Source organism: Notolepis coatsorum (assembly GCF_963971535.1).
Source record: "Notolepis coatsorum genome assembly, chromosome: 9".
Taxonomy (NCBI): Eukaryota; Metazoa; Chordata; class Actinopteri; order Aulopiformes; family Paralepididae; genus Notolepis; species Notolepis coatsorum.
In genome coordinates, this window is record NC_140173.1 from 50,212,374 (window position 1) to 50,284,462 (window position 72,089).

Below are 72,089 nucleotides of genomic sequence, written 5' to 3' on the forward strand. Positions count from 1 at the left end.
GTGGTTCTGTTTCTTTGTTTTTCTTTGTTTCTCTTTTTTGCCTATTGTCAGCGACTTTGGGTCTTTTAAAAGCGCTTTACAAAATAAATGAATTATTATTATTATTATTATTAACGTAATATAGAACATTTTATTTGTTTTTCACTCACCATTGAAGATACTTCTATACGTGGGAGGAAAGTGTTACTCCTTAAGTTGCAGCTGGAACACACCCAAGTCTGACAGAGAAAGTAAGTTAAAGGGATAAGTTAAAGGAAAACAAGCGACCCTTTTCCCCGGTGCACGGTTGTGCTGAGAAGCCCAAAACTGCCACGTGAGAAGGTTTAAGCCATTCCGTCGTATCTTCGTTTGAGTCCAATCTTTGCTGTATCACTCCTCCCAAGAACTACTAGCTAACGGCGGCTAGCTGCGCTGTGTGTGTGTGTGTGTGGCTAGCTCCTGGCTAACGGCGGCTAGTTGTGTGTGGCTAGCTCCTGGCTAACGGCGGCTAGCTCCTGGCTAACGGGGGCTAGCTGTGTGGCTAGCTCCTGGCTAACGGCGGCTAGCTCATGGCTAACGGCGGCTAGCTGCGCTGTGTGTGTGTGTGGCTAGCTCCTGGCTAACGGCAGCTAGCTGCGCTGGTGGATGTCCAGTAGAATCTCTCCCCGACTGAACGTTCTAACACGCAACACTTTCTTCAGTCCATCTTCAGTCCATCTGCCGAACGTCCTCTTGGTATTGATAAGCTTACGGCATGCAGCGTTATTTCTTCTGCTCCGGTGCAATATTGGTATTTCACATTTTCAAAAGTAGGATGCTCTTTTCTTGGCCAAGACGTCCACTCGCTGAAGAGACCCCGTACCTGTGCAGTGGCTCCTCATGGTGGGTGATTACAGTTCCTCTTCACATATCCGACTACCAGACCGACGCCAACCAGCTTAGTCCTCCCACAATGCTTTGCCGGGCACAAAAGTAAACGGTCCATTGAAAACAATAGCATATATCTGCAGAGCCCGGAACAAGTCAGACACATTCACATGTCTACACTATTCTACAAACATGTCTAATGTGAAATATATAAGCATGTAAGCAAAACTAGATTTTTGGGTCTGTGATGGAAAGTGATTGCCCTTCCAGGTCCTGGGATATTTCAATGTTTTGGCTAATTTTGATTTAAATTGTATAATTCCCATTTTAAAATGTTTTACCATGGTATGTTTGGTATCTTTTTTTTCAGCACAGCCTCACATATATGACCTGACAGTTAGTTTTCATATTGTATAATACTGTATATACTGTATACTGCATAATGTACAACACAAAACACAAAATCAGATTGAGAAAATGTGTTATTTTTAGTATGAACCAATGCAAACATATCAAATCAAGGATATAAAACAGTGGAAATGCACCCTCAGGTAGCATATTTACATAAACAAAAGAGAACTCAGAATTCAATTTACAAAGCATTATTTTCTCCATACACAGGTAATAAACACAGACGAAATTTTTATTCTCAACTGGAAATGATCACCAGCATGCTTTTGACAGGTGTTACCTGTGTATACGTGGCATGGGGGTCTAGCTGCGGTCCTGGAGGTCTGCACGGCATGAACCGGAGGGGCTGAGGGGCTGGATAAGGATCACTGTCGGTCTTCCAGGGCATCTGATCTCCTGCCTGATCTCCTGCCTGGGCTGGACGTCTTGGCCTGGCCTGGGTTGTCCTGCGTCGGACTGGAGCAGGCTGCTCATCATGTCTGCACATAAATGGCACACACATTGTACATATAAAACACTGCTCATACAACACACACACACTGTATATACACTCAATATTCCATTCTGTATATATTGCGTACAAAGTCTGCAAACCTAGTAATAATAAAAAAGCAATAAACATCCATAATAAGTCTCTCACCTGTCTGGGTCATTTCTTGACCTGGATCTGGCTTGGGCATGCCCTGCCCCCCTAGATGTCCCAGGCAAATCATTGCTGTAGACAATGACATGTAAAAATACATTATTTTCAACTTTTATGAACAGAGTAATAACTAAAACAAAAGCAATAATAATAATAATAATAATAATAATAATAATAATAATAATAATAATAATAATAATAATAATAATAATAATAATAATAATAATAATAATAATAATAATAATAATAATAATAATAATAATAATAATAATAATAATAATAATAATAATAATAATAATAATAATAATAATAAGTCTCACCTGTCTTGGTTAGCCCTCCTTCCATGTCTCACTGAACTGGTTGAAGGCAGGGCTTCTGCTCCTTCTGCTCCTTGCTCCTCCTCACTGTAGACCAGTGGCGTCGTTAGCCCTGGGCTTCCGGGGCTTTAGCCCCGGATGTTTTTCTCCGAGCCCCGGATCTAAAAAAAAAAATAAAAAAAAAATTGTTTAAATTTTTTTTTTTACTTTTTTTTTTTACTTTTTTTTTTTTTTTTTTATGTCAGCATCCCCATTGTCTGTGCTGAATGTTTGTTAGTGTTTGGTATTTTTTGTTGGTTTTTAGTACTTTTAAACATTTTTAGTAAGTAGTTTTCATTTGATCCTATAATTCTTTCATTCACCGATTTGTGGACTTTTTTTTTAGTGTCCTGAAAGGCGCCTTATAAATCAAATGCATTATTATTATTATTATTATTATTATTATTATTATTATTATTATTATTATTATTATTATTATTATTATTATTATTATTATTATTATTATTATTATTATTATTATTATTATTATTATTATTATTATTATTATTATTATTATTATCATCCAGGAGGGAAAAGACACTTTGGATAGTAGGGACTGCATCTCTGCCTGTCCTGACCAGGAAACACTTTGCAACTGTGATCTCCTCTTGGATATTGTAATGTGTGGCGAGGGGTTGCAGCAATTCCACTGAGAGAAACTGGTCTGAGGCTGGATAACATGCCTGTATGCCTCTCATAAGTTGTTATCCAACTCATGAGAACCTGCTCTCAAGCTCTTGCAGTATTCTGTCGACGACTGGATAGAACAGTCTCTGTCTCAGCTGATCTCCTGAGCTGAGGTCTGAGCTTGTGCCACAAGATGACTCAACTACATACTCGCCCATCCTTTTCTGCTTCCTCCTTTGGCTGGTAGTATGTTCCTCAATCCAAAGGCCATTACATATGGCCTTTGTCCTGTCATACATGTCCACTGCCATCTCTGAGGTGCGATAACCTTTGAGTGTGTCCTGCACTGTGCTTTTAAATAGTACAGATATTGAAGATGTGCACTTTAACGCAGCAGCACCTGGAGCCATCCATACCCATGTCCAGTGTCCTATAATAAGCTTTAATCGAACCTCGGATAGTCCGGTTGGTTTGGGGTGGTGTGAAAGCTCATTCACTCTTGCAAGTGAACCCTGCTGCGGTTCATTTGAGATGTGAATGCAAAGCGGACCAAAGGCAGGAAAAGACCCAAAAATCGAATCTTTTTTTTATGAGAAGACTGAAACATATGTATATAATGAAACACACAATCGTTTTTTTCGATTGCCTAAGCATGATTTTGAAAACGGGGCCCGGTGTTTCAAAACACACAATTAGCACAACCACACACACAATTATCAGAACACCTCAGATCCTTTGCTAAATTAAACACTTGTCAAAACCATACACTAATTTTGTTACCATATGAAACACACATTTCATAATGACTTAATTCTGTTTGAACCAGTTACACACACTGCTGTGCTTAACCTAAAACACATTTAGCAATTCTACTTCTCAGTGATTAGAGTACTGTAAGTGAAGTACGCAGAGAATGTGCAAATATACAATAAATTCACCAAACACTACACAAGACCAATGCTGTAGACTGATGAAAATATAATTTATTTATCTACATATACCCAAATCAATGATGCAGACTGATGAAAAAAATTACATTTTCTCTCCATATACCCAAATCAATGATGCAGACTGATGAAAATATAAATGTTCTCTCCATATAACCAAATCAGTCAACATTTCAACATGGAGAATCACAACAATACATGTCCCAGTTTTCATGCTACTATGTGCATAACACTGTAAGCTCAGCAAATATCAGACAAACATAAAATACTGTATCCAGTACAGGTTAAAATTAAAGTAATACAATTTCTTTTTGAAAAAATCTAAACAGAAAATACTAGACATTATCTCTTTGCCTAGCTGGATCTGGCAAGATAATTTTTTGTTGTGATTCTCCATGTTGACATGTTGACTGATTTGGGAAAATGGGAGAAAATTTATATTTTCATCAGTCTGCATCATTGGTTGTCTTGTGTAGTGTTTGGTGAATGTATTGTATATTTTCACGTTCTCTGTGTACAGTACTTCACTCTCCTTCCATGTTGGTTGAAGACAGGTGAACTCACCTGCTGCATTTTTATAGTGCTTAAACCTGATTGTGTATCTACAATTAAGCAATGGTGTGTTTGTGCATCTGATGGCTGTGTTAACCAATTGGCTCATATGTGTGGTAATTTGACATTCTGTGTCTAATGTAATGCAAGTGTGTTTAGTGTTTTGCAAATCACTGTGTGTATTGTTTTGCAAAAAGTGAGGCTGACATTGTAGGGGTGCAAATCTGGGCCTATATTTTGCTCCTTGAGTGTAAGGTTTTGATAATTGTGTAATACTTTTGATTTGAGTGTTTATGCAATTGAAGAAAACTGTAAAGACTAGAGATGAACTGTTTATTTATTTTGTACATAGGCTGTGCATATGTTTGTTTGTTTGTTTATTTGCTTATGTGTATGATTCTTAACTGTGTTTTTATTTTGTTATTGGTGTATATGTGTATGTATGTACAGTATATATATATATATATATATATATATATATGTGTGTATATATGTATATTTGTATATGTATATATGTATATTTGTAATCATGTAGGGGCTTCTTGGACCAGATCAATGTTTAATCTGGCTAAATAAATAAATAAGAAACTGATGATTTGGTCCTGTTAACTTTGAATTTTCTATGGGGACTGCCCAGATCCCTCTCATGGACCTGGACCTCACTTTGAGAACCTCTAATGATTCTAGTTATTCAGTATTCATCTCTAATTACTCTAAAATTGCGTATTTCTGTGCTTAAAAAAAAAAGGGGGGGGGGGGGGTTACCCCCTGGGCTGAAGCCCCCAATGTTTTCTAACCCTAAAAACGCCCCTGCTGTAGACATTCAACATTCAACAAGGACTCTCTTGATGCACACTTATCATGTACACTTATCCTGTACATGTGCATTCATCATGTGCACTTATCATGTGAAAGCCTTTCTTTGCCTTTCCCAACAAGTCTGACTAAAACAAAAGCAATCAAAGTCCAAAATAAGTGTCTTTACCTTTCATTGTTGTCATCAGTGGACCTTTCGTTGTAGTCATCATCACCAACCAAAGATGGATCGTCAACGTTAGCATAGGATAGCTCAAACTACTACTACTACTAAAACGTCTACTAATACTACTACTACTGCTACTACAACTACTACTACTAACTGACAGAAATATGTAAGTTAAAATGTGAGGCCGAACTTGGGATGAGCAATAGCCCTACAGGTTGTGAATTATTAAATAGTGACATTACGTTAGACGAGGTACAGAGTGTAGTGGACAGAGCGAAACTGAAGAAAGCTATGGGTATTGAGGAGTTGTCGAACGAGGTCCTTAAAACTCCCTATCTGCTGAATGTATTACACTGTTTATATCAAACTTGTTTTAACACAGGCACCATCCCCTCGATATGGAACAAGTCCATTATTAAGCCCATCCCCAAATCTGCAAAAGCTGACCCTAGAGTCCCACTAAATTACAGAGGTATTAGTTTGATCAGTACAGTTTATAAATTATACTCAAGTGTTCTTAATAATAGATTAAATAAATACTTAGAATATAATGAAATGTTGGTGGATGAGCAGAATGGGTTTAGGGCTAAGAGAGCTTGTATTGATCATGTTTTTGTTTTATCATCGGTGGTGAGAGCCAGATTGGACGAGGGCAAGAATACATTTGTTTGTTTTGTTGACTTTAAAAAAGCCTTTGACTGGATTAATAGAGAGCTTTTGGACTATAAATTAATCTGTTCTGGTATTGATGGACTATTTTATAAGGCTATCAAAAGCCTGTATAAGGCCCCATCTGCCTGTCTGCAGCTGAATGATGTTAGGACCGGCTGGTTCCCCACACCATTCGGTGTAAAACAGGGAGATGTGCTTTCTCCTACTTTATTCGCCCTTTATGTTAATGACCTGGCGCAAGAAATCAAGCAAGCCAATCTTGGTATTCCAATAGATAATATAATCCTAAGTATTTTATTGTACGCTGATGATATTGTTTTGTTTGCAGAAAATGAAGCAAATTTACAAAACATGTTGAATATTATGAGTTCTTGGTGCATGAAATGGAGACTTGCGATTAACAGTGAAAAAACACAGATTATGCACTTTAGGAAAAAACACGAACAGCAGAGTAGTCATAAGTTTCAATTTGGACCAACGCCTCTGATTTACACACATTCTTATAAATATCTTGGTTTTACCTTTAATGAGTACATGTGCTTCATAGAAGGAAGGAAAATAATGTCTGAGTCAGCAGGAAGGGCGCTAGGGGGCGTGTTGAGTAAAATGAAAGTGTGCACTGACCTTGGGTTTTCAACATATACACAATTATTTGATTCAATGGTGGGTTCTGTTTTGTTTTATGCTGCTGGAGTATGGGGTTTTGATGATGCTCCTGAATGTAATGCGATCCAGAACCGGGCCATAAGATACTTTTTAGGAGTCCATAAATACACACCAAAAGGGGCTATAGAAGGGGACATGGGGTGGGATTCTTGCTTGGTCAAGCAAAAGGGTGAAATGGTGAGGTTATGGAACCGCCTGGTCCAGCTGCCAAATGGCAGGGTGACTAAAAAGATTTTTAATTGGGACAGAGCACACGGTCATCCCTGGTCAAGAGAGATGTCTATGATTTTTTCTTCTACTGACTTGAGTATGATTTTTATGAACAATTTGCAGTGTAAGGTTCACATAATTAAAACAAAATTATCAACAATCCATCAGGATAAGTGGAAGGTGGAGATTTTGAAAAAACCTAAACTTAGAAAATATATTGCAATTAAAAATGAGTATTTTACTGAACCTTATGTAATGTTAAACTTAAAGAGAAGACGGAGGTCTCTGTGTGCCCAGTTGAGGTCTGGCACCCTGCCATTGGCTGTGGAAGTGGGTAGATTCCAGGGTAAACCTGAGGAGGAGCGGCTGTGTGTTCTGTGTGATCTGGGAGTGGTGGAGGATGAATATCATTTTGTTTTTTTATTGCCCTTTGTACACCACTTTGAGGAGGGCTTTATTTGAAAAAATTCAAATTGCAAACCCAGATTTGTTTTGGCAGTCTGAGAGCTGTATGTTGAGTTGTTTTTTTGTGGAGGACATCTTCGGTTTTGCAGGATTTTTGGAGAAGGCATGGCACCTGAGACAAAACACACTGTATCCTATATAATTGTATTTGAATTCACCTTGTTTTTCTGTTTTTCTGTTTATTTACATTGAGTACAGCTTGTGTTATATTACGTTTTATTGTATTTTCTTGTATTTTTCTTTTTCTATGGCCATCTTGGTCTATGTAATTTGTTAAGTAATTGGTAAAGTATATTATTATATACTTATTGTTATGTGTCTTGTAAGCCCATATGGGCTGGGCATACATCTGTATGTAAGACACGAAAATAAAAAATATCAAATCAAATCAAAAACTACTACTGCTACTACTACTACTACCACTACTATTACTGCTACTACTACTGCTACTACTACTGTTATAAAAGTCGAACTACTAACTACTAACTGTCCGACGAATTTCTCACTCATGTGCAGGCTTGTTCTACTCTTTTTTTCTGGCAGTAACTTCCGCCTCCTTCGTCACTTCCTCCCAATCTGTTCCGTTTCATTCTAGCACAAAAAATTGCCAAGAAATAGATAAAAATGTAAAGCATGTAAAATTAAATCTGGCACATTTTACGCGTGCGTAAAAGTTTATTTAGCATCGAATTGAAATGATCCTGGTTGAGTCATTTATTGGTTTATCAACACAAAATAAAAAGTAGCGTGTAGTTTCAAGGCCACGTCATAATGCCACGCCGAAGAAAACCCGGAAATGGACTAAGTTTTCGATACAGAGCGGCACAAACTGATGACGTCACTTTATCACAGCGCCGGGAACCGTTCATTCTATTTATTTTTATTAAAAAAAAAAAATTAAAAAAAAAATTGCGAGGCCCCCCTTCTCGCGAGGCCCAGTGCGACCGCACTGCTCGCACACCCCTAGCGGAGGCCCTGATCACAGCAAGGCAAAACCTTCTGTATATAAAAGCCTTGAATTTGCTGTTGGTCACCCTTGCCATCTGGAGGTGTTGGTTGAAAAGGACCTGCTGCTGAGATTGTAATGAAAGGGGTTGGATTAGTACTAACATCTATATCATTGCAATATTTACATTTTACATTTTGTCATTTAGCTGACACTTTTATCCAAAGCGACTTACACGTTTTGTACGACAAGTCAGTAGGAAGGGTACAACTCTATCAGCTGAGTAACAATGTTCATCAAAGTGTTAAGACTTGAGTGCTATTGTGTCGAGTGTATGTATTAGTATTTTTTTTTGTTTTTAGATATTGATTGAAGAAGTGTGTCTTCAGTCGACGGTGAAAGATTAGTCGGGTTTCGGCTGTCTTAATTGTGGTGGGAAGTTAGATTAGATTGTACTTTATTGTCATTATATTTGCATACGAGATTTGGGACTCAACTTAAGGTGCAGTAATAAAAGCACACAAGTAATAAAAGAGAAACATAAAATACTATACAGAAACATTAAATACTATACAATAAGACAATGTTACAGTCTTGTACAATATACAAAATAACAACAATATACAGAATAACAATACACAAATAACAATCACAGTGTCAGACGGTAGTGGGTGGGTATTGCACTGTGGATGTTTCGTTTACATTTACATTTAGCTGACGCTTTTATCCAAAGCGATTTACAAGTTCTGTACGACAAGTCATCAGGAAGGGCACAACTCTATCAGCTGAGTAACAATGTTCATCAAAGTGTTGAGTAGTGTGCTACAGTGTAGGTTAGTATATTAGGACAAGTGCATGACAGTAAGGTTACTTACGTCCATCTCTAAAGTCATGGAAAAAATAGTATACGAACAGATCGAAAAGTACCTCGCAGAAAAAAATCTAATCTACGAATTCCAATCTGGCTTCAGAACATCCCACTCCACTGACACATGCCTTCTCTATTTGAACGACCACATCAAACAAGAGGTGGACGCGGGCAAATACTGCGGCATGGTTATGCTGGACCTACAAAAGGCCTTCGACACTGTCAATCACACCATTCTGATTGACAAGCTAAAAGCAATTGGTTTTGATAGTCTATCAGTGAGCTGGATACAATCCTACCTGGAGGGGAGAGAACAGATGGTGGAGGTAAACGGTACCCTATCCCCCCCTCTCACAGTGAACTGTGGTGTTCCACAAGGAAGCATACTAGGGCCGCTACTATTCCTAATTTATGCAAATGACATGTCGTCAGCTTGTGACTGCAACTTGTTCCTGTTTGCGGACGACTCAGCCCTGCTGGTCTCTGACAAGAACAAGTTACAGGTTGAAAAAGCCCTCAGCTCAGAACTAGGCAAAATCTGCATATGGCTCGCCGACAACAAATTATCATTACACATGGGCAAAACAGAGTCCATTCTCTTCGGTTCAAATAACAAACTCAGCAAGACCGACGGCTTCTCGGTTACAGTGGGTGACAATATTGTCACAAGGAAAGATGAAATTACCTACCTGGGTTCCATCCTAGAGGCTAATCTTTCCTGTGACAAAATGGCATCCAATGTAATAAAAAAAATCAACCAACGAACTCGATTCTTGTACCGGATCTCCTCTCTGGTAAACAAGAATACCCTGAAGACTCTGGCAGGAGCACTCATTCAAGGGAACTACGACTATGCGTGCACCTCATGGTACCAAAGCACCTCAAAGGCGCTAAAAACAAAATTATAAACATCTCAAAACAAACTGGTCAGACTACTGCTTGACCTTACTCCTAGAACCCACCTCACCCCTGCCCACTTTGACAACCTAGGATGGCTTAGAGTAGACGACAGAGTACAGCAACTTGCAATGGGCCTGGTCTACAAGATACACTACGCGACCAAGGTACCCATGTACATGTCAAAATACTTCCCAAAGGTCAGTGAATACCACGATCACAACACCAGAGGGAGCTCCACAAATCATGTTAAACCCAGATTCGGCTCAAACAAGGGACTAAACACGTTTCGCAATTATGCCACATCAATGTGGAACGCCCTACCCAAAGCTGTAAAGGAATGTGATTCACTACCCACTTTCAAAAACACTCTCAAAGAACACCTACGGGAGACTGCAATTCGAAACTGGCCCCTACAAATGTCCTAACCCAGTTGTACAGTAAATGACCAAGTATGGCTTTGTCAGTATTCCAATGTACAGTGTACAGTGTGTGTCCCCCCCTACCCAACCCCCCCCCACCTCCAATGTACAGCCCCCACCCACCCACCCAACCCCACCCCACCCACCCAACCTCTCCCAATGTACAGTTTCTACGTCAAATGTATATACACTCTTTTTCTGGACACTTTTTGTATCACAAACAGTACTGTATTTGCAAATCTGATATTTCATAAATGTATAGATGTAGCAGTACTGTCTATCTGTATGTCATGTATGTCATATATGTTATGATGAATTGAAAATGGGGGACCCTGATGTAAACAAGACGAAAGTCTTTCTCTGGTCTGCATCCCCTTATGTATTGAGCTGTACTGTACTGTACTGTACCCATTCTGCAATCTGTTAATAAACTTTTCAATCAATCAATCAATCAGTTAGGGTTTGATTATTTATTTTAGTATTTTTTTTCATTTCAGATAATGGTTGAAGAAGTGCGTCTTTAGTCGACGGTGAAAGATTGGACGGGTTTCGGCTGTCGTAACTGTGGTGGGCAGTTCGTTCCACCATTGTGGGGCAAGGACTGAGAAAAGGCGGGTTCTCCTTGATGACCCTCCTGGAGCTCAGATAGGAGTGGGTCTGAGACGGCCAGAAGATGCAGAGCGTAGAGGTCTTGAGGGTGTGTAGTTAGAGACCATTGACCAGAGGTATGCGGGAGCGGTTCCCTTTGCCGCACGGTATGTCAGGTCGAGGGCCTTGAAGCGTATTCGTGCGGCAATGGGGAGCCAGTGCAGGTCCCTAAGAAGTGGGGCGACATGGGCTGTCTTCGGTAGGTCAGCGGGCCGCTGCGTTCTGAATGAGTTGAAGAGGCTTGATGGCAGTGGCCAGCAAGCAAGCCAGCTGCAAACACTGCCACCGTCACGTATTCCTATACTTTAAAGCGTTGGCCTTTCAACCACACAGTAAACAGTGCCCTCTGGCGCTGAATGAGGCACAGTCAGTTTAAATTTTTTTCAAAATGTTCCGTTCACGTTAGAATCTGGTGTTTTTATGTAAATTCGAAATTAAATTCGAAATTTTTATATAATGTGACAGCCCACACATGCACATGAATAAATATTCAAGAGAGCACACACACAAACCTCCAGGCAGTTGTGTAGCGTCTGGAAACGGAGAGGATGTTTAGACGCTGTCTCAGGCCCTGGACGCTAAACCCTTCGGGGACTGTTGGCCGCCCCTGAGCCCCACTGACCTACAACCTCACATAGGGGGGCTCTGAAAACACAGCCACTCAAGAGATTTCATGCATTTAGACCAGAAGGAGGTGAGGGAAAAGAAGAGAACTAGACACTTACTCATGCAGTTAAAAGTAATTAAATGTACATTTTGGGATTTTTATTTATCATTTCAATAAGGGAAAACACACTAGGATCTAAAATAACCAGTAATGTGAGCTAATAAAATAAAAAAATAAAACACTTAAGGGGGAGTGAGGTTGGGAAAGAAACAAACATGGGGAGACAGCTAAGAACGGGGAAGGGAAAGATGAAGCAAAAACGTGTGCAAACAGTGTGCATTCATGAAAAAGCCTCCGTGTAGCAAAAGTGACGTTCCGTTGAGTCAAGACCTAATGAAGAGGACACTTCTAGCTTGCTGTTTCCAGCTCAACATCCAACCACACATGACGAGGTAAAGAAAACGGCACTTAACTGGGGGTCAATGATGTGTTGAGGAGCCCCAGATGAGTAAGAGGAAGGAAGAGATGGATAGATGAAGGACGAAGTTGGAGGATGCAACTGAAGCCAACTATGCAGAAGGGTGTATGCACACGCGCGTTTGCCAAGGGTTTGATATGTTGACTGTGGCTCCCATTATAAAGCCCAGGGCCCTATTCCCCATACCTGGTTCAAAGTCGATCAAAACTCCCAGATTCAATTAACCCGATGTTTGAATCCAGGCTTTCCCTGTTCCTCGAACGCTGATTCAGTCTCGTTAATTCAAACCGACTTGATACTCAGGATAATTGCGAGCAGCCGCCTCACCTGAAAAGACAGCAGGTCTTTCGACGTAGGCGTATGAGCGTTTAAAAGATTTTAACGTTAAAGTCAGTACTGACTCAGACGGAAAAAATCAAACGTTTGTCTGTAAACTTTGTCCACCCGGTTTGAAGAAGCAAGTCCGTACATCGACGACGTCGACAGAAAACCTTAAACGGCACATTGAGAATAAGCAAAAGTCCTGTTTTTGTTTTCATAATAAAGACAATTCAAGCAAAGTTTTTCCTCATGTTTTTGAAAATATACTGTAGAGATGAAAGCTGCAGCTGCTACTAGTGTGGACTGAATGGGCGGCAGCAAAGTGTTATGGAAATGCCAGTATTCCGATTGCTGTCTGTGGTTCAATAATTTTTACAAATAATAGCTCGCAGCAACGTATTGAAAAAAGAACTATAAACTATAAATTAGTTCATTTTTGAAACCATGAACTTTAGTTAAAAAAAATTAATTATGAACTATCCAATCCAATCCAATCCAATTTATTTATAAAGCACATTTAAAACAACAAAGTTGACCAAAGTGCTGTACATAACATAAGATAACATAAAACATAAAACAATTGAATAAAAGCACACAATAAAAGCAGTACAATGTGTCACATAAAAAAGGCCAGTCTCTCAAAGACGGTTTAAAAAACAAAAGCCAGAGCAAATAAATGTGTTTTGAGGCGTGATTTAAACACCTGCAGAGTCGGGGGCCTGCCTAACATGCAGTGGCAGCTCATTCCAGAGCTTTGGGGCTGCCACTGCAAAAGCATGAACTGAACTAGTTCATTTAAAAAATTGTGAACTGTGAACTGAACTAGTATATGTAGAAAGTGAACTTTCCCAACACTGCCTCCGATACATGTGGAGGCAGCCAGTCACTTCTTTTCACCTGCCAGCGCGGACTCTCATTGGCGAGGAGTAACGTGTAAGAGGCTCACACTGCCCCCGCCCTTTTCCTGTCTTTGCTGTGCAGGCGCCCTGACCGACCTGTAGGAGTCGCTGTTTACAATGACCAGACTACCACCCTTCGACTCCCCTCCCGATAACTCTGCCAATTGAGTTAGTATGACGGCCGGCCCAAGTTGGAGGCAACGCTGACAGCCGGATTCGAGACCGGTGTCTCTTGCGTTGGTGACGAGCGCAATGTCCGCTGCGCCACCCAGCCACCCTTGATTGATTGATTGATTGATTGATTGAAAACTTTATTAACAGATTGCAGAATGGGTACAATACAGTACGGCTCAATAGCCTCGCCGACAAGTTAAATGCATACCCAGATAGCAAAAAATTTGTGAATCAACGTTGAAATAGGGTTAGGCAGAAATATTGAATCTATGTTGAAGCCTGACATCGAAATTATACAAATCGTTGTCTATGACTTACATGTTGAATCAACGTTAGGTGTCAACCATAACTGATACTATATCAATGTTGATTCAACCATCATCTAAATGGTAATCTACATGCACATTTTAGTTGATTTTATATTGAATCAATGTTAGGCATCAATGTTTATTCAACCATAATCAAAATGGTAATCTACTTGTACATTTGTAACTTGTACATCTACTTGTAACTTGTAAAGTTAAGGAATCAATACTGATTAATGTACATTTTACATTAAAATATTGCTGCTGATATGTATACATCATAACATTACATGTTTGTTTCCTGCTGTTAAACACACTATTGTTGTTCAAAATTCTTATATGACCATATTTCCAAAAATGTGTTAACAAAAATGACAACATAGCTTTAATATTAAAATTTTTTTTTTTCTTTCAAGAGGGTCTCATCATACTTCCACAGTGACCAGTTAACCTTTTACACAAACATTAAATAACAGACCTTATAACAGACCTTTCATTAACAATACTATATATAGCCACTGCCAGAATATTGACATACGTATCGTGTGTGGTGAGCACACGCATTCATGCGCAACGAAGACAAGATTGCGTTGTCTCAATCATTTTAACTATAAATTTATGAGCTCAAAGTATGAGCTCACTGACTGAAATGTCCAACAAAAAGCATCAATTGTCAAATAATATTGATCACATTAACTAGACTAGATGTTTTTGAGGAAATTAGAAAGGGAACAACAACTTAACCCTTGTGTCTGATCAGATTCTTATTTGTTTGATAACTTTGCAGTGATTATGTTTGTAGCCAATATAATATGTGGCATAATCTTTTAATTATCTTTTTTTTCTTTTTTTACTCTCTTTCATAAATTGTTTATTCAACTTCAGCCCGATCATAACCACCACATATTGTTTTTTTTGGTCATATTTAACAACTCTTTTCAGAAAATTGGGAGTATTTCATTACAAAAAAATATATAAAAAATTGTTATGATCAGGGCTGAAGTTGAAATATTTATGGAAAAGAAAGTGGGAAATTATTTCAACATAATCTTTTTATGGAGTTTTTCAATTTAGTCCCCTAATAAGAGTATAATACTTTAGTTTTCAGACACAAGGGTTAAATAACAATGGCAGAGGATTTGAATTTAAACACAGTGGAGCTCAGATGATCTACAGTTGTCCACGACTTATCCTCCAAGGCATCTGCTATATAATAATCTTCAGATTTACTTAAGTGTTATTAGTAGGTTACAGCAGTAAGCATTAGTTTGCTCAGTCAATTATGGCCAATTCGTTTTATATTGTTTAATACAGTTAAATAAATAGATAAATGAAAAGCTATTTTTTTTGTACCCCCCCCCCCCAACCCCCCCCCCCACCCCGCCCCCCCTAACGAACCGTGGATTTTGTGTACCGTTACCAGTGATGCCACAGATTACTTGTAAAAGTAATCTGATTACTGATTACTGATTACTCCTTTAAAAAGTAATCTAAGTTACTTTACTGATTACTTGATTATCAGAGTAACTTAGTTACTTTGAAAGTAACTAGGTTACGAAGTCGTCGTCGTTCCCCCAACAGTTTTTTTTAAACGCTTTATTGAAAGTGCATAAATTGTTTTTAACTTGTTTCTCTGCACATAACGTAAATTGTTAAACTAGTGCTTCAGCTTCTGTACCATCAAGTATGGTAAAGCAACAGTCTATGATGCTCACAGCATTAGAGCAGCCAGCCAGTGGTTTTACAAAACCAGTGTATCACATCTAACAAATGCAGGCTGAACTATTCAATTATATCAACTGTAACTATTAAATTGTTTTTATAAATGTCTCTCTATAAACATACAATCAGTCTCTCTTTAACATGTAAATTAACTGTAAATCTGGCAAATAAGAGCTTTTGCTCTGCCACCATCAACCCTCCTGTACCTAGTCGAAGCGTCGGCTAGTGTTGTGATTCCAGATGCTTTCAATGCAATTGGATGTGCTGTTTTTAGCGGTAGACAGTATTTTGTTTCCTCCGCCGTGAAGTAGTGACTGAGGCTACGTTTAGACGAGCGTTTTGGGGTGGAATTCTGAACAGAAACCGCAAAAGTCATCTTGCGGTTTCACTTTTAATTTTGCCAAGCGTTTTGGGGTGGAATTCTCCGACGACGGAGCCCTGCTGTCACACGATTGGCGCATATGTCACATGACGTGCTGTGAAGACCCGCCCTACTCTGCCTCTGATTCGCAGACTGTGGATGGGGAATGTGATTGGACCAAAGCAGAGTCACTCACAGACAGAGGGACCAGTCACGCCGCGGGACACATTCTTGTATTTAACCCTTTCACTGCCACACCACGTCACTCCCAAAAGAAAAACAGCTCAAAATGTATTTTTGACTGTCGAAAACGAAATAAAATACTGCATTCCGCCTGCATTATGAATTTATGATGAGATAGTAACGAAATAGTAATGCACAGCCACTTGGACAAGTAACTGCAATCAGATTACTGGCTTTTAAAGATTAACGCGTTAGATTACTATTTTCGGGGAAAAGTAATCAGATTACAATAACGCGTTACTTAGTAACGCGTTACTGGCATCACTGACCGTTACACCCCTAATGTTTCTATAACTCTCTCCCATATAACTCTCTCCCATACCCTTAACACCAACCACTGAAGTGCCCTTGAGCAAGGCACTAAACCCCCAACTGCTCCAGTGGAGTTGCTCAGTGGCCAACAGTGTCAGACTGTGGTTGTACTGGGCAGCTCCCAGGTGTGAATGGAACTCTGTGAATGTGAAGCAGGGCGTAGCTGAAAAAGAGCATCCGTGCTCAGCGAACCTACCCTGGGTAAATAAAGGTTAAAATAAAATAAAAACACTGCAAGAACAGGCTGAAGCAGCAAGTCATTCAAGTAGATGCCGTCCATGGAAAATCCATCGGTTGGTTGTCATTTTATAGCGTCGTGAATATAAGGTTTATTGCGCTTTTCGTCTCTTCTTTTTTTCAGGAAGCTAGAAAATAGGCTAAACGTTGGCGCCGTTATATCAAACGCCGTTTCTGCTGTATATATACGAATGAAATAAAAACAAACTGCGTAGCATCCGGACTATTACAGAGCATCTATGGATTAAATGGGGGCGGCGGGGAACGTCGATTAGTATTATTGATTAGCAATAGAGTGTGCGTTCAGGTAGCCAATGTCAGTGATCTATCACGTTAGGTTTTAAAACAATGTCCAATCCAGCTGTAATTTGGGGGAATAGTATCCTACCGTCAGGCCAGGTGATCGCCGGCAGCATTTCTTCATTAGTCATCGGATTCTGGTAGATCAATATGTCCATTGGCTAATCATAAATCCCATTATTCCAGGCTGAAAAATGCGTTCGGTAACGTGATCAAAGATGGAGGGTCTTCGTTTGGAATCGAGGCTCATATGATCCGCCCACAGACTGTAAAAGATTTTTTTTTAAATCCCCTCAATGATACTGCTGTGGAGCGATGGCGCCCCTAAGCGGATCTGGCCGGTATTGCATGTTTCGAAAATCAAATATGTGGGTAGGTCATGGATCTCGATCGCGGACGTTAATAGCGTTAGAAATATGGAATAAAACAATAACAACTTGCCACGAGTATATACGTGGCTCTGGTCCACAACGCATGGCACCGAAACACGTATATACTCGTGGACGGACGGCATAGTGTTAAAAGGCATCCAGACCCATTACTTAGAAGTGAATTCACCTCTTGGTATAGTGGTCTGCGATGTCGCCCGCGGTGCGGGAGACTGGGGTTCGACTCCCACTCAGGGCATGTCAAATGAGACCGGTTTCACTAGGTTATACATTACCTTCTCAGAGGGGGAGTGAGCGAAAGTAATGAGAAATGTAACTAATTACTTTGATATAAAGTAATCAATAAAGTAATTTTGATAACTTTTAAAGTAAGTAATAAGTAATAAGGAACTAATTACACTTTCTGAGTAACTTTCCCAACACTGGTCACAGGTTGAGAAATCGTTTCCTCATATTGACTCTAATGAATTATTTATCATTTTAATAAGCACTTTTTTCTCCTAACCAACAACAATGTGGAATATGCCTCATTTGGATTACCAGTGCCACGGAGTAACGTAACATACGCTGTGGATTATTGTATAACTGAAACAACTATGAACTACTTGAACTGTGTGTTGCAGATGTGTCTTCCACAGCTGCGCCTAGAACATTTCTAACATTACTGACTAATTGATACGTGATTGGGCGCAGCTGTGGACAAGCGACTATAGGGAGGTGTAGTCTGACGTCACTGGTTGTTCCACCCGTATAGGGATTCATCATTGGGAAAATGGATTATCGGCTATTCCCTTCTACCACTAACATTATCAGGGGCGGACCTAGCACATTTGGCGCCCTAGGCGAGATTCATCACTAAGTAGAGATTCATCACTACGTTTTTGCTCTCCGCAGTTTTGGCGCACCCCTCTATATCTGCAAGCATTATTTTTACATAAAAAAAATTCTAACATAAGGGAAAATGAGCCAAAAATCTGTACAAAAAAAAGTTGTACAAAATTGCATACCTTTCACCTTGGCACGTTTCTCGTCTTCTTCTTTACTTCTCTTTTTAAACTGGATGGCCGGATGGCTTTTGCCTCTTCATAGTTCTCTAACGTTAGTCTTTCTTTCCTCAACGCTCAATTCTATAAACACTTGACCGATACCCATCAATGCACAGCGCTCTAGCATGTTCTGACTGTGAACACCTAAAGCTGAGGCTCAGACCGACCGACCGATTTAGATTTTTGGCTCATTTTCCCTTATGGTAGATTTTTTTTTATGTAAAAAAAAATATAAAAAATTTGACCGCCTATATCGCCTGTAGGAAGGTCCGCCCCTGAACATTATTGTTTAAGCATTTTTGGTTGAAATAAAGGTAGTTATAAGGTTTTTTATTTGTCATAAAAAAAGAACTACACTTACCAGTAGGCAGCCTGTTGTTCACTAGGCAGCCTGTTCAGTGCTGTCGCCTGATCCACGTCACGGCCATCTGATACCACGCTAGCTAGTATAGTAAAAAGGAATAAGGGTTTTATCTTATAAAACCATCTAACTACCTTACTCTGCGTTGTGTTTCTAACTTCACCTTAAAACCTATTTACTTATAAAAACCATCACGGTCTTGTAGGACGGCAGCGAAGCAGGAGGAAGCATCAATGAGGAGAAGAAGTTGTCTCAGATCTGTTTTAATTCAAAGTAAAAAAGTGAAATAACAATGATTCTGGTTTCAATGGAAAATGAAATGTGCAATGATTTTCAATGGTCGCAAACTATATGCCGTTTGTCATTGAAAATCAGTCTAAGAGAGTAGATTAAAGAATGGTCTTGTGGTCCTGAGTTGTTGATTCCCTTTGTTCTCGTTCACTGCTTCCAATGGTCTCCTCTGGTTGCTGTTTCGCCGTCCTCTGGGTGGGGGGTGGTGTGTTCTGTTCCCGGTCTCATTCTGTTGTGCTTCCCACCCCCCTTTTTATCAACGAGGCGAAACTCCTCAAAGTGAGGTCATCCATGACCTCACCCAAATGGTCTCATCCAATCACCAGCATTCACAGTTCAAATCTCAAAAGAGGTGGGCCTTAGAAGGGCTATTTGCTAGTTTAAAAATAGACTTAATAACTGTGGTATTAAGTCTCAGAACAGTCCTTTTAACTTAAGTTGAATAGCTACAAACAGTTTATATTTAGTTATCATTGAAAATATGTTCCCACTTGATTCACCAAGGCTCAGTTGCTCCTATTTGTACCACATTGTTTCATCTAATTTCTAAACACAGACATATTAAAACATCACTGCCTGGTATGGAAACAGCACGGCACAGGACAAGAAGGCCCTACAGAGAGTGGTGCGCTCAGCCGAGCGTACCACGGGTATTGCACTACCCCCCCTGCAGGTTCTATACAACAAGAGGTGCAAATCCAGAGCCTGCAGGATAATGAAAGACCCTCACCACCCCAATAACAGCCTGTTTCAGCTGCTGAGGTCAGGCAGACGCCTGCGAACCCCAGCTACTAGGACAGAGCGGCTTAGGCTCAGCTTCTTCCCCCAGGCCATCAGAGCCATGAACAATGAACATTGAGTGCTCAGAACATTGAACTGTCCACACACAAGCACACATGAACACACACACGACACGCACACTGTGCACGCTCACACACAAGCAGCCACTTAACACTTTAACATGAGCGGGCACACACTCATGTCGCACACACGCACACTTATGGCCAAAGGAAAGGACACTTTAAATTAGAATAACAGGAACAGTGTATTGCACTACCAAAGCTAACTAGCATGTCCCACATGCTCTGTAAATAACTATGTACAGATACCGAGAAAATGTTTGTCACTCCATGTTACCTGCTACCTGTTACTGCACAATGTTGTTTTCTTCTTTTGATTCTATTATATGTACCACTGTATTGCACATCGTTGCGGGCAAGACCACCCGCATTTCATTGTATACCTGTATGCCGTGACAATTAAAACTCTTGACTTGACTTGACTTGATTACTTTTAACTAGTAGAATCTTTATATGAGATGAGAATCACCGTCTGTTACCATCAAGCCCAGTTTCATAGTTTTATAATTATTCTTTTAGCTTAGTTCTATATCTATTTCAAACAGCTATTACTCAGCACGTTGGGTATTCTTCCAGTTTGGTTTATATAAAAGGCTTGATTGTAACCTCGATGACTCTCTGTCATAAACACAGCATATTTCATATTTTTCTGTTCAGCATCATCAGTCCAACATAACAGTAATATTTGCAAGTATTTCACATTACTTGTAAGCATCCTAAATCAGTAAAAACACATTTAAGATATTGAAGATAGTTTCCTCCTAAAACCTCATCTGACCAGTTTGTCAGTATCCTGTGTCACAAGTCTCAGCTAGATAACAGCCAGGTGGCCCATTGTACTAAGCTTCCTCGGCCTGGCAGCTACTACTGAGGTTTCCTGTTGTATAAATAGAATTATCTACCTACTCACTCTAAATGTAAATATCAACTCCTACCCTCCAGGGCAACTAAAATCCCACTATTGTTCTAGTCTGCTTGATCAGCCAACCCCCTATAGAAATTCTAACCGTAGCCAGCTAGTGGGCTTTGTCCCAGCCTATCTTTTTAGCAAAGTGAATCAGTCAGTATGACTTCAAGATATACCTACCCTTTTGACTATTTAAGACTGCAAGTCTAATGCATTCATATTTCACACCTTATAGAGTTTTGTGAGCTATATTTATCAAATGATACGACACTAGCTAGCTAGCTAGCTAACATTAACGTTACCTCGCTAAACGTACTAGATGTTAGCAATGTCTACTGTCGTTAACCATTTCAAATCGGGGCATGTAGAGGCGTTTCGGGACAGAGTAAAATGTACAGGTCCTCTTCTCAGACCTGTGCACTGCATGCATCATGCCAGCTACTGTAGCAAGCTAGCTAGCTACACGTCACGTCCGGCTGATACCACGATAGCTAACTAACGTTACAAACTCAAAAACCTTATAACTACTACTGTCGTGTCCATAAGTTCCCTGGCAGAATACTTTGTCTGTGAGGACAAAAGTAAATAAGAACGATATAACGCTGTATAGCATATTCTCTAAAAAGTATACAAAGAGGAGATAACCATTTTAAATCGGGGCATGTAGAGCCCGCCGTAAAAACAATAATGTTATAAACTATACACAATATGTACAACAAAACAATGATTTACATTAGTATTTACAGTGATTTAATATGCAGTGAATACAAATAATGCTTTTAGAAATGGTGTTTGGCTTCATCTGATAAATGGATATGAATACCAGAGAGATACTAGCCACAGATTCAGGGTCAGTTATTTTCCCATTGTACGAATTGTTAAGCTTATCGAATGTAAGGGAAATCTGATCCTAGGTCTGCGACTAAAGCCAGGCGTCTACGCTGTGGTGACGTCAGTCAGCAGCGCCAAATAGCAGTGTAGTTTCCCAGCTAACGAAAACATAAATGTTGTTATTTTGCTACCTTTACAATTAATTGCGAATATTTTCATGTTGAGCTTGAGAGAAAATGGTGGTTTTTTCAATGTATGTGATGTATAGATTGGGGAGAGATGACCACAGCTAAAATGGTAGATCGAAATGTGCATGGAAGCAGGAGACGGTGATAGAACGGTGGTGGAACCAGTGGTTTCACAGGCACAGGCCGCGTCAGCGAGGGTTTTGTTATGAATTCCTTAGAAGAACATCTGAGATTAGAGTGTACTGTCTCCCAGGACAGGAGGGAGAGAGGTTCATCTTAATGAAACGTGAGTTTATTAGTGTTAAAGGTTATGCAGTTGTCATGACAACACGTCGCATGACAACCAGAAGGCGGGGCCGTCGTTGCGACGACGAACCTCTATAAGTCGAACGGTGTTTCCGGGTGTAAGGCAGACGATAATCTGACCGAGAGCGAGTAGGACTGAGATCACACAGAGGACTCTCTCTCTCCTCTTATCACGAGAGAGGGGGGGGGGGGGGGGAGGAGGAAGAATGCCACGACATCATTAGCTTCGGCTAACACGAGGAGGGTTCAGGCTAACGACTAGGCCTGACCACTATTGGACTGAATAACAAAAGGACAATTCTGAACACACCGAGAGATCATTAGAATAGACTCTTCAAGGACGATAACATCTGATAACATCTGATTATGAGGTTCTGTTTATAGCAATAAAACAACGCTTCTCCTCATAAGGTATCTCACAGTGTCGAAGTGTCGAATTCTTACGGAAGTGGAGAAGTATTATGGTTTATGGATTGCACTAACGGGGGAAGATAAGGATCTTATCTACCAGTATCGGAGACGTCAGGACCATTAAAAGTACACAACGCAGAGGAATTGGATGGAGAGCCAAACAGACGAAGACGTGATACTGGCCAGTTTGATCAGAATCTTACAGATGGTGCCGTGACCCGGATTTGCAAGAGATTAAAACAACGGGAACAGTTGGTTGTTGATGACAGCCAGAAAGCAAGAGATAAGAACAACGGATAAAGACTTTTTCAATAATGGGGCGACAGTGGACAACAGTCATCAATGTGTGGGAGAATCATGATCGAAGCAAGGCCGGTCAGCCCTGGGAGAGAGCGGCGAGTCGAGCGGTCAGGAGGCGAACCAGCGCTGTAGGGGAAACAGCGCTCCGATCAAAAATGTGAGTTCACTGTGCACACGGTTGTTTTGATTTTAAGCCAAATAAAAACGAACAGATAGTGAATCCGTAAACGTAAACATTTCTAGTTCGACAGAGAGAATGCCAGCTGTAATAATATGAGCAGAGAACCATGGTGAAAATCGAGGGTGTTATCTACAGAGAATGAAAAGCAAACGAGGCAGGCTGCACAGTTTTGGTTTAAGGAGGGTAAATGCGAGATGAGGAAAGGGGGGGGGGGGGCGCTTGAATCAGATCGAAAAATTGTTATGGCGGGACTGTTTTCATAACAGAAGGAAAGTCGAAAGGAGATTGTACCAGTGTGTATTATGTCCGATCAGGCAAGAGTATTAGTCTGAGAAAGCGTGCCCTGATAATGGAGAGGAAAGACAGCTGTGTTTTCAGGCCTTGGACGGAAGGGCAGCGGCCGTTTGTTGAGAGAGTAGCCATTTGCACCGAGTCAAAATGGCCGCAGAGCCACGAGGGGTTTAGAATCAGGAAGTGACACGTCACCTACAATCCTCTAGACTGAGTTTTGGCCGCCATCTAGGGGGGCAGTGGGATAATACAGGCAAATGGAGGAGTAGGTCGCCACTTAGTGGCGGAGGGGGGGGGGGTAGTGCTGGGGAGTTTCCATTACCCATAGGGGAATATTTAGAGTTTAATTCAATTAAGGAGTTTAATTGCGGAGGGGGGGGGGGTAGTGCTGGGGAGTTTCCATTACCCATAGGCGAATATTTAGAGTTTAAGTTAATTAAGGAGTTTAATTTTTTCAAGATTACCAACTGCTTGTGTGTATACACGGTGGTGTATGTAGAACTTTGTAAAGGAACTCAAAGTGTGGTATAGAGCGACGGGACAGCTCCAGGGCGACGGTAGACAGCCCCGTAGGGTATATAGAGCGACGGGACAGCTCCAGGGCGACGGTAGACAGCCCCGTAGGGTATAGAGCGACGGTGACAGCTCCAGGGCGATGGTAGACAGCCCCGTAGGGTATAGAGCGACGGTGACAGCTCCAGGGCGATGGTAGACAGCCCCGTAGGGTATAGAGCGACGGTGACAGCTCCAGGGCGACGGTAGACAGCCCCGTAGGGTATAGAGCAACGGTGACAGCTCCAGGGCGACGGTAGACAGCCCCGTAGGGTATAGGGCGACGGACAGCTCTGTTGTATGTTAGATGATAGTACGAGTACGTATGCGAGTTAGGAGCAGGGAACCAACCTGCTCTGTTGTATGTTAGAGCGATGCTCGGTTGTATGTTATTATCATAATAATAAGATCGATATACAGGTTAATTAAATAAGTTTAATTATGAAATAAGAGGGAGTTCGATCTCCAGTGGGGCCTTCTCACACCTAATAAATAGGCAGAGTCTTGAGGGGACACGTCACCAGAAAGAACTGGCGCGCGCTGGGGGTCACCCGTGGGACAAACGTAGAGCGCCGAGTGGGTATCGTTTAGCTGCTGGTGTCACGCCGGAAGACAACAAAACAGGGAACAGCCCTGTAGGATTAGATATGGGTGTTGAGAAGGTGGGGGACTAATAGAGAACAAATAGCGCCATGGGCTGTAGGACACTCACACCGTCCAACAGTCTGAAAGGGCGTGGCCATGGCAGGGGCTTGCAGAGGGAAAAAATATATAGAGAACGAGCTGCAGGCCCAAAGCCACGGTAGAGTAATAGAAAACACAGGGTCGAGTGTACAGAAAGACTGCCGGTGTTGTGTTTCTGCTTTCAAGGGGGGAATGACACCGACAGCGATGGAGATGGCCAGGAGACAGACTGGAGGAGGAGGAAGCCGCAGGGGCCAGGCACCGCAGCCTGGTACACAGATGATCCACGACGAGAGGGAGGAGACGGCGGCGGTGGAGATGAGCCTCAACCAAGATGACCGACAGGGCGGAGATGACCGACGGGGCGGAGACGGCCGACGAGGCGGAGTCCAGCGGTCGCAGGCGGTGTTGCCCAGGGGAGAACGAGGCGGACATCGGAGGGGCCTTCCCGGCGGAGACGCTGTTTAGAGAGCGTTTTGAAACAACAGAGCACGGGCGGTGAATCATGGACAAGCAGGGACTTCCTTTCAGAGTCAATCAGGAGATCGAGAGACGAGACAACAGCGAGAAGTCCTGTGTTCATTGATTAGGAGTATGAGATATAAATGGAGGATTCATATATAAGATATATGTATAGAAGGATATATATATATATAGAAGGTAGATAAGAGGGAGAACAGTAGAACAACAGGATATAATTATTGGGAGCAGACGGGGGGGCTCCAATGGTTATGAGTCGTTGGATGTTGTTGGTTTTGGTGGTCGGTTTCGGTTCCCTTTGTGCACGAAGGGGGGCGCAAACAGACATCAGGCAGCAGGATCACTGGGTTGACCGTGGGCCGTCTTCGTTTCTTGTGCACGAGAGACGAGGTTGGTTTGCTTCAACCACAGGCTATTTTTGGCATAATTAATTAAAAAACCAAATAATGATTTATGATTCTGAAGGGGTGATAAGAATCAAGGGGGGATTGAGAGAAAATGGTGGTTTTTTCAATGTATGTGATGTATAGATTGGGGAGAGATGACCACAGCTAAAATGGTAGATCGAAATGTGCATGGAAGCAGGAGACGGTGATAGAACGGTGGTGGAACCAGTGGTTTCACAGGCACAGGCCGCGTCAGCGAGGGTTTTGTTATGAATTCCTTAGAAGAACATCTGAGATTAGAGTGTACTGTCTCCCAGGACAGGAGGGAGAGAGGTTCATCTTAATGAAACGTGAGTTTATTAGTGTTAAAGGTTATGCAGTTGTCATGACAACACGTCGCATGACAACCAGAAGGCGGGGCCGTCGTTGCGACGACGAACCTCTATAAGTCGAACGGTGTTTCCGGGTGTAAGGCAGACGATAATCTGACCGAGAGCGAGTAGGACTGAGATCACACAGAGGACTCTCTCTCTCCTCTTATCACGAGAGAGGGGGGGGGGGGGGGGAGGAGGAAGAATGCCACGACATCATTAGCTTCGGCTAACACGAGGAGGGTTCAGGCTAACGACTAGGCCTGACCACTATTGGACTGAATAACAAAAGGACAATTCTGAACACACCGAGAGATCATTAGAATAGACTCTTCAAGGACGTCCTTGGGCAAGACACTTAACCTACTTGCCTCGTATGAATGTGTATGCATGTGAATGAATGTTGGTGGTGGTCGGAGGGGCCGTAGGCGTTGATTATTCGCCACGCTTCCGTGAGTCTGCCTCAGGGCAGCTCTGGCTGCAATTGTAGCTTACCACCACCGGTATGACTGTGTATGAACGAATAATCGACTCTGTGAAGCGCTCTGGGTCTCATGAAGAGCGCTATATAAATCCAAGTCATTATTATTATTATTATTATTATCTGATAACATCTGATTATGAGGTTCTGTTTATAGCAATAAAACAACGCTTCTCCTCATAAGGTATCTCACAGTGTCGAAGTGTCGAATTCTTATGGAAGTGGAGAAGTATTATGGTTTATGGATTGCACTAACGGGGGAAGATAAGGATCTTATCTACCAGTATCGGAGACGTCAGGACCATTAAAAGTACACAACGCAGAGGAATTGGATGGAGAGCCAAACAGACGAAGACGTGATACTGGCCAGTTTGATCAGAATCTTACAAGCTATAGATTTTGGATGAATACGCACAGAAAGGTACACTGTAACGCGACTATTAACGTGACAAGTAAAAAGCCGCTGAGAGGGCTTGGGCAGGGAGATCTGTCCGACACGTGAGTCCAATGAATGAGCATGAGTCCGTAGCTGCAGTGCAAGGTTTTTTATTTTCTACCTTTGGTTACATGCTCTTGCAGATGGTATATTGATGTTGATGGTAAACTGAGTAACGTAGTGCGGTCAACAGAAATATAGGCACCCTGCCTCACCCTCTCTCTGTAACAAACAAACACTGAGTGGTTCCCAGGCACAGGTGATATTAATTACCCTTCTTCCCACACCTCCAGACAGACACACCCACCACCACTTGTGACAAAATGACATACACCTCCATGCTCCCCCAAGTCGGCCCCTAATTATTACTACATAATAATTACAGCAGAAAAACCCAATGTGTAACACGTGCAAACAAACCACAACCAAGATGAACGGTCCAATGTCTTATTGTTATTTTTTTTTGAACACATTTTTTTTATTTTTTTTATTTATTTTTTGACATGCCATACAAACCTTTACAGTAGAAATCCACTATAAAACACATACATGCTCTTACTCGTTCTTCCCCCCCCACCGGACCCCCTTGAATACATCCATTATTCCGTTTGATACCAAGGATTAATAGTTCATATAATGTTTTATCCTCTCCACCACCCCTAACCAGATTTCTATGCTGGCTTCATTAATACCTAGAATTCGTGCGGTAGATATCTCCAGGTAAATCACATCAAGATATGTAAGAATTAGAGCTGGGCCGTTAACGGCGTTAACGTGCTGCGTTAACGCTATACTAGTATCGCGCGATAATATAATTAACGCATTAATCTAATTTTTTTTTATTTATTTATTTTTTTTTTACATTTTTTTTTTTACCTTTATTTACCCAGGGTAGGTTCACTGAGTACAGATGCTCTTTTTCAGGAACGCCCTGCTTCACATTCACACAGTTCCATTCACACCTGGGAGCTGCCCAGTACAACCACAGTTGACACCATTGGCCACTGGGCAACTCCACTGGAGCAGTTGATTCAAGCCATGTCACATAGTTCAAGTTTGAAATTATTCTTTCTGTTTTGCTAGATACTGTACTGTACTGGTAATATTATTTATTTGTGTTAACTTCTGAATAAAACAACTTATTAAACACAAGTACATCTTATTGAACATTATTTTGATATTTCATTACCAATTATCATAGCAAAACAGCTTTTTCAAACAGTCTGTAATGCATTTTGGAAATGGGAGATGGGCTCATGGTGTAATGGGCCACCTGGCCTGAGAAACATAAGGAGGAAAGAAAAAGTAAGGACTTACTTCTGGTCATTATTTGGGTAGAACACACATATTTTGAATGCCTTCGGCAGGTTTTTTTCTTTTTCTTTGAGCCATTTTAATCTAGATTACTATAGATTAAATCCAGGATTGCAGATAGATTAATCTAGATTAAAAACATTAATCTATGCCCACCTCTAGTAAGAATCCATACCCTCCGGCACATTTGATCAGGTTGAATCCAGCGTGATGCTATTAGCTTTTTGGCAGCCGTAGTACCGGACAAGATTAGCCTCTTTATGTGTACAGAGTGTGATACCTGAGAGACATCATTCAGCAGCAATACAGAAGGCATTACAGGTATTGTCAAATACAAAAATCCTGATAATACTGTGGTTATTTCTTCCCAAAATATCTTAACAGGCGGACATTCCCAATACATATGCATAAATGTACCATCATCACCGTTTGTACATAAGGAACATCGAGAGTCTTGTTTAAGCCCCATATGGTTCAATCGAATAGGAGTTAGGTAAGTCCTATGAATAAAATTAAGATTAATCTGTTCATGATCCGGGTTACGTGACGATAGCCGAACGTTTGCCCAGACCTCAGCCCAATCAAAATCTACTTCCAGGTCTGGTATATCCATCCTCCAAACTGAGTCTAGGGGAAGGGCTTCATACGAAGATGTAAGTAAGTGACGGTAAAAGTCCGTGACAAATCCTCTCGATGTCTCCCTTTCATAAAAGAACTTGTGATATCTGTGGTACTCAAGTGGTGTCTTTAATGGGACTCCATGAGCCTTCAAGCATGCTAATAATTGTCTGTAGAAATAATATGTGGAACTGGTGAGGTTAAATTTGTTAAATATATCTTGATAGCTACAGAAACCCCATTCGTTGAAGATAGCTCCCAATGTATGTATGCCATTCTTTTCCCATTTGGGAAATCTGATAGGTTGTTGTGCAATAAGGAGTGTATTGTTATTAAATATGGGAGAGTGTTTATGCCATTTATGTTGGTTAGTACATTTTTTTTGTGTTTCACGCCATATCCGGATCACATGTGTAATAAGAGGGCCAAATTTCAAGTTGCATTGCTTAATTGATAGGTTGGTGTATACTACATCCTGCAGTCTATGTGGTGCCACAATGTTTTCTTCTAATGTTCTCCAGGATACAGATGCTTGAGAATCAAACCAGGTGATCAGTGGTCTTAAAGAGTACGCTTTAAAATAGTGGTAGAAGTCTGGAAATGCTAAACCTCCGTCAGGTTTGTTTCTCTGTGCGGTGGATCTTTTAATTCGTGGAGGTTTGTTGTTCCAAATAAATTTATATGCGGCGGAGTGTAATTTTTTCCAGTAGCCAGCGGGGGGGGGGGGGGGGGGGGGGGTAACGGTAGCATTGAGCTGAAGAAGTTGATTCTGGGTAAAACATCCATTTTAACTATTGATACTCGGGCCTGTACTGAGTTTTTATGTTTTGACCACCTGTCAAAGTCATTTGTGATCCTTTCTTGGATTCCTGTATAATTATACTTCACTGTTTGGCATATAGTGGGGAATATTTCAACTCCAAGACATCTAAAGTGTTCTACCATTTGTATATTTCCTGGAAGGATGGTAGCCTTCGCAGTGACATTCAGTGGAAGGAAGGCCGATTTTGGCCAGTTTATCCTAAATCCCGATAGATTGCCAAAATTGTTTATTAGCTTGAGAAGATGAGGTAGTGAGGTGGTAGGGTTTTGCATGAACAATATTACGTCGTCCGCATATAAACTAATATGATGCTGTGTGCCCCTAATTGAGATCGGCTCTATGGATTGGGATTGTCTTATATACTGTGCTAAAGGTTCTAAGGATAGAGCAAATAGTCCATGTCTTATTGTTCTTGAAGACAAGAAAAAAGTTCAATGTCAACGCCGTTGAATATGTCAAGTGTCCCTAGGCCAGAGATCCTAGAACTTTCGAAGCCTAGACAGTGTGATCTATAGTACTACCACACTGAACGTCATGTCCAAGCCCCAAGTCAAGTCACGTCAGGTCAGGTCTGGTCAGCCTCCTGAAGGAGACAAATCTTTGTGACAGGCCTGTCCAGACAGCTTGTCCTGGTCTTGATATTCACTTGTCGAACGAGTCCTTTTTTATCTTGAACAGCCTCAACAACTCTCCCCATGATCCAAGAGTTGCGGGGTGCAGAGTCATCCATGATGAGTATGATGTCTCCAGACATGAAGTTGCGCTTGACTCTGTTCCACTTCTGGCGTTCCTGAAGCTGTGGTAGGTACTCCCTTGTCCATCTTTTCCAAAACAAATCAGCCATATACTGCACTTGCTTTCATCTGCGAACAGCATACAAGTCCTCCTTTTGGAATTGACCAGGTGGAAAAGATGGCTGACCTTTGAGGAGAAGAAGATGGTTTGGCGTCAACGCCTCTAGGTCATTAGGATCTGTGGATGTCTTTGTTATTGGTCTGCCATTAAGAATAGCTTCAATCATCATCCAGAGTTTGTACTCTTAAAGTAGAGTTAAGAACTTTCCTGATGGAGTGAATTAGTCTCTCCCATGCTCCTCCATGGTGGGATCCAGTTGGAGGATTAAACTTCCATTTAATACCTCTCTGTAGAAGTTCCTCGTGGATCTGAGACTGATTCCATTGTTCTATAGATCTTTTCAACTCTCGGTCAGCGCCGACAAAGTTTGTACCGTTGTCTGAGCAGAGTTCTTTGACTTGCCCTCGTCTTGCTATAAAACGACGTAATGCGTTGATGAAGGAAGCCGTGTCCATTGATGCTGCTACTTCGATATGCACAGCTCTTAACGCTAAGCAGGTGAATATCACTCCATATCTTTTCACTTGAGATCTTCCACGTTTGACATCAAATGGACCAAAGCAGTCTACTCCCACTGAGGTGAACGTGGTTCATCTGGAGATATCCTGTTGCGTGGCAAATCTGCCATCAGCTGGCTGCCCGACCCTCCCTGTACCCGTCGGCACACAACACATCTTGCCAAGATCTTTCTTATAGCCACACCGGCCCCAGTAATCCAGTATTTCTGGTGTAGCCTCACCAACATGTACGTTCTGCCACTGTGGCCGACTTCTTTATGAACATGCCTTAGAATGATGTCCGAGACGTGTAGATGTTTGGCCAGTATGATTGGATGCTTTGACTCTTCAGGCATCGCTGCCCTACCGAGCCTGCCACCGACTCTCAAGACACCATCATCAGATAGCACTGGATTCAGTCTGTATATGTGGCTTGTTCGTTTCACATTCTGACTCTTTTGTAGGCTGGAAATCTCCTCTGGGAATCGTTTCCTTTGGCAAGATCGAATTATTTCAATCTCAGCCTCCTGTATTTCTTCCACCGTAAGCGACACAGAGAATGAATCTTTAACACTCTGCAGCTCTTTCTTCAGAATACGTTCTTGCTCATTTGACTTTGACTTTGAGTGAGACAGCAACGTATTGACCTCTTTTCTCTTCTTCCAGAGACGTAATAGTCTCTCCTTGAATCTTAGGATCCAACCCATTGTTCTGCTCAGACGATTCCAGCATGAAGTACGATTGATCAACTGCGACACTGAGTCAACCTCTTCTTCGGCACAAACAGCATTAGCCAAGATGCTTGGTTTGACCTCTGGATCATCTTGTTCTGATAGCTCTCTCACACCATCCGGATTTGTAGGCCAGTGCTCCTCTGGTAGCATCAGAAACTGCGGGCCAGATATCCACTTTTCCTCCTTGAGAAATTACTCTACTCCAAGTCCCCTGGAAGCAAGATCTGCCGGGTTGCATAAAGTGCTCACATATCTCCATTGAGTTGCTTGAGATGTTTTAAGGATTTCCGAGATCCTGTTAGCCACAAACGTTCGGAATCTGGAAGTCTCATTCTTTACGTACTTCAACACTGAAGTGCTGTCAGTCCAAAACACAGTCAAGCAGTGGCATCTGTAACTCCTTTCTCCACAATCTGTCCATGCGTGCTGCAACCACTGCTGCGGTTAACTCCAGTCTGGGAATGGTAACTGGTTTTAAAGGAGTCACCCTTGCCTTTCCCATGACAAGAACGCTGCTTGACTTGGTATTGGTGTTGCGCAACAGCAAGTAGGTAACTGTTCCATAACCCACCTCGCTTGCGTCTGCAAAATGATGTAATTGGGCAGACGCCACAGGTCCAAAGTCCACAGGCTTGAAACATCTGCTGACCTTGAAATCCTCCAGTAGGTGGAGCTCCTGTACCCATTTTGTCCACTCCAGGGCAATGGGTGCAGGTATGATGTCATCCCACCCAAGGCCTTTCCTACACAGATCTTGCTAGATTAGTTTGGCCTTTAGCACCACTGGCACCAGCACTCCGAGTGGGTCGTAGATCGAACTGACCATAGACAGGATCCCTCTATGGGTCAAAGGCCGATCTTGAATTGAGATCCTGAACTTGAATGCATCGGATTGCACACACCATTGCACACCCAGTACTCTTTCGACAGGGAGCGTGTCATAGTCCAGGTCCAAATATTTTATGTCCGTTGCCCTCTCCTCTTCAGGAATCTCAGCCAACACATTTCGACTGTTGCTTATCCACTTCTTTAGCTGAAATCCCCCTCTGGTACAAATGGCTCGGAGGTCGTGATAAAGAGCTATAGCCTGAGACTCAGAGGGCACTGAAGCAAGACAGTCATCCACGTAAAAACTGTGCATAATGGTGTCCACCACCTGATGACCGAAGGAGTCTCTATTATCCTCTGCACACCTTCGAAGAGCAAAATTTGCACAACTTGGCAATGAAGTTGCTCCAAAGAGATGGACGAGCATCCTGTACTCCTCCATGGGTTGAGAGAAATTTCCACCGGGCCACCAGAGAAACCTTAGCAGATTACAATCTTCAACTGGCACACGCACCTGATGATACATGGCCTCAATGTCTGCTATCAAAACAACAGGTTCTTTCCTGAATCTGGTTATGACTCCGATCAATGAGCTAGTAAGGTCGGGTCCTTGCAGTAATTGTTTGTTCAATGATGCACCTTGAAACGACGCAGCACAGTCAAACACCACTCTGATTTTCTTCTTCTGTGGATGGTATACACCGTGATGGGGAATATACCATGCCTTGCCATGGCTACGTGCCAGCTCTTCAACAGGCACCTTTTCAGCATAACCACAGGAAATCATGTTGTGCATAAAGGTGACATAGTCTGCATGAAATGAGGCATCTTTCTGGAACCTTCTTTTCAGACTCAAGGCACGTTGCTCTGCTACCCTGCAGTTATCAGGCATGCACACATCCCCGTTCTTTAGAGGTAAACCAATGGTGTAGTGACCACAAGTTCAACACTGTTTTCAACCATTTCCATGAACTGGCGATCTTCTCTTGATGGACCCAGCTGTTCGTCATGGATGCACTCAGGGAAGTCAATTTGAAACTGCTGCTTCCACAGTTCATCCAACTTCACCACTGAGATATGGTTAGCAGTGACGCTAGATTGTTCACAGTCTTCTCTTCCAGACAGTGGCCCATTAACAGTCCATCCCAACATGGTCTGAACAGCATACGGCCCTCCATCCTCACTTGGAATGACCTTTACTGGCTCCAGAGCTCTAGGTATGTTCAAGCCAATCAAAAGCTCAACTTCTCCATCAATTTTAGGTAGATGTACCCCATGCAAATATGGCCATCTGTACAAATCCTGCTGCTGTGGTATATTGCTCCTGCTGACAGGCATTTTCTTCTGTGTAAAGACGTCTGGCAAGTCACAGTAGAGGCCACTGTCCAGGCCCGCTACCTCCAAGTCTGACACAATGCAACATCCCACAACCTTTTCCTGGCCCATAGTACGTAAGAGAATTTCAGTTGCTCTTCCTGAGATATTTAGTCTATCCATCAGGTTTGTTGTGCAGAATGATCCTGAGCTCCCTTGGTCCAAAAAGGCATATGTCTCCACAATGGTATGGCCCCTTTTAGACTTGACCTTGACTGGCACTATGGATAGTTTGCAGTCCTGCTCACCGGCCCCAGTGAGACCACTAGTTTGCACCGCTACCAGAGTACTGCCCACTGCCATGTCAGTATCAGATGCCACTGCTCCTTTTCTCTCTGCCTCCTTGTCCTTCTGGTAAATATGAAGGATGCTAGGATGTCTAGATCCACATACTTTACATGACAGTCGCCTCCTGCAGTCCTTACTTATGTGCCCTCTGCACAAACAGCCAAAACAGATTCTGTGCTCTCTCAGGAATGCAATCTTGTCCTCATGTGCCCTCTTCACCAGTAGCGGGCACAACTCCAGTGCATGTTCACCCTCCAGTGAGCCTCCTTCCTTTTTCGTATAGTCCTTTCTCTCCACGGAAGTGACTGTAGTTGCAAAACTATTCCTCTGTTGTATTGACGCTGTTGGCTGTCTTTGCTGCAGTCTTTGCTTCGCACTGTGGTTGGAGTATCCTGTATATTACCAAATACAGGATCAGCTATAATTTTCACCTGGCGCTCAATGAAATTCACAATGTCAGGGAAAGTAGCTCTATTATGATGCCTCTCTTGAATATTACAAGCCACCGTCCTTCATTTGTCTCTTAGCTTGTACGGTAACTTTTTTATTACTGTCAGCATGTTTGCAGGCATGTTGAGCTCAGACATGTACTGTATGTAATCCATTGCGTTACAACATCCTCTCAAAAAGAGACCATAAGTTTGGAGTCATTTGACATCCTCTACCTTAACCGTTGGCCAGGAGAGGGCCTTGTCCAAATAAGCTGCAGCAATCTTTTGCTCATTTCCAAAGTGTTCCTCCAACAAAGCCTTTGCCTTGTAATATCCTCTGTCTGCAGGCATTTGTTGACAGCTTTTAACTAGCTCTCGTGGTTGCCCCCTGGTGTACTGTGCCAAGAAGTGCAGACAGTCTCTTACATCACTTGTCCTTTCTTCAATGTTGTACTCAAAGGTTCTCATAAAAGCATGGTACTGAAGAGGATCTCCCTCAAACACTTGGATCTCTCTGTTTGGCAAAGACGAGACATTCTGCTGTTGCACCAGCATAGCTGTAATTTCGTTTTGTCTTGCCATTATGGACAACAAGTTATTACTTTCATCTGTGATTGGCACATGAGCATGTGTACCGGCCACAAACTGAGGTGTTGAGACACCAGTCATCATATTAGGAGCCATCCCAAGCAGCCTGGGTGGTCTCTGGTGGACTATTCAAGTATTTTCTCTTTCATTTGGCTTAGTGGAATGAGAATTGGATGTGAGTACATGATCAACTTCTCCTCGGCCACAAGGCACAAATTAATCGACATCAATATTGAGAACAGCATGGGCTCCTCTCTCCATGCTGTTCAAATGGAAACAGCGTTTATCATCAGGTTTCTTAGACGTGTTCCCACTCACACTGCTTCTTGAGGCTCTAAATACATCCATCATAGCCTGTGACTTCAAGCTCAAATTGCTCTTTCCTTTTCCTTATTTCCTCCTCCTGCTGATCCAGATCTTGTTTGTGCTTAAGCAACCGTTGACGCGTAAGGAGAGCAGCCATTTTGGCTTCTGCTTTGACATGGGAAGAAGTAGAGGAGCTTGAAGTCACGGAGGATTGTGAACCATGTCCTCTTTTTCCAATATTTGAGATGCTGTCACATGGCAGAATTCCATCCTGCATTTTTCCAGACAAGACATCCTGCTCCATGTCTGAGGACATTTTGTTAAGCTGTAGCTCATCCAACCCCAAGCCTGGAGGATCTTTAGACTCCTCGTCATGAGTCTCCATGTCCCTTGTTGCATGTTTTGAGGCCAGTCTGTCATTTTCAGAGAGCCATTGTTTCACATACCTCTATAAATCCTTTGTTATATTGGTTGACGCTTGCAAACCATGCATTTTGTTTATGCTGCTCCTCCTGAGATATCAAAGTCATGAGTGAATTATGCAGTGAAATTGTGTTGTCATGCAACTGTATCAAATTAGCCATCTGAGTTTGCGCCTGTAAAGCATTATCATCATTCACCATGAGCTCCTTCAAAGCAGTGATGACACCCTTTATTTTATTCACTTTTGCATGGCGGGCTGTCTGACGTTTATCAATTTTATTCAACAAGGCCTTTTCAGTCAATTTCCTTTTTCTTTTAACAATTGCATCATCAGCTCCATTGACATTTGAACCAGCATTTAATCCACAGACATCTGAACCAGCATTTAATTCACCGATATTTGAACCAGCATTTAATCCACAGACATCTGAACCAGCATTTAATTCACCGACATTTGAACCAGCATTTAATTCACCGACATTTGATTTGCTCATGTTGACATCCAGCTTCGCTACTTTCCATTCATGAAAGCAATCAAATATTGTCTGAGTAGTCGAGCAACCAGTGGCAGTTTCTCCACTAGGGGCGCTGGGGCGCCGAACCCCCTGGTAAAGAGAGAGGAGAAGAAGAAAATATTTTAAATTTTTATTTTATTTTAGAGCCCTAGAAATAAAATGAATGTTTAAAATGAATAATATTTACTCATTTTAAGTATGTTTGTGTTTCCAATGCACAATATAACGTTAATATATCAAATATAAATAATTGTTTTCATTCACAGGAAGTGACTGTCTGATAGAGAATAATACCTCTCGGGCGAGACGCATAGCGCACACAGTGGGCATGCACTGGTTTCATCGCTGTATCCGTTGCAGCCAATCAGTGTGTAACGCGCTGTGCGTTGTAATATGATGTATTATGATGGAAGCCGGTCACGTTTTCAAGCGACCAACTAGAAAAAAAGCATTAGGCACAACGCCGGTGTTGCAGACCGGATGTTTTGCTACCTTGACTCGTAGCTGGAGGCAGCACGATGGTATGGTCCGGACTGTGGAGTTTCTTTTTGAGTGGATTTAAAAGAAGTGGATTATGGCTTGTGTTCAACAACAACAACAACAACAACAACAACAACAACAACAACAACAACAACAACAACAACAACAACAATTCAACCCCATTCAACTTGTGATGGTAAGTCTATGTTAAGGCTATACTCTGTCTTAACTGGTGAGTCGCGATCTCTCTCTCTCTCTCTCTCTCTCTCTCTCTCTCTCTCTCTCTCTCTCTCTCTCGCTCTCTCTCTCTCTCTCTCTCTCTCTCTCTCTCTCTCTCTCTCTCTCTCTCTCTAGAGCGATGCTGTGTGTTGTTGTTGAACAAACTAATTAATTTAGTCGCAGGGAGCCCATAATCACTCGGACAATGAATGGCAACTTGTTAAAAAGGACAAGATATACATAAGTGATTATTTTTTTATGGATCAGAGAGAGAGAGAGAGAGGGGGGGGGGGGGGGGTAGGGAGAGGAGAGAGAGAGAGAGAGAGAGAGAGAGAGAGAGAGAGAGAGAGAGAGAGAGAGAGAGAGAGAGAGAGAGAGAGAGAGAGAGAGAGAGAGATTTCTCCGGAGCTATGCTCGGAGCATTTATTAACGTTACATTTTCAACATGATTGCTGGCTGCTAATTAAACACTTCATGGAAACGGGGTAACGTTATGTCGAGTTCATACGTGTACTAGTGTAGTATGAATGAACTCGACTTAACGTTGGAAACGGGGTAACGTTATGTCGAGTCAGTGTTCGCTTGGTCAGCTGTCCGCTTGCCCCCCCCCCTTCACCCCCCCGCGCCCACCCAAATGTAGTTCACACCGGCCGCCACTGCGAGCAACAGAAATAAATGCGTCAATAATCCACGTCCGCCACTTGATGTGCATAAACGAGCGATCCACTCATTCCGTAAACACAGTATGAATGAACTGAGTTAACACCTGTTGCGCTGCCGTGTGCTGCCGTGCTGTCATTCATTCCATTGTGTGTTTTCCTTTACTCACGATTTACATCCAAAGTGGCTGAGTGGTCCATCGTTCTATGCGCGAAGCGCTATATGGGATCCGTAGCCATTCTGTTGACAATGTAATGCAACTATTAACGTGACAAGTAAAAAGCCGCTGAGAGGGCTTGGGCAGGGAGATCTGTCCGACACGCGAGTCCAATGAATGAGCCTGAGTCCGTAGCTGCAGTCCAAGGTTTTTCATTTTCTACCTTTGGTTACATGCTCTTGCAGATGGTATATTGATGTTGATGGTAAACTGAGTAACGTAGTGCGGTCAACAGAAATATAGGCACCCTGCCTCACCCTCTCTCTGTAACAAACAAACACTGAGTGGTTCCCAGGCACAGGTGATATTAATTACCCTTCTTCCCACACCTCCAGACAGACACACCCACCACCACTGGTAGACAAAATGACATACACCTCCATGCTCCCACATACACCATGCCAACGTTAATGCTTTATTTATCTAAAACGAGCCGATTTAGAAATGGTCAATGGGAAAATACATTAAGTGGAACAGAGGGTGGAACAGGTAAAAACGAAAATGACGTAACCACTACACAGTAGCGGCTCGTGGATGCTTCGCCACTAGGGGCGCTATACCAAACATTTTGCAAACATGTACAGTACCACGCAACCGACTCATGGCAAGACGTGAGCGATTCGACTCACGCTCACGGCAATGAATCGGCTCTTATGAACGAGTCGCTCAGCTGTTACTACAACAACACACAACCAGTCAAATAAAGTATAGTCTAATTCACAACTTGAAACACAATATATAAATAGAAAAGTTAGAAACAAAACTCGCTCCGTCTCCAAACACACGCAGATCTCTCCCTCTCTCCTTCTCTCTCTCACACACAGCGCGACGTGGAATCGATTCGTTACACAATCAGACCTATTATATACCAAGAATAACTTCAGTATGAGTACAGGGCTGTACACATATTTTGCATATTGTTAAACGAGCCAAGGCTAGCTATTAAACTATCGATATGAATCGAAAATCTGGGACCCTGATGTAAACAAGACAAACGTCTTTCTCTGGTCTGCATCCCCTTAACAATTGTGTGTATTGAGCCGTACTGTATTGTACCCATTCTGCAATCTGTTAATAAAGTTCTCATTCATTCATTCATTCAAACATAGACGATATTGAACAAGCCATAATCCACGTATTTTCAATCCAAAAGCGAGAGAGAGAGAGAGAGAGAGAGAGAGAGAGAGAGAGAGAGAGAGAGAGAGAGAGAGAGAGAGAGAGAGAGAGAGACTCACTGTTTAGTTGACACGTCCAGGGCAGGAGGGCTTGCCTTGATAAAGTAGTGTATAATCCACTGTTGATGTATTCCAGACCACTGTCCACTGTGTCCAGACTGCATCCGCCATATAGCTTGTTAGCCAAGTGTTAGCTTGTTAGCAGTTAGCAGCACCACACAACACAAGTACTTCATTCCTTTGTCCATTTCCGCTCGAACAGACTGCAAACTACCTGGCGTTCTATCGCCATGCTCTAAGACAAACTCTAACCTTAACCAACTTTGAAAGAGTGCCTAAGCTTAACAGTCTAAAGAACTTGCAGTCACGGCACGCTCTAAGACAAACAGCTGCCTGCATCTCACAACAACACAACTATCTCTACCACCAACGGACCAACCTAGGAATAAGCTAGAATTGGAACATTAGAAATTGGATTCGGCCAATCAGAGATCGTCTCTGTGAAATTCTGCTACGGAAAAAAATACTGGCGTCGGCCAATCAGAGAGCGTCTCCGCGAAATGCGGCTACAGAAATTCTTGACGCTACTGGCTAGACCGCTTCAAATCGCGCCCGGATTCCAACATAATAGTCATATTTCAACGCACAACGCGTTATGCACTGATTGGCTGTGACGGATACAGCGATCAAACTGTGACGCGCACTCAGAGCGCTATCGCGTCTAGCCCGGGCCGAGAAATACGAAAAAATAAAAATATAAAAAAAACGTGAGTCACTTCCTGCTCAGGAAAACGAGTGTTTTTTATTTTAGATAATAACGTTATATTGTGCATTGGAAATACAAACATACTTAAAATGAGTAAATATTGTTAACATGTTTATATTATTTATAGGGCTATAAAACAAAAACTAAAAAGTTTTATTTTCTTCTTCTCTGATTTAACAGCAGGTGGGGCGGCGCCCGTGCGCCCCTAGTGGCAGAGCCGCCACTGCCACTACACCTCTTTATGTTGGGAGTGGGACCTGGGGATTGGCTGACGGTTTAAACCTTGTTTTCCATAGGTACTGGGTGAGATCGTGGAGACACACCTGGGCCCTGTTCCTCGTACCTGGCTAACTGAGTTAGCCGGATAATTTTCAGGATAACTTGACATAAGCTAGACTATGGCAACAGATCAGAATGTTTGAACCTGCTCCAGCGGAGGGTTTAGTTCAGTTAGCTGGATCAACTGGCCACGCCCTCGCAAAGAAATGCCAGCTCTCCTCACAGATCCCATTATACCATTCTGAATTATGTCTTTGCGCTTCGTTTTTCTAGAGGGGGCTTTTGAAATGTAAAATAATAGACCTAAAATGGTGATAATAAATCATATTCAGCCTATGGATTTACTTTGTCCTAAATAATGCACGTCATAGTTATACGGATACGGTGCTCGCGAGTCGCGACACACACTATGTGGTTATTTTAATAACGGAGCATTGCAAATTAATTGCAATGAAACCTATCGGGCGTTTGGCTCCGATTCGTTTCATATTCTCCGCTGTGGATGTATTTGCTTAACGGAGCGCCCGGATTGTGTTTCATTCAAGCATAAATTGAAGCGTCTTTATGCGTGGATTGTGGATGTGAATTACAATGAATCTGAATATGTGGATTGTTGAATTGTATCACTGTCACTCACACGTTATTGTGATATTGTAACTGTGATTAAAATGTCTGAGGAGATGCGCCGTTTGACGGATTTTATGATGTGGACGTGACTTGAGAAAATTAATGAGCAATTGCAAGCCTTTGACGTTTTGATGAATGAATTTGAGAAAATGCATTTATATTTTCAAGCACTGTTATCTGATGATGAACAAGAGGGTGATAAACATGACTGGTGTCACTGGTATAAACCAAAGGTTAATGAATTCAATGCATGTATGGATGATGTCCGAAACAGATTAAAACCTGATTAATAGTGAAACTGTATAGCCTCCAAGCAGGGCCGGCTTAACGACCGGGCCGTCCGGGCCGCGGCCCGTGGGCCTCTAGTGATGAGGGGCCTCCAAAAAATAAAATAAAAAATAAAAATATAATTTTTTTTTTTTTTTTGAGGCCCCTCGTCGCTAGAGGCCTTTTGGAGGCCCCTCGTCACAAGAGGCCCCAAATTAGTATTATTATTTTTTTAACTTTTATTTTAAATTTTTTTGGAGGACCCTCGTCACTCGAGGCCTTTTGGAGGCCCCTCATCACTAGAGGCCTTTTGGAGGCCCCTCGTCACTAGAGGCCCCAAATTATTTGTTTATTTTTTTTTAACTTTACTTTTGAATTTTTTTGGAGGCCCCTCATCACTAGAGGCCCCACATTTTATTTACATTTTTATCTTATTTTGGAGATCGATGTCATACTGTGACACTGAAATGAAAACATATTTCATCAACTAAAATATTTAGTCAACAAAAATATTTCATCAACTAAAATATACAGTACCCTGCCGTCTGCAAGTGGCTAATCTTGAGTATTTTTTCTCCTCTTCATAAGAGTTTGAGGTTTTCCGTTTGAGGTAAAAACAGCAATAAAAAGTCAAAACATGCATCTCCACATCCCAGCCCCGACGCCTGAATACTTTTACCAACGGATTTCCAGTTCCGCGTTCTGCGCTCTGATTGGCCACTGACGTTTCTGGTAGCGCCAATCGTGTGACGCCTCTTTCTTTCACCGGTTAAGCTTAGGCACTCTTTCTAAGTTGGTTAAGGTTAGAGTTTGTCTTAGAGCAGGGCGATAGAACACCAGCCCTGATTCCATACTCTAACCTTAACCAACTTCGAAAGAGTCGCCTAAGAAACGTCAGTCAATATTTCTATTGTATTTTTTTTCTTTTATACATACATACATCATACATACATACATACATACATACATACATACATACATACATACATACATACATACATACATACATACATACATACATACATACATACATACATACATACATACATACATACAGCTCCACCCCCACCTAATAGACAGTCCCCTCCCCACCGTATGTAATGTATATATTCTCTCCCCACCATATGTATATTTCTCTCCCACCCACCCACCCACCCCCTCCTAATGTACAGTCCCCTCCCCATCATATGTATATACTCTCTGTCAGGATCTATGGGTAACAGTACTGTATATTTGCATATCATATATGTCACAAATGTAACAGTACTATATACAGTACCTGTATGTCATGTATGTCCCTATGCCATAAATGTCATGATGTCATATATGTTGTGCATGTCATACATGTCACTATGAATTGATAATGGGGGACCCTGATGTAAACAAGACAAACACTGTACAACTGTACAAGCAAAACTGTACATTGGAATATTGACAAAACCATACTTGGTAATTTACTGTACATTGGAGGGAATTGTGTTAGGACATTTACAGGGGCCAGTTTCGAATTGCAGTCTCCCGTAGGTGTTCTTTGAGAGTGTTTTTGAAAGTGGGTAGTGATTCACATTCCTTTACAGCTTTGGGTAGGGCGTTCCACATTGATGTGGCATAATTGCGAAACGTGTTTAGTCCCTTGTTTGAGCCGAATCTGGTTTAACATGATTTGTGGAGCTCCCTCTGGTGTTGTGATCGTGGTATTCACTGACCTTTGGGAAGTATTTTGACATGTACATGGGTACCTTGGTCGTGTAGTGTATCTTGTAGACCAGGCCCATTGCAAGTTGCTGTACTCTGTCGTCTACTCTAAGCCATCCTAGGTTGTCAAAGTGGGCAGGGGTGATCAAAGTCCTTTTAGCTTGGCCCTCAAAGCCCACCACTTCTAAATATTCTATATATTTTTTAAAGTGACATAAAAACGCCACTGTGCGTGCGTGCACGTGTATGTATGTGTGGGGGGGCCTCCACAAGAATCTGTCCCAGGGGCCTCTGAAGTCTTAATCTGGCCTTGCCTCCAAGCCTTTGGGAACCATGGATTTATATAGTACATGATACCTAAGCACATACAGATATCCTCATAAGTGTCTATTAATTCGTATCAATTAGATACTCTTTGGGCTTGTTTTTATCTACTTATTCTGAAAGAGTTGAACTAATTATTTTCGCTAGCAAGATCTCATTCGATTATTCATTCCATTAAGCCTACTGCCAGCAGGCACATTTAAAGAAATATAATCTGATTGATTGGGCTAATGACGGATTTAAAATTAGCCTATAGATTACCCAGATAGCAAAAGATGTTAACCTGTTCCACCCCACGGGGACGTTACCGACCCCTTTTTGACATTATTATCATATATTAATATTTGTATGAGTGATGCAATAAATTAACGTTTTTAAAATCAAACGTTTTCAAGTATTATTATCACTACTATGTCACAAATACATGTAGAATGTAAAATGTTAGGTTGGCAATAGTTTAGCAATAGGTTAAAAGTAGGGATGCTCGATATTGACTTTTTTACCGATACCGATATTCCGATATTGTCCAACTCTTAATTTCCGATACCGATATCAACCGATATCAACCGATACCGATATATGCAGGGTTTCCCCGTCCAAAAAACGGAATAACTAATAATTTCACTGGATATATATATAACAAATATTGTTATTGTTTTTTTTTGTTTTTAAACCGATACCGATATTTTCCGATATCACATTTTACTGCCGATATCGGCCGATAATATCGGTCGGCCGATAATATCGGACATCCCTAGTTAAAAGTGAGTTTATATCATTTTAAGTTTTTATTTTTCACTCGCGTTTTTGACCCGGAAGCGGAAATGGAAATGTTGAACCATGGGAATTGTAGTTTTCTCCAATCTACACTTCCTGTGGTCCGCTATGGCGTTTCAAAGTTTAGCGTTCTGAATGAATCATATCAATAATTGTTATGATTCGCGATAATAAGCTACAAAAGGTAACGTTTTTGACAAATATTGAAACGCAGTCAGTTTCTCCACACTATTGTAATCATGTAGGAATAATTAGATCTGAAATTAGTTACAAAATGGTTACACTGTGGGAGAAATAAAAAAGTACAGTCGATTACATTAAATATCTGTATATGTTATTATGCATGCCTGGTGATACTATATCCAAATTGAACTTGGCCATTTGAAAGATACTATATGTATATATATATAAATGTGCGAATTAGCTATAATAAGGTAATGTATAAGCATATATTCTATATTCTATAATAATATTTCAAATTGCATTGGTCCGGATGGGAGAATTCAGTACTGTATATACAAAACCTTCAATTTTATCATCTTCCCTTTATTAATTTCCTTAGATCTCTTGTACACATGATCTCAAGATGGTACTGAATGAGCTCAGTGGCAGTTTTTTAAGTTTGGTCATTATTATCATGGTTTTATTCACTGTCAAAGATGAAAAGAAAAATCATAATTCATATTTTCCTTTGTTTCATCAGAATTTAAGCAAGCCTAGTAATAGACAAAATATTTCTGACACTGAGAATACATTCATTGAGGTCCATAGATGTTCCTAGATACCAAGAATATGCAAATAGCCCTTGTAGAAGTGGAGCAATATTCCATTTACCTAGGTATAAATTTTATGCAGATTTCACCTGGGGTGGAACAGGTTCAATGTTGAGTTATGGTCAAAATGCTTGATTTTTGGTTAAGGTCGATGATTGAAGGTGGATCAACCATTAACCGATGAACCACTTGACCAATGTTGAAAACATGTCATTGAATCAATATTGTTTTGTGGTTGAATTTTAAGCGACGCAACCAACATAATTCTATTGCCTCCATTGTTATGAATGAGAGAACCCACATGGCAGGAGATTTTGAAGCAACGGTCGCGCAGCAATTTATGTCGCCTGGCAAAAAATCGCCTCAATCCTATTTTATGAGGCGACGGCAGGCGACACAGCAAGGACAATGAGGAAATAACATGACTTCTACTGGTGTATCATTTGTACACCATTAATTTATCAATACATTCATTGATCAATAACCTACATATTATTACCATGCTACTTATGTTAATTTTATTTCATGGTTATACAGTTTTTAGAAATGTACTTGTACCATTTGAGGCTTCAATGCTATGTTCCTTTTTGTCTTTCAGCTCCAGGATGAGTTTCAAAGAATCACAATGGTGCACCTTGAATCACAGTTCATGTCCAAGCTGGATGAATACACTCCCAAGCTGTTGGCCCTCTTCCAGTCCAAGGGTGAGGTTGAAGGCTATCCTACTTGAGGTATTCTTCAATGACTTTTCTGTTTGATAATATTTTCAGGGATGTTGTGGTCAAACTGCTGGAATATCATTGCTTATATGAAATATACAGCAGGTATTGTTCGCTTGTCATTCTCTCTACAACAAAGAGTATGAAATAGTTGCAGACCTTTTAAATACACAGTTTTGGCGGCTGGTTAATGTGGGGCACCTGGTTGGAAAATAGTTTTCAAATAGTATTTGGTTAATTTCTGTTTATTTTGAGATAGACTCTTATTTGACCAGCTTATTGAGAACTCCACTGGTTTGGATTCATAACCAATTGCAAAGTTTTGGTGCTCGGAGTTCTAATAATAATTACTGGACCATGGAAGGTAATTACACACATGTGTGCGTGAGGCAACAAAAAACACAAACTCATTTCATAATTATGTACTCTGAAAATATGTGAATGTCCCCGAGTTTGGTGACTAGTATGGGGGGTTATGGTGTTAAAAGCTGAACTAGTCAATGAACAGTAAGGAAGTAGGTAAAGGCGTCCATAGGCCCACAGTTGATGCAGTTGCTCACATCCTCCACACTGCAATATACTGAAGAATAATGATTATTTGTGTCATTTCAGGCTCTGAGCATCAACATCACCAGAGATGTTGCCATTCTGGGCTTGGTGATGTACCTTGGGGAATCTACAGATCAGGAGTATGATGTAAGTTGAAGCACATGTTGAAAGAGAGAAAAGGGTTGGGGGCAACTTTAAGCCTGAGGATGTTTTGTGAATACGGCCATTGGTTTTCTTGTCCAAAGGTTGGAAGGAAGGAATTTGGAAGATGTTCAATTATAGGACCTTCTCCTGTGGCTGTACAGTCTAAAGTTTCTTGCCCTTTCAGGATTCTGATGGAGATGGTGTGTCGCAGGACCTTGCTGTACAAACAACAAAAATCTACACGATCAAGAAGGAAACATCAGAGGGTCCCGACGACATCGGTATCGTCTCAGAGGGCGTGTAAGTTCTGACTGCTCTGGGTAATTTCCCATGGGCTTGCTCCATGCTAGTTGGGTTGGCATATGCAGTGAATCTTGCCTATCCCAAGGAACTAAGGTACACAGAATTAAAGGCCTTTACATTTTTCTAACCTACCTTGAGTGAACCTGGATTATTTATGCCATTTTCTTTGGTTTTCTTCCTCTCTTTGATCTCAGGTACACATTCGAAGTCTTCCAGAAACTCTTCCTGGAGCTGGATTGTACAAGGCTGTCTCCAAAAGTGACCAACCTCAAGAATAAGATACTGGTAAGAAAGGTGACCCTTGCAGAGTGAAAGGGAAAAGTCACTGTCAAAAATAACATTGTTTCCTTCAAGTTTTGGTTAAATGTGAGTTTCAGTGATCCGGTTACTGTAAGTAGTTGTTTCATCTCAGATTTGTCCAAATAGCCATACTCATTTGAGCGGAGAGGCTTCATGGTTTTGAATATTGGCACAGAACAGTTCGTTACACTTTACCTTGCAGGGTGAGGCAAGGTCAAGTGTTGGGGCATTTACAATGTTGTGAGACTGTTGTCCATTTCATTTTAAGCACCTGACATTGGTTTTCTTCCTCTCTTTGGTCTCAGGTACACATTTGAAGTCTTCCAGAAACTCTTCCTGGAGCTGGATTGGACAAGGCTGTCTCCAAAAGTGACCAACCTCAAGAATAAGCTACTGGCTTAAGAAAGGTCAAGTGTTGGGGTGGGGGGGGGGGGGGTGTGGGGTTATGTTGTGCTTAATTTTTATGTTTAAACTTGCAATAAACTTGCAATAAAAACATGTTTTGATTTTGCATAAATACATTTACCTGGTATTCTTTTTAATATGCATGGTAATCTGTTGACCCAATTCAAGTAAACCAAGCACTGCAAGAATACATGATATTGGGTATAGAAATGAAGAAATTATAAGAACAGTGACATTCAGTGTTATTGAATAGATGTAAAGTCCTATAATGCCAATTAAAACACATTTGCATTATTCATTTAGATACAGGTAAATAAGAATTGCCATGTGTTGTAAATAATGTGTATACACAGTAAATTTCGCAGATAAAATTTTACCCAAACTGAGTACATTTTACTCAGTTTGAGTAAAATGTACTCAGTTTGAGTAAAATGTACTCTGCAAAATTTACTGTGTAGTGTTTACTTAAAAAAAATTAAGTTGACTTCCGGTTTGGCGAGGTGCGGGTGAGCAGCTGCAGAACAGAGCTCCCGGTCCAAAATTCAAGAAAGGTAATACAAAGTTATAAAACACGATAAAAAGTAACAACTCGAAGATAAAAAAAAGACGACAAGACCCAGTGCACAAAACTCGAGGAGAAGTGAGAGAAGAGTGACCCCCGACAAAGAAAATACAACGAAGGGAGAGGTACAACACGAGGAGATGACGCAGCAAGTATAACGTGAGACCACAGCGAGGTCTGGCTGGAGACTGGGGGGGGGGGGGGGGGGGGATAGTATCGGTGGATCGAACCGGGAGTGGGGGGCCTTGCGTGTTGCGGGGTCAGTGGTGGGGTCTTGTGTGTTGTGGGGTCGATGTGCGGGGGGGGGGGGGTATCTGTGACATGGGATGTAACGGGCTGGGCTCGGTGGGGGGGAGCCCCCTGCACTCTCCTCTACTGGGCCTGGACCAACAAATTCAAGGGACCCGTGTTGCAGGTGCCCGGCTCCGTGTATAGAGGTCCTGGGATATGGGAGAGTCCTACTAGTGGGCCTGGGATATGGGGTGCTCTGATTCTTGGGGAGGCCTATTGGGGGGGTCAGAGCGGATGAGCTTTGCCCAGGGGGGCCTTGTGTGTTGTGGGATTGGTGTGCATGGGGTGGGGTTCTTGGGGACATGGGAGGTAACGGGCTAGGCTCGGTGGGGGGGGGGAGTCCCCTATCCTCTCCTCTATTGAGCCTGGCCCAAACAATTCAAGGAACCCGTGTCGCTGGGGGCTCAGCTCCGCGCGTAGTGGACCTGGGATAGAGGAGAGTCCCGGCGGGCTTAGCTCAGGGGGGGGGGGGGGGGGGGGAGAACCATAGTTTTGACCCGGAGAGAGGGGTCTTGTGTGTTGTGGGGTCGATGTGCGGGGGGTGGGGTTCTTTGGGACATGGGAGGTAACGGACTTGGAGCCCCCTGCACTCCCCTCTACTGGGCCAGGCCCAATCAATTCAAGGGACCCGTGTCGCTGGGGCCCGGCTCCGTGTATAGAGGTCCTGGGATATGGGGGAGCCATATCTCTCGGGGTCGATGGCGGGAGGATGGGGATATTTCTTTATTATTTCTGTTATTTGAATGTATTGTCTGATGTATGTTTGTAAACTAAAACTGCAAATAAAAATTTAAGAAAAAAAAAAAAAAAATTAAGTTAACTAAGGGAAACTTCATATAATTGAATAGATTTACTTGAATAACATGCACTTAAGTTTTTGGTAAAAATTTTGTTCACTTATTCAATAAATTTTAATCAAACTTATGTGATTAAAATCTATTCAATTATATGACGTGTCCCTTTGTTGCCTTAATTTTTTTAAGTAAACACTAGTCACATTATTTACAGTGTAATAGCTTATTATACCTGTGAACGGTCGGCTCTGGTGTGGGGGGCCAGGCGATTGTCGTTGAGCGACAGACGATCGCATCGCCAGGCGACGTCGGTCACTCGCCGTGTGCGGACCAGTTTATACTCGCAAATGTACCGTAGGTCAGGTTACCTGTCGTCAAGCTCATGGGAAATAGAGAGATAAAAGTGAGAGAAACAGGGCGGATGAGGGTGAAGGATGAGGAGACAGAAAAGGGTCTGTTTTATCATTAACTCATTGAACGTGCCATGCCATGCTTTCGCCGCCAATAACGAGTATACTCGTGAACTTTTTTTTTTAAATGATTATTATACTAAACAGTCATCCGGACCGTCTTGTGTGATCCTGGTAGCTCTGAGTGAATTCGAATTGAAATGACGATCGATAGGTGACCCTCTGCTTCGAAGTGGTTATGCTTTGGCCCTCTTTCGAAGTGGGTTATGCTTAGAGTTTGGAATCAGGGCTGGTGGTCCATTGCCCTGCTCTAAAGATAAACTCTAAGCATAACCCACTTCGAAAGAGGGCCAAAGCATAACCACTTCGAAGCAGAGAATATATATGTACAAGGCGGAAGAGCCCTTTAGAGCTAAACCAATCAGAGAGGGTCTTTGCTGTATGCGGGCTAGCCAATCAGAGAGCGTCTTCGCAAACTACGGCTACAAAAGAAATCACGCGTGCATGCCATGAGGTGTCTTGACTTCCTAGTGTGACATCACTAAACTACAACAAGTAAGAGGTTCAGATCAGTCCCGACCACGTGTAGTCTTTTACCAACAAACTTGCAGTTCCGCGTTCGGGTTCTGCGATCTGATTGGCCACTGACGTACGCTCTCTCTACGCCCAAACAGCGCGTTACGCTAGTTCTGCCTCTAACACCGCCGGGGCTGAGATGGGAACAGCTAGGGTGGTCATCAAGCTGGACCGCATACTCAAATGCCGTGAAAAGCTGCCCTTGAAACAGCAGCAATACAGCTCTTCCTTGAGCTGAAGTGATGACCCGAAAATTACTCAAGTCAAAATTGTCAACGATTTGCTTTAAAATTACTGAAGTCCAAATTGTCAACGATTTGCTTTAAATTGTATAAGCATTCCGTGATGGTTCCATAGTCCAAGATATGGATGTTGAGAAGCTTGTTTTTAACTGTTAAACGGTCGCCGTTTCCCTACCGATGCAGTGACAATATGAAAACATGCCTATCTGTGTCCTCCCCTGGGACAGGTAACATATCCAAGGATTCGCTGCACGCTATGCACGGGCCGTGAATCAGATCAAAAATCAAAACGTCAGACATGATTGTCTTTTCATGTGCAGTGCAGCCTAACTACTCGAAATGCAAGGAGACTTTCCACTGCGAACTTTCTGTGCATATATATACTGACTCAGCAGTGGCACCGGCAATCTTTATTTATAACAGAGAGGAACATGCTTCTGTGTGATCATTTAATTCCAGAAACTACAGCGGAGTGTTGTCGATATGTTACCTGTCCCAGGGGAGGACTTATGCATCGGAGACACATTAAAAATATCAAAAAAGTAGAAGAGACTTGAGTTATTTTGTATGTTACAACAAGAGACTTTTAAGTTTAAGTCAAGCACTTTGATATATGTTATGTTGTCTGTTTAAGAAAGAGTGCAATAAATGTTTCTATTGAAAAAATAAGAATCATGTGAGAGAATCGTGATCTCAATTCTTAGGGAGAAAAATCGTGATTCAAATTTTTTGCAAGAATCGCGCAGCCCTAATCCCGACTGGATGCATCACTGCCTGGTATGGAAAATGCTCTGCCCTCGACCACAAGGTTCTACAGAGGGTGGTGCGAACAGCCCGGAATATCTGGTTGTGAGCTTCCCTCTATCCAGGCTATACTGTATACAACAGATGGTGTGTCAGCAAAGACCGCAGGATTATTAAGGACCACAGCCACCCCAACCACAAACGGTTTCAGCCGTTGCCATCCTGCAAATGGTACCGCAGCCTCAATGGCCGGACCAGCAGGCTCAGAGACATCCCCCCCCCCAGGCGGTCAGACTCAAATAACACTAACGACCGCTTCCGGCCTGTGACGGGAATTCAGTGCCATTTCATTGCTGTTCTTCTACTGATTTGCACTTATGTTGTGTTTGTTATGTAGACGTCTACTTTATCACTGACTCTACTGCCTCTTTGCCCCCACTACAATCTCACAGTGATTATTACATTGTGATGATTGTATGGTGGATTATTATTATATTTTTCTTTTTATGTACCATTGCTTATGCTGCTAATTCTTAAATGTTTATACAATTGTATTGCTTCTTGTACTACTTCATGCAGATGATGCTGCTAGGCATTGATTGATTGATTGATTGATTGATTGATTGATTGATTGATTGATTGATTGATTGATTGAAGACTTTATTAACAGATTGCAGAATGGGTACAATACACTAATACAGTACATCTCAATACACACAATTGTTAAGGGGATGCAGACCAGAGAAAGACTATCGTCTTGTTTACATCAGGGTCCCCCATTTTCAATTCATCAGGAATTGAATCATTGAATCATAGCTAGGCAAAATTATTTTATAGCCAAGAATAAAATAATCTGACTCCTCTATGCTGTACATAGGTCATTTACACTGTGTGTGTGTGTGTGTGTGTGTGTGTGTGTGTGTGTGTGTGTGTGTGTGTGTGTGTGTGTGTGTGTGTGTGTGTGTGTGTGTGTGTGTGTGTGTGTGTGTGTGTGTGTGTGTGGTGTGTGTGTGTGTGGTGTGTGTGTGTGTGCGTGCGTGTGCGTAGATGCACATGTAGCCTACATGCAAGTGTTTCTATGTGCATATCTGCATGCGTGTCTGAGTGTGTCACCTTTGTACTTGAAATGTGTCTGCACTGTGTTTCTGTGCATACATGTGTGTGTGTGTGTGTGTGTGTGTGTGTGTGTGTGTGTGTGTGTGTGTGTGTGTGTGTGTGTGTGTGTGTGTGTGTGTGTGTGTGTGTGTGTGTGTGTGTGTGTGTGTGTGTGTGTGTGTGTGTGTGTGTGTGTGTGTTTGAGCTGTGTGTTGATTGTCAGGTTCATCATCCATGTGTGTGTGTAACTTTGGTTGCCATTGTCAATTTTGGCGCGAATGTATCAGAATAACCCACAATGTACAAGTGCACTGATAATATTTGTGTCCTTTAAACATTGTCTTTATGTGGACATAAATAAAGATTCTGTATGTCTGTGTGTGTGTGCTTACATGCATGCGTATCTATGTGCATATCTGTGCGTGCACGGACGTGTCTTTGTGCATGTCAGCGTTGTACTTTAAACGTGTGTGTTTGTGTGCATACATGTGTGTGTGTTGTGTTTATGTAAGGGGGAAACGCCCCCCCCCCCCCCCCCCCCCCCCCTGCAGACAAACGTCCTTCATCCTGAAGCACCACGTGCCAAACCGAGCCCCCCAGAGCTCTGATTGGCTGGAAGGCTGCACTCATTGTGCTCTTACATTTACATTTACATTTAGTCATTTAGCTGACGCTTTTATCCAAAGCGACTTACAAGTTCTGTGCGGAAAGACAGCAAGAAGGGTATAACTCTATCAGCTGAGTAAGTATTAGGACAAGTGCATGACAGTAAGGTTAGTCAGGGTTAGATTTTTTTTTTTTTTTTTTTTTTATCATTTCAGATAATGGTTGAAGAAGTGAGTCTTTAGTCGACGGCGAAAGATTGGACGGGATTCGGCTGTCCTAACTGGGATGGGTAGTTAATTCCACCATTGTGGGGCAAGGACTGAGAATAGGCGGCTTCTCTTTGATGACCCTCCGGGAGCTTGGATAGGAGTAGATCTGAGGCGGCCAGAAGATGCAGAGCGTAGGGGTCTTGAGGGTGTGTAGTTAGAGACCATTGACCGGAGGTAGGCGGGAGCGGTTCCCTTTGCCGCACGGTATGCTAGGTCGAGGGCCTTGAAGCGGATACGTGCAGCAATGGGGAGCCAGTGCAGGTCCCTAAGAAGTGGGGTGACATGGGCAGACTTCGGTAGGTTTGAGATCAGGCGGGCCGCTGCGTTTTGAATGAGTTGAAGAGGCTTGGTGGCAGTGGCCGGGAGGCCAGCTAGCAGTGCGTTGCAGTAGTCGAGGCGGGAGATGACTGTTGATTGGACGAGGAGTTGGGTGGCTTATTTTGTCAGGAATGGGTGTATCCTTCTGACGTTGCTCAGGAGGAATCTGCAGGTTCTGGTTGTCGCTGCGATGTGAGCAGAGAAGTTCAACTGGTCGTCGAGGACAACACCAAGGTTCTTGGCGGTCGGGGACGCGGTCACAGCTGCATTCTCGACTGTGATGGAGAGGTCGGTCAGGGGGGAGGATTTGGCCGGCAGGTGGAGCAATTCTGTTTTGCTTAGGTTCAGTTTGAGGTGGTTGGTTGTCATCCAGGCGGAGATGTCGGACAGACAGGCCGAGATCCGCTCAGAGACGTGGATATCTGAGGGAGGGAAGGAGAGGAAGAGTTGAGTATCATCGGCATAACAATGATATGAGAAGCCATGAGACGTGATAATGTTACCCAGTGATTTAGTGTAGAGGGAGAAGAGAAGGGGTCCTAGGACCGAGCCCTGGGGGACACCCGTCCGGAGGGGGCGGGTGGCCGACAGAGTCCCTCTCCATGACACTTGGTAGGAGCGGTCATTGAGGTATGATGTCAGCCATGTCAGCGCAGATCCAGCCACTCCCATACCTGCGAGGGCCGCGAGGAGGATCTGATGGTTGACTGTGTCGAAGGCTGCAGATAGATCTAGGAGAATCAGGACAGAGGAGAGGCCTTTCGCTTTTGCTAAGTGAAGTGCCTCTGTGACCGCAATGAGGGCCGTTTCTGTGGAGTGGCCAGTCCGGAAGCCAGACTGATTGGGGTCTAGGAGGTCATTCTGTAAGAGATAAGCAGTAAGTTGGTTGGATACAGCACATTCAAGTGTTTTAGAAAGGAAGGAGAGAAGAGAGACAGGACGATAGTTGGCTATGACGGTGGGGTTCAGGGTTGGTTTTTTTATGAGGGGCGTGACTCTGGCTTGTTTTAGGGAGGTGGGGACCACCCCCGAGTTGAGTGAGGAGTTGATGGTTGCAGTTAGGAATGGGAGGATGTCCGGTGCTATGGTCTGGAGGAGTGGGGAGGGTAGCTGGTCCAGCTGGCATGTAGTCGGACGGTTCGACGTTACCAGTGTCAGGGTCTCGGCTTCTGTAATGGGAGAGAAATATGACAGAGTGAAGGATGAGGTGTGTGTGTGTGTGTGTGCGTGCGTGCGTGCGTGCGTGCGTGCGTGCGTGCGTGCGTGCGTGCGTGCGTGCGTGCGTGCGTGCGTGCGTGCGTGCGTGCGTGCGTTTGTACGCGTGCATTTGCATTTAATTTTTCAAAATGTTCAGTTGCTATTGCATGCACTCATCTGTGTTTCACTACACACATGAGTGCATGCTTACCAACTGTCCGTCTGCAACACTATACTATCACCGACATCTAAGAAGGGAGATCCCTCCTTGAATGGCCCTTCTAAGGTTTCTCTCCTCCACACTGCCTGTGATGCATTTTTTCCTATTGTTAGGTTTTAGTGAGTTTTTCCTTACCTTCGCGTGGGGTATGTCTGGGAGTGTTTGCATTCATTCATTTATTTTGCATTTATTTAAAATTTGTTGGACCTTATGGTGTTCTTGTTTTGTTCTTGAATTATTGTTATGTTTCTTCTTGACTTGTTTAAAGAAGACGTGTCCGGCCCATGGGGACATTAACGTGTGTTGTCGGACCTTACAAATAAATGTTATTTGATTTGATTTGATTTGGTGTAGCAGGTCTTGGAAGTTGTACAAAATTGCATACCTTTCACCTTGGCACGTTTCTCGTCTTCTTCTTTTCTTCTCTTTTTATACTGGATGGCCGGATGGCTTTTGCCTCTTCATAGTTCTCTAACGTTAGTCTTTCTTTCCTCAACACTCAATTCTATAAACACTTGACCGATACCCATCAATGCACATCGCTCTAGCATGTTCTGACTGTGAACACCTAAAGCTGAGGCTCATGCCGACTTTTGGCTCATTTTCCCTTATGTTAGAATTTTTTTTATGTAAAAATAATGGTTGCAGATATAGAGGGGGGCGCCAAAACTGCGGCGAGCAAAACAAATAATAAAAAAAAAAAAATTGAATTTTTGAATTTTTTTATTTTGGCGCCCCCCTCTGGGAGGCGCCCTAGGCAACCGCCTATATCGCCTGTAGAAAGCTCCGCCCTCACACACCTTATTGTCTAATGCAGGGGTTCCCAAACTTTTATCAGCTCAAGACCCAAAAGAGAAATTTGGTGTTTCCCCGGGACCCAAACTTACAAAAATACATCATGAATTGCCATAACATACATTTATTGGGCGGCCGGGTAGCGCAGCGGACTAAGCGTCTGTCTACCACCACAGAGACAGTGGGATCAAATCCAGCTGTGGTGCTTCCGGGTTGGCCGACCGTCCATACTGACACATTTGGCAGTGTTAGCGGGTGGGAAACCCGGCGAGGGTGGGTCTTGGTCGTTGTAAACAGCGACACAGCAAGGGAAGGATCTGGGGGAGGTAGTGTGACCTTCCACATGTTACACTCTCCCAGGGAGAGTCTGCGCTGCCAGGTGAAAAGAAGCGGCGGGCTGGGTACACATGTGTCGGAGGAAGCATGTGATAGTCTCCGCCCTCTCGGACCGACGGTAGGGGGTAGAGTGCGCAACGACCAGGAAGGGGATCTAGCTGTAGAAAGCTCCATTGTTACAACCAGGGGTGCAGTGCTGGGCAAACGCGGTCAAACGGCGTTTGGCCTTCGTCACTGAGGCCGAAGTGCGCGCATCCTATTATTATGCAAAGTCTATGTGATAAAATGACTGGCCTTCGCCCATATTACGACTGCACCCCTGGTTACAACATCAGCTAATAACTGTTTCCAGTGATTAAAGGGCAGAGAATGTGGAGCTTGCCATCGCAGCGCCAATTTTTTTTTTGCAGCAGTACTTCCTGCCAGCCAAAATCGTCTCTGAACAATACTTAAAGCTAAAGAATCATCATCATTAAGGAGAAGTAATTTGGGACAACAGGGAATATGTTTTTGTAATACTTTAGATAGATAGAACTTTTGACTGTGGGGCATTCCCACATCATATGTGTAAAAGTACCAGTAGTATTTAGAGAACAAAGTGTACAGTTTGGTGAAATAGCACGTCTCATTCTATAAGCTTTCTGGGGGGTTAAATATGTTTTATGGACTAAATTGAAATTAATCTGCTGATGATTTGGGTTTCGTGATGCCATAGTAATATTTCCCCAAACTCTGGTCCAATTGATAGAGTGATGGTGTTCTAATCCCAATTCTGTGCTCCACGATTGGATAACAGGTATTAACGAAGTACATCTTTGTGATAGATCTTTATAAATTATAGAGACTTGTCCTTTGGAGAGACCTGCAGTTTTTTTAGCGAAAGTAATTAAAGGGTGAGTAGTTGGTTTGGTCCATGGAACTCCATAGGCTCGCATAGCCAAACGGAGCTGTAAATATAAAAAAGGAGGTGCCAGGTAAGTTATATGACTCTTTCAGATCTGAGAATGATCTTAGACCATTGTCCTCCATAACATCGGCAAGTACATGAATGCCACAATTGGACCAGGATTGAGCTACAAAACTGCGGCCTCCGCTAAGCAAAAAAGGGTTATGGAATAAGGGAGTCTGTTCATGCCACTTAGTATCCCATTTAAGTAACTTTTCATATTTGCGCCATAAAGATATGGCATGCGCCATTATCGGACCATAACGTAATCTACACTGCTTTAGTGAAATATCTGTGAAGACAATGTCTTGTAAACGAATCGGCGCCACAATATGTTTTTCAATATTAAGCCAGGGGGCCTCAGAATTTAAATTAAACCAACTCAACAGAGGACGAAATGATAACGCTTGAAAATATAACTTAAAATTTGGTACAGTTAAACCACCAGATTGCCGCTCATTTTGTAAGGTAGTAAGTTTAACCCGAGCTCGCTTGCCTCGCCATATACATTTTGAGACTGCTCTATGTAAATTTTCCCAATGAGCAACAGGTGGGGCAATAGGAATCATGGAACTACAGAAGTTTACTCGAGGTAATATGTTCATTTTGATAATAGAGACTCTTCTGGAAAGGGAGACAGGTATATTACACCATCGATTGAGATCGTCTATGATTGACCTAATGGTTCTATTGTAGTTTACAGACACAATTTTTTCAATTGAAGGAAATATATCAATACCAAGATATTTAAATTGGGTTACAACCGGGATCTCATGGTCAAGCACAGAGTTAGGAGTGGTTCTTAGGTACATTAGTGCTGATTTGGTCCAGTTTATTTTATAACTTGAAATTAAACTGAATTTTTCAAAAAAATTCAGGAGGCTTGAGAGAGACTGAGATACATTCTCCATATATAACAAGATGTCATCCGCATAGAGCGAAATATGATGATCAGTAGAATTTACAGAGATTGGCTTAATGTTTTCTGATTGCCGTATAGCTTGGGCTAAAGGTTCAAGGGATAAAATAAACAAGCTTGCAGAAATCGGATCCCCTTGCCTACTTCCACGAGTGATTTTGAAAGGAGGAGAACTAATATTTCCGGTTATAACACTGGCTGATGGATTAAAAAATATTATTTTTACCATATTTATAAAATTTTGACCTAGTCCCATATGTTTCAGTACAGCCCAAAGATAGGTCCACTCCAGACGGTCAAAGGCCTTCTCTGCGTCAACAGAGAGAACAGCTGACGACACTTTAGCATGAGAGGCGGAGTTGACAATGTGAAGGAGACGTCGCAAATTATCAGACGAAAGTCTTTTTTTAACAAAACCACTTTGATCTGGGTGAATCAGTTTAGGTAAAAACTTTTCAAGGCAGCAAGATAATACTTTAGAAAATAGTTTGGCATCTGTATTAATTAAAGAAATAGGGCGCCAATTAGAACACTGGTTTGGATCTTTACCTTTTTTTTAATAAAAGAGAGATTAGGGACATATTCACGTCTCTCCCTAAGGAGCCTTTAGATATGGATATATTAATCATTTCAAGTAGTAGTGGGCCTAAGACGTCCCAGAACCGCAAATAAAATTCAGGGGGAATGCCATCACACCCTGGAGACTTGCCTTTATTCATAGTTTCCAGAGATGTTTTGAGGTCTTGTAATGATATAGGAGCACATTAAACTTGATTCAACTGGTGACAAAACAGAGAGGTTAAGGCCACTTAAAAAAGATTCAATCTCTTCAGAGGAACGCTCGCCTTCTGTAGTATATAAATCATTATAAAATTTAGCAAATCTTGTATTGATTAATTTTGGATCTGTAAGCAGCTCACCATTTTCTGATATAACAGTAGTAATATTTCCTACAAGATCACTATTGCGTAGTTTGTTGGCCAGTATTTGACTCGATCGACTACCATGAAAGTATTGATTTACTCTACCTTTATGGATGGAGGATTCGGCTCTTTTCCTGATAAGATCGTTTAGGTCACTCTTAACATTGGCTAGTGTAGCGGCAGTCTGCTGAGAGTAATGCCTCTGTTGAGATAGGTCCAAGGTAGACAGCATGGTTTCTAATTCCGATATTCGTTTTAGCTGAGATTTATTAAGACTTGAAGAGAAAGTAATAGCATTATTTCTGACAAAGCCTTTAGTAGCGTCCCAAAGTATCCTGAAATCATCCACGGAGTTATTATTAATCATAAAAAATTGGGCTAGCTCAGACTGAAATTGCTCACAGAATGCTGGATTATCCAATAAAGAGCAGTTAAAGCGCCATCTTGTGGCCTTTTTCTTAGCCTGGCTGAATTGAAATTGACAGAAATAGGCATGGTGATCTGATAAACTCATAGGTCGGATTTCAATTTTTTTTACGTCTGAAAATAAGGATGCTGATATTAAAACTAAATCAATACGGTAAAATGATAGATGTCTATTAGAGAAACAGGTATACTCCCTGTTGCCTGGATTATGAACCTGCCAAATATCAATAAGATTAAAGTCAGATAGCAAGTGCTTTAAAGCGTTTGTCGAGCGAGCATTATGATTAACTGCTTTTGATTTATCCCAGGTATGATCCAAAACAGAATTCATATCTGACCCAATAATCAACTGGAAATCAGCTAGTTCCATTAGGATTTTATTCAATGATTGAAAAAAGTCTGGTTCATAACAGTTGTGTTATGGTTTGAAACCGACCCCAACAGCACGGCACAGACAGGTAGTTCAGAGTTAGCCAAAGACTAGGGCGTATTTATTTCTGAAACAGGAATGAGCGAAATAACAATAAGAACAACAAAGGGGAGAATGTTCTTGGCAGAGTTGTCTGCGGCTCTGCAGATCGTCCCGGTATTGAGATGGTGAAGCGGTGTAGCGCCACTGCCTCTGCGGCTCTGCAGCTACTCCCGGATCCAACTCGGGGAGGAACGGAGAGCGAGAGAGAGTGGTCAATAAACAAGCCAACGGAATACAGAGGCAGTCCAGTCCTCCTTAGCTGAGTCCAGTATAATCACACGTGACTTTATCTTCAGTGTTACCAACACACAAGTTTAGCTGAGTCCAGTACAATCACACGTGACTTAATCTTCAGTGTTACCAACACACAAGTTTAGCTGAGTCCAGTACAAAACAAAAACGGCAAATCTTCAGTGTTATCCAAACACACAGAAAACAGAGAATCCAAAAGGTTCGTTCCAAAAACTCACCAAAGCGCAAATGCGCAAAGCGGGCAACGAGGCACAGCTCCAACGGATGATAGAGAAACACAACAGCGGCGACTTCCATAGACGTCCTGAAGAAAAACAGACGAGGTACAACAACGGGGGGAACAGGCAGCAGCAGTGGTAATCCAAAACGACCCGACAACGATTGACAGAAAGACCCGAGTATATGAAGGGCTCTGGAGCGCTGATTACAAACAAACGACAGGTGCGTGATGGCAATTGGTAATTGACCTAGAAGCGTGTGGCGGCAATGAGCCAATCCCCCTCACAGTACCGTGAAGCGTGTGGCAGGAATGGGCCAATCCTCACAAGTTGGGTGCATAGACATTAATAAACGCAATTCTTTTACCATTATGAATACATTTTAGAAAAGCTATTCTTCCTTCTTGATCACTGCCTTTGCCTATGATGGTAATTTTGCATTTTTTATCAATGATTATAGCAACTCCTTTGGTTTTATTCAAAGCTGAAGCAGAAGAAGCCACTTTATAACGCTGATTTTCTAATTTGTGCATATCTCTTTCAAGCAAGTGCGTTTCTTGTAACATGGCAATTTCAACTCGATTTCTTGATATAGTATCAAGACAGCTAGCCCTTTTAATGGAATTGTTAAGACCTTTAACGTTCCATGAAAAACGTTAAAAACAAGAAAAAACAAAGGTGATTGGTGCCCCTCCCACATAGATACTCCCCACCCTGTATATCTAACACAGGGTTGTGACATAGCTGCAAAAGGAAGCTCATCTCCTCATGTCCCAGTGGGTGGCTGTGTGCTGGTCGGTTCTCTGTGCAATTGGAGTAAACAGTATTGATTAACAGGTGTCTGAGCAACTATTCAGTTAGAACATGGCCCCGTTCCCCGTACCTGGATAACTGAGTTAGCCGGATAATTTCCGGTCTAGTCTGACTTAAGCCGGACCTTTCCATTCCCCGACGCGCGATTGTCCAAATCACCATGACAACAGATCAAAAAGTTTGAGCCTGGTCGAGAGCAGGGCCCTATTCCCCGTACCTGGTTCAACTAAGTCGATCAAGAGTCCCATTATCCAGATTCAGTTAACCCGATGTTTGAAGCCGGGATTTTCCTGTTCCTCGAAGGTGGATTCAGTCTCGTTAACTCGAACCAGACTTGAGACCCAGGATAAGTGCGCGCGGCCGCTTCAGTTGAAAAGCCAGCACGTATCGATAGCAGAGATCCTGATTTTCTAACGGCATTGATTGATTAATTGATTTAAAACTTTATTAACAGATTGCAGTACGGCTCAATAGCCTCGCCGACAAGTTAAATGCATGATCTATAGGCTAATTTTAAGTCCCTCATTACCCCAATCAATCAGATTATATTTCTTTAAACTTGCCTGCTGGCAGTAGGTTTATGGATTGAATGATCAAATGAGATCTTGCTAGCGAAAATAATTAGTTTAACTGTTATACAGAATAAGGATACGGCTCTCTTACCCATTGATTGATGTATGGTGGATCTTTTACTTATCTCCACTGTGGTGTAACGGTTTGTGGTTTTGACTTTCGCGCAGACGGCCCGGGTTCGAATCCTAGTCTTTTCCTTCTTTTTGCAATGTAGGACAAAATTCAATTTGGTGCACGTTGAGAGCTATATAAAGAATGACATCCTCAATGCATGTAGATTTATAATATTTTAACTTAAAACTAGGCTACTTTTGCGTATAATCATTAATATTATATTCCAAAAAAAATTTATTGGAAACGCAGGGTTTCGAACACTGGTCGCCCTGTTGCCAGGAATCAGCACTAGCCGCTTCGCCACTGTGCCAGATCTGATAAATTCATTGTTTATCCATTAATGGACGAGAGACCCGTGTTTAGAATATTTTACTTTTGAATGAAGTTTTATCTCTTTATTCTCAAATGCATTAATGTGACGTCAACGGCTCATTCAATTTCTCAAATCCGTCAAACAGCGCATCTCATCAGACATTTTAATCCCAGTTACAATATCACACAAAAACCACAATCCCCGCATAGACACTTCAATTTTATGCTTGAATGAAACACAATCCGGGCGCTCCGTTAAGCAAATCTACAGCGGAGAATATATGAAACTAATCAGAGCCAAACGGCCGATAGGTTTCATTCATTAAAAATATCCCCGCGGGATTCACATTTGCAATGCGCCGTTATTAAAATAACCACATGCAGCGTGTATCGTGACTCCGAGCGGCGTATATGACGTGCATTATTTTATTTAGGACAAAGTAAATCTATAGGCTCAATATGATTTATTATCAGCATTTAGTTCTATTATTATACATTTCAAAAGCCCCCTCTAGGAAAACGAAGCACAGAAACGTAATTCAGAATGGTATAATGCAGATCCTAGACTGAGAGTCATTTCAGGAAGCGAGCTGTCATTTCTTTGCGGGGGCGTGGCCATGGTTCATCCGGCTAACTGAAGTTAACCCTGCTCCCGACCAGGCTCAAACTTTTTGATCTGTTGTCATGGTGATTTAGACAATCGAGCGTCGGGGAATGGGAAGGTCCGGCTTAAGTCAGGCTTGACTGGAAATTATCCGGCTAACTCAGTTATCCAGGTACGGGGAACGGGGCCCTGAACTTCAGTTAGCCGGATGAACCATGGCCACGCCCCCGCAAATAAATGACAGCTCGCTTCCTGAAATGATCCTCACAGTCTAGATCCCATTTATACCATTCTGAATTATGTTTCTGTGCTTCGTTTTCCTAGAGGGGGCTTTTGAAATGTATAATAATAGAACTAAATGCTGATAATAAATCATATTGAGCCTATAGATTTACTTTGTCCTAAATAAAATAATGCACGTCATATACGGCGCTCGGAGTCGCGATACACGCTGCATGTGGTTATTTTAATAACGGCGCATTGCAAATGTGAATCCCGCGGGGATATTTTCAATGAATGAAACCTATCGGCCGTTTGGCTCTGATTAGTTTAATATATTCTCCGCTGTAGATTTGCTTAACGAAGCGCCCGGATTGTGTTTCATTCAAGCATAAAATGTAAGTGTCTATGCGTGGATTGTGGATTTTGTGTGATATTGTAACTGGGATTAAAATGTCTGATGAGATGCGCTGTTTGACGGATTTGAGAAATTGAATGAGCCGTTGACGTCACATTAATGCATTTGAGAATAAAGAGGTAAAACTTCATTCAAAAGAAAAGATATTCTAAACACGGGTCTCTCCTCCATTAATGGATAAACAATGAATATATCCCGTCTGGCACAGTGGCGCAGCGGTAGTGCTCAATCCTGGCAACCGGGCGACCGGTGTTTGAAACCCTGCGTTTCCAATATAATTTTTTGGAATATAATATTAATGATTATACGCAAAAGTAGCCTAGTCTTAAGTTAAAATATTATAAATCTACATGCATTGAGGATGTCATTCTTTATATAGGTCTCAACGTGCATCAAATTGAATTATTCCTACATTGCAAAAAGAAGGAAAAGACTAGGATTCGAACCCGGGCCGTCTGCATGAAAGTCAAAAGCAGAAACCGTTACACCACAGTGCAGATAAGTAAAAGATCCACCATACATCAATCAATGGGTAAGAGAGCCGTATCCTTATTCTGTATAACAGTTTAACTAATTATTTTCGCTAGCAAGATCTCATTTGATTATTCAATCCATAAACCTACTGCCAGCAGGCAAGTTTAAAGAAATATAATCTGATTGATTGAGGTAATGAGGGACTTAAAATTAGCCTATAGATAACGCATTTAACTTGTCGGCGAGGCGATTGAGCCGTACTGCAATCTGTTAATAAAGTTTTAAATCAATTAATCAATCAATGCCGTTAGAAAATCAGGATCTCTGCTATCGATACGTGCTGGCTTTTCAACTGAAGCGGCCGCGCGCACTTATCCTGGGTCTCAAGTCTGGTTCGAGTTAACGAGACTGAATCCACCTTCGAGGAACAGGAAAATCCCGGCTTCAAACATCGGGTTAATTGAATCTGGATAATGGGACTCTTGATCGACTTAGTTGAACCAGGTACGGGGAATAGGGCCCATATCTTTATGACATTTGTCAAATTGATCAAAATAATGTTAAAAAACTTTGTGTTTAACCAATTAATAAGTAGACTTAGATAGCTTAACTATGTCCCTCTGCACAGAGAAGCCCCGCAGAACTGCACCACCCAGATTAATCTTATGGTGGACTATGCAGATGGATATGTTAAAAAAAATAAAAATAATAATAACTGAAGAAAAAAAAGAAAAAATATGAAGAGCAGCTGGTAAAATAAAAGGAGTATTGGCCAAAAGTATGAAAATTACTTTAACATTGTTGGTATCACCATTAAATAATTGGTGTTCTTGAGTGAAAGTAAAAACAAATAAGAAACAGCAATAATAAGTAGTACTGATAATATCGCCTATAGTAGCATTTTATTTAACCATCAAAATATGGTGAATATGAATGTGTGATATTATCTATATCATCTGTTAAGTATTATGTTAATGCAGGTGGTTATATACTAAACTATAGTAAGTTTAGTTTGAGGAGAATTTTAGTAATGGAAAAACAAATAATGAAACGAGAAAAACAAGAAGAAAACAAGTAGTTAATAATAATAATAATAATACTAATAATAATAATAACAAAGAAGGTAGTAATATACACGTTAGACTCACTCCCCTACCTATACCTTTTGCTGGAAAACTCAGATGACAAAACGATTAAATGTATAAAAAAAAAAAAAAAATATATATATATATATATATATATATATATATATATATATATATATATATATATATATATATATATATATATATGCTATGCAAAGGAAGTAAACAAAAGAAAGGGGGAGAAAGTAGAACAGCATAAATATTATTAAGTAACCAATATTTAACACTAAACGAAATTCATAAAATAATAATCATTTATTTCAAAGGAGTTCTCAAGGGTAGAACTAGAAAAAATTAAATAAAAAATAAAAAAGAGAGAAAGTGTGGAACGACTATAGAAAACCTTTATATGGAGCATATGCAAGTGTACTACCAACCTAATTATTATAAAAAACATTGAAACAAAAAAAAAGCCTATTGTTGAATTAATGAGAATTTCAGATACAAAATTATAAATAGTAAATATACCAAAACCCTCCCCAAAACACCAAAACAAAAGAAATATTAATGACCTATAGTTATAGCACTAACGAAATCTTGTAGGCCTAATAGTAATCATAATAAAAAAAAAAAAAAAATCGACTACCATGAAAGTATTGATTTACTCTACCTTTATGGATGGAGGATTCGGCTCTTTTCCTGATAAGATCGTTTAGGTCACTCTTAACATTGGCTAGTGTAGCGGCAGTCTGCTGAGAGTAATGCCTCTGTTGAGATAGGTCCAAGGTAGACAGCATGGTTTCTAATTCCGATATTCGTTTTAGCTGAGATTTATTAAGACTTGAAGAGAAAGTAATAGCATTATTTCTGACAAAGCCTTTAGTAGCGTCCCAAAGTATCCTGAAATCATCCACGGAGTTATTATTAATCATAAAAAATTGGGCTAGCTCAGACTGAAATTGCTCACAGAATGCTGGATTATCCAATAAAGAGCAGTTAAAGCGCCATCTTGTGGCCTTTTTCTTAGCCTGGCTGAATTGAAATTGACAGAAATAGGCATGGTGATCTGATAAACTCATAGGTCGGATTTCAATTTCTTTTACGCAGGGTTTCGAACACCGGTCGCCCTGTTGCCAGGATTCAGCACTAGCCGCTGCGCCACTGTGCCAGATGTGATAAATTCATTGTTTATCCATTAATGGACGAGAGACCCGTGTTTAGAATATTTTACTTTTGAATGAAGTTTTATCTCTTTATTCTCAAATGCATTAATGTGACGTCAACGGCTCATTCAATTTCTCAAATCCGTCAAACAGCGCATCTCATCAGACATTTTAATCCCAGTTACAATATCACACAAAAACCACAATCCCCGCATAGACACTTCAATTTTATGCTTGAATGAAACACAATCCGGGCGCTCCGTTAAGCAAATCTACAGCGGAGAATATATGAAACTAATCAGAGCCAAACAGCCGATAGGTTTCATTCATTAAAAATATCCCCGCGGGATTCACATTTGCAATGCGCCGTTATTAAAATAACCACATGCAGCGTGTATCGTGACTCCGAGCGGCGTATATGACGTGCATTATTTTATTTAGGACAAAGTAAATCTATAGGCTCAATATGATTTATTATCAGCATTTAGTTCTATTATTATACATTTCAAAAGCCCCCTCTAGGAAAACGAAGCACAGAAACGTAATTCAGAATGGTATAATGCAGATCCTAGACTGAGAGTCATTTCAGGAAGCGAGCTGTCATTTCTTTGCGGGGGCGTGGCCATGGTTCATCCGGCTAACTGAAGTTAACCCTGCTCCCGACCAGGCTCAAACTTTTTGATCTGTTGTCATGGTGATTTAGACAATCGAGCGTCGGGGAATGGGAAGGTCCGGCTTAAGTCAGGCTTGACTGGAAATTATCCGGCTAACTCAGTTATCCAGGTACGGGGAACGGGGCCCTGAACTTCAGTTAGCCGGATGAACCATGGCCACGCCCCCGCAAATAAATGACAGCTCGCTTCCTGAAATGATCCTCACAGTCTAGATCCCATTTATACCATTCTGAATTATGTTTCTGTGCTTCGTTTTCCTAGAGGGGGCTTTTGAAATGTATAATAATAGAACTAAATGCTGATAATAAATCATATTGAGCCTATAGATTTACTTTGTCCTAAATAAAATAATGCACGTCATATACGACGCTCGGAGTCGCGATACACGCTGCATGTGGTTATTTTAATAACGGCGCATTGCAAATGTGAATCCCGCGGGGATATTTTCAATGAATGAAACCTATCGGCCGTTTGGCTCTGATTAGTTTAATATATTCTCCGCTGTAGATTTGCTTAACGAAGCGCCCGGATTGTGTTTCATTCAAGCATAACATTTAAGTGTCTATGCGTGGATTGTGGATTTTGTGTGATATTGTAACTGGGATTAAAATGTCTGATGAGATGCGCTGTTTGACGGATTTGAGAAATTGAATGAGCCGTTGACGTCACATTAATGCATTTGAGAATAAAGAGGTAAAACTTCATTCAAAAGAAAAGATATTCTAAACACGGGTCTCTCCTCCATTAATGGATAAACAATGAATATATCCCGTCTGGCACAGTGGCGCAGCGGTAGTGCTCAATCCTGGCAACCGGGCGACCGGTGTTCAAAACCCTGCGTTTCCAATATAATTTTTTGGAATATAATATTAAGGATTATACGCAAAAGTAGCCTAGTCTTAAGTTAAAATATTATAAATCTACATGCATTGAGGATGTCATTCTTTATATAGCTCTCAACGTGCACCAAATTGAATTATTCCTACATTGCAAAAAGAAGGAAAAGACTAGGATTCGAACCCGGGCCGTCTGCATGAAAGTCAAAAGCAGAAACCGTTACACCACAGTGCAGATAAGTAAAAGATCCACCATACATCAATCAATGGGTAAGAGAGCCGTATCCTTATTCTGTATAACAGTTTAACTCATTATTTTCGCTAGCAAGATCTCATTTGATTATTCAATCCATAAACCTACTGCCAGCAGGCACGTATAAAGAAATATAATCTGATTGATTGAGGTAATGAGGGACTTAAAATTAGCCTATAGATAACGCATTTAACTTGTCGGCGAGGCGATTGAGCCGTACTGCAATCTGTTAATAAAGTTTTAAATCAATTAATCAATCAATGCCGTTAGAAAATCAGGATCTCTGCTATCGATACGTGCTGGCTTTTCAACTGAAGCGGCCGCGCACACTTATCCTGGGTCTCAAGTCTGGTTCGAGTTAACGAGACTGAATCCACCTTCGAGGAACAGGAAAATCCCGGCTTCAAACATCGGGTTAATTGAATCTGGATAATGGGACTCTTGATCGACTTAGTTGAACCAGGTACGGGGAATAGGGCCCATATCTTTATGACATTTGTCAAATTGATAAAAATAATGTTAAAAAACTTTGTGTTTAACCAATTAATAAGTAGACTTAGATAGCTTAACTATGTCCCTCTGCACAGAGAAGCCCCGCAGAACTGCACCACCCAGATTAATCTTATGGTGGACTATGCAGATGGATATGTTAAAAAAAATACAAATAATAATAACTGAAGAAAAAAAAGAAAAAATATGAAGAGCAGCTGGTAAAATAAAATGAGTATTGGCCAAAAGTATGAAAATTACTTTAACATTGTTGGTATCACCATTAAATAATTGGTGTTCTTGAGTGAAAGTAAAAACAAATAAGAAACAGCAATAATAAGTAGTACTGATAATATCGCCTATAGTAGCATTTTATTTAACCATCAAAATATGGTGAATATGAATGTGTGATATTATCTATATCATCTGTTAAGTATTATGTTAATGCAGGTGGTTATATACTAAACTATAGTAAGTTTAGTTTGAGGAGAATTTTAGTAATGGAAAAACAAATAATGAAACGAGAAAAACAAGAAGAAAACAAGTAGTTAATAATAATAATAATACTAATAATAATAACAAAGAAGGTAGTAATATACACGTTAGACTCACTCCCCTACCTATACCTTTTGCTGGAAAACTCAGATGACAAAACGATTAAATGTATAAAAAAAAATATATACATATATATATATATATATATATATATATGCTATGCAAAGGAAGTAAACAAAAGAAAGGGGGAGAAAGTAGAACAACATAAATATTATTAAGTAACCAATATTTAACACTAAACGAAATTCATAAAATAATAATCATTTATTTCAAAGGAGTTCTCAAGGGTAGAACTAGAAAAAATTAAATAAAAAATAAAAAAGAGAGAAAGTGTGGAACGACTATAGAAAACCTTTATATGGAGCATATGCAAGTGTACTACCAACCTAATTATTATAAAAAACATTGAAACAAAAAAAAAGCCTATTGTTGAATTAATGAGAATTTCAGATACAAAATTATAAATAGTAAATATACCAAAACCCTCCCCAAAACACCAAAACAAAAGAAATATTAATGACCTATAGTTATAGCACTAACGAAATCTTGTAGGCCTAATAGTAATCATAAAAAAAAAAAAAAACTGAATAGCTAATAATAATAATTATGAAGGAAATTAAAACCAAAGATGTAGGCTATAAACTGTAGATGCCTAGAAAAGAGAGGGGATTTGCAATAAGGCCTATTAATAGTGAACCATAAAGCACCAATAGGCTAATTACTATAGGCCCTCTTTTTTTTTTTTTTTTTTTTTTTTTTACACAACAAAAAAGGGACAAAAAGCCTGTTTATATGTATATATATAAAAAGGAGAACTGCAGGCAATAGCAAGTGGGGAAAAAAAGAGAAAGAGAAATAAGGAACCCCACCTCATATAAGCAACAGAGAGGCTAATGGACAACATTTGAGAAAAATTTATTAAATAAAGAGTCCATTAGACCATGTCGGGTTTTCATATTACTTAATAGCCAATATCAGCGTGAGGTTACTCAGCAGGTTATAATAGACAACAATAGATCATTTTAATACCTGCTTTCTTGTAATGTCCTTGCGCTGATTAATAGATAATTCACCATTTGCTGCTCTAGACGTCTCCCTCCTGAGACGTCCCCTCTTCTCTCTCATGCTCTGAGAAGCATTATCCTCGTTGTCCAACGTTGTCAACGTCCGTGGGCTTTATGTGGTTGTCAAAAAAGCCCTGAGCGAGCTCCGCCGTAGGAAACTTGTGTGTCACATCTTGGAAAGTTAGGATGAGTGTTGACGACGATGGGTTGATAAATCCACATCTGATATCAAGCCTTCGCAGCTCAGATCTCACCTCTTTAAATTTAGATCTTTAGAGATTTCGGGATTAACATCGGGAAAAATGCTGATCTTTGCCCCATTGTAGCTTATGGATTTTTATTCTGCTACCTGCCGAACAATCTTTCTTTTGACCTCAAGACTGTATAGCCTCGCAATCATGCACCGAGAAGCATTCTTCACGGGGCCAGTGCGATGCGCCACACAAACGACTGGAGCGGGTCCAATAATGTCATCTCCAAACATCTCATACAGGAGCTTGGTGGTATAGGCAGTGGGGTTGCCAGCTTCAATACCAGCAGAGAGCCCGAAAATTCGTATATTAAACTTTCGGCTGTGATTCTCGCGCTGTTCTGTCTTCTGTCGCAGACGTTTATTTTCTTCCATTATCGTATTCTAGCGACGCTCCAGCTCAGAGATTCTCACATCAGCTTCAACACTGGCACGATCATTCTGTCAATACAGGACTCCATCTGGGTCTTTAGCTTATCCAGACTTGTATTAACTGAAGCCAATTTAATATCCAAGGCTGAAGTGATTTCTTCTCTAACAATTTCACGCATTACCGTAGCCATTTCAGCAGTGAAAGATTTACCGTGGCGCGTGCCTTGAGCCAAGGTGAACAGCAGCAGGTGCGCCTGTACGTGGCTCGTTAGACAAACATGTGTAGTCAATCCAGATTGTGTCGTCTTGCGCTCTTACAAGCTTTGATAGTTCAAGTTCAACGAGGTATCACACGGCAAAATATAAAAGTCTTTCTCAGAACAAAGAGGTTTTAATTAATTAGTAGCAAAAGTCCATCGGAATACTTATATTTGATTAATGGGAGCAGCCGGAGAGAAGCAACCAAACGTGTCACAGCATGCCACCGGAAACGGATGTCCCCTATTTTATTTTTTTTTAATTGTGTAACACTTTTAAAAACAAACATGTTCTACTCTCCTTTCTATTTCTCACCCCTTTTTCAACTCTCCATTTCTTACCCCCTCCCTCCGTCCCTCAACCTTAAATCCCAACATTGAGCAACATTCTGATTAATTTGTACTGACTTATTTAAAAATTCTACTGACCTGACATGCTAGAAGGGGTATAATATTTCATCTATGGCAGAATGAAATCTAATGAGAGGTATGTGGCTGGATCTATTCTGGGCTTGGTTTTTGAAAGTGCTATTATGAGGTCATGCTGAGCATTTAGTCTGTTTCTGCATTTGTTTTTCAGGTATGCTAGAGTAGAAAACCCAAGTATGCGGTGCCAAACTGAATCAACACATCTTTTTTTTTCTTTTTTCTTTTTATTATTTTTTAAACAAACATATAAACAAACATGACAACACACGATAAGATATACAAGCATTAATTACAGTGCATATCCAATGAAATTACCATTTAGTCAAATGTCTTATACAGGATTGTCAGAATGCAGGTAGGTGAATTCCAATGGTTGAAGGCAATCACAGAGACAGAGAGTGTTTACTCTTGAACAGGTTCGACTTTAATAGTAAGAACACAGAGTAAATTCTAAGAGAGAACAAGTGCTAAAAGCACAAGTGTAAGATAAGGTAAATGGGAGCTTATTGGAGGTCCACAGTAGAACCGTCCGCGTTATCCCCGAACGCAATTAGTGAAGACCTGACAATGGACAAGCAGAAGAGAGGTATGTTAAATAGAGACCAAATACCAACATTCCACACACACCCCCGTGACAGCCAATCAGGAACCACCCCTAAGTGACAGCACTAATTGACAGGGAAATGACAGGTGACAAGCCCAGTGACATATGCCAGGAATGTGGGTGGTCACCGACCGAGGTCGGTGTCCAGAACGTAACAGTACCCTCCCCCGACGAACGGCACCAGACGTTCACCTAGGAGCCTCGGGATTCAGCCGCCGGAAATCAACGATCAGGCTGGGATCTAAAATATCCCTTTGAGGCACCCAAGAACGCTCTTCTATCCCGTACCCCTCCCAATCCACCAAGAACTGAAACCCCCTACCCCTCCGCCTACAACCCAGTATCCTCCGCACCGTGTAAATGGGTTGACCGCCAATAAACCGGGGCGGAGGAACCACAGGCAGTGGCGGGGCCAAGGGCGATGAGAGGAATGGCTTCAACAGGGACACATGAAACGTCGGATGAACCCTCATAGAGCTCGGAAGTCGTAACTTGTAAGCCACTGGATTAACCCGATGAATCACTTTAAATGGTCCTATAAAGCGAGGAGCCAGCTTCTTGGATTCCACCCGGAGAGGGAGATCCCGGGTGGAAAGCCAAACCCGCTGCCCTGGACGGTAAACTGGAGCCGGACGACGCTTACGGTTAGCCTGCCGTTGGGTACTAACCGAAACCTTCTGTAGCGCCTTCCGAACCTGTTTCCACGTCCTGCGACAGCGAGCCACATGTGCCTGGGCCGAGGGCACCTCCGCCTCCTGCTCCTGCTCGGGAAACA